The sequence below is a fragment of the Cibotium barometz genome, chromosome 47 (assembly GCF_041138505.1).
Source record: "Cibotium barometz isolate CiBa-2024 chromosome 47, ASM4113850v1, whole genome shotgun sequence".
Lineage (NCBI taxonomy): Eukaryota > Viridiplantae > Streptophyta > Polypodiopsida > Cyatheales > Cibotiaceae > Cibotium > Cibotium barometz.
The window spans coordinates 7,493,835-7,565,923 of NC_141092.1; the positions used below are offsets into that span (position 1 = coordinate 7,493,835).

Genomic DNA, 72,089 nt, shown 5'->3' on the forward strand with positions numbered 1-72,089 from the left:
ATCGATCACAACATCTTCAATGGCAGGTTCGACGTCATCTTCATTGCGGCTTGTTACATCCTCCATATGCTCCATATCAGTGAATGTATTATACATCACTTTGGAACGTGGTGCAATAGGGATGACGTACCACCATTTGATGTCATGCACCATTGGTAGATAGATAACTCAAATACACACAGTACAGTAATTAATTAGCATATCAAAAGTCAAGGGGTACGCGAGCTGAGATATATATGTACATGAAACACATTAGTAAAAAAATGCATACCTGCTCACATTGTTGTGGCAATACGAGCCTATCTTTCTTTGTTTGCCAGAACTTTGTAGAGTCAATAGTTACATATCCACTTGCATGGCGTTTTATCGTTGCATCAGGCCCTTTTTCCACCACGTTCATTTGCCATTTGACATCCAAAACATACACAAAGAAGCGACGAAAGTCAAGCCTAAATATGTCTTGGATTATGCCACAATAATCATCCATTTTTCCATTAGCTCCCTCAAAGCTACTAATGACACCGCAATCTTGTGTATTTCTCTTTTCATCAATTCTTTGTGTTCGAAAATGCTTGCCTTCACACCATATAGCATTGAACATAGTGCACTGGACCAAAATAGAAGCAATATTTGTGTAAGCAATGTGAATTAATATTAAAAGCAAATCACTTACAACTAATGCAAAACATTAGTTCTATGTACCTTTGACATGCATCCTCGTGCATACTCCCATTCTTCTGCCGTGATATGCAGCCCCTCGTCGCTCTCTGCTCTCTCCATTTCCTCATGCAACCAATCAACATGGATATCATTCGGAAGTGTTGCTAGATGCTTAGGGTACGCCTTCGGAGAGCCATGTTGCCTCCGAAAGAGAGCTCTTTCTGCTTGCCTTTTTGTCTTTGCATCCTCATATCTTGTAACCCATCTGCTCATCACATCACTATTAAGGATACAAGTGAAATTGAGATCATCAATCAATGTTCTGTCAATTACTTTACTCTGTCCTTTTCCTTGAGGCACAATAGAGGTCATCCTCAAGTCCTCTTCATTGCTCCATAGTCGTGGCAAAGAGCTGTCCACCTGACCAAGAAATTCTGAAATATATACAAGAGACTCTTGTATCAACCAACCCTCGGCCATGCTTCCTTCAGGCCTTGCACTTTGCCTCACAAAGTCTTTTAAGGTCTTCATGAAGCGCTCTAGGAAGAACATCCAACGTGCATGCACAGTACCACATAAAGCAATTTCGTCCACTAAATGCACAATGAGATGTAGTTGACTTGTGAGAATGGTTCGCGGAAAAGTCTCCTCTACCAAACAAACCACCTCCACTGCCATAACACGCGCATCATCCAACGTGGCTGGATCAATTGCTTTGGAACTAACATATCTGAAAAATAAATAAATAGTACGTTATACCTCATGCACGTTCATTTTGCAAGGTATAATGAAGGGTGATCTGAGCATGGGTTTTACATACCTCACAAGCTCGCCCATCTTATAAATACATTTTTTCAAACTCTTATTCGCACAATGGTCGATGCTAGTAGGTAGTATGAACTGCGCACAATGGTCGATGCTAGTATGAACTGCGCACATAAGAGCACATTTATGGTTTATGGCATTACAAAATTTAATTTCAACGTACGTACAAGACTTGGAAAACACTTACTTGAAGCATCTTGTGCCAATCGTGGGACTTCAACCCATATAGTTGCTCAACGCCTCTTTTCTTAGTGGTTGTAAAGGCTCCCTTCAATGATCTCATGCATCCAGTGGGAGTACGCAAAGTGGTGATGGCCTGCTTTACCTGCTTCTCCTCTTTCTTTGATATAATCCATGGTGCAGGCGGAAGACGAACGTGCCCACCCACCTCTCGTGGCCAAGCTTGACGCATACGTCCTGCGACCCGCAAGTCCTCACGTACGCTAACATTGTCTCGTTTACCAGTAATATGTTCCCAAATACCAGATCCCACATTCTTGAAGATGTGCATGGGATCAAGAAGATGGTTGATCTTAAGATGGGTTCAATATGGCAGCCGGAAAAAAATGGAGTACCTGCACAAGGGATTGCTCTATGTGACCTACACAAAACAAGATTGAAAAAACATCACTATACCTGTTCATGCCATCTGGAGGAAGAATAGTTGTAGACTCCCAAATACGCTTCCAATCTTTTGCACGAAGTGTTTGTGGAGGAATGTTACTCTTACTAGCAACATATTTAGGATGATCTGAGGGGAGAAATCGATGATGATTATCGAATATAGTCTTACACAAATCATCAGCATACTCATGTACTAACGAAGGGCCACAAACAGGACATGCATGTTTACCCGATGTTTTCAAACCTGTTAAAATGTAAATAAAAGTTAGAATAATAAAGTCAAACCGTCTAATTAATATATATAGCCAATAGTAATAGAGTAGGGAGGTAATTAGAATTCTTACCAGAACAATTGCTGTATCCTGGAAAGTCATGCATTGTCCACATCAACACTGCTTTTAAGTCGAAGTGTCGAGAGGAGGGAGACCTACTAATGTCCACCACCGCAACACCTCTCCATAGTTCCTCCAACTCATCAATCAGTGGTTCAAGATAAACATCCATATGCTTGACTTTATGTTTCCCTGGAATTAGAAGGGATAACATAAGATGTCCCTTCTTGATCGCCATTGATGGTGGAAGGTTGTAATTCACCAACACAACTGGCCACACGCTGTATGCGGTGCTTTTGAAACCAAATGGATTCACTCCATCCATACCTAGGCCAAGTCTCAAGTTTCTGGGCTCTGTTTTAAAGCTGGGCCACTTATCTTCAATATGCTTCCAAGCAGGAGTGTCTGCGGGAATTCTCCACATGCCATCATCCGATCGATGTGAGGAATGCCATGACATGAGCTCTGCTATGGATTTGCACTTGAACATGTGTTTGATGCGAGGAATTATAGGAAAGTGTCGCAAGACTTTACGTGGTACATCAAAACTCTTCATATCTGTTCTGTACGTTGCTTCACCACAAGTGGGACAATGTAGAGCCTCCTTATGCGTCCCACGAAAGAGAATGCAATCATTGACGCATGCATGTATTTTATCATAATCCAGTCCTCCAAGAGATGTCACATAGCGCCTCGCTATGTCTCTTGAGGTGGGTAGTCTATTTTCCTTTGGAAGCATGTTTGATAATAGCCTGCATCCAATATCATCAATTATAATTAGTCTTAAATCCTAAACCTTAAACCACTAATTCAAATTTGTAAGTTAGAATGCTTACTTCAACAATGCGTCAAGACTTGCATTGCTCCATCCATAAACTGTTTGTATATTAAGTAGTTCAAGTGAAGCACGTAAAACTAAGAATGTGCACCCTTCAAACACCGGTGTCGATGAAGCCTTATAAAGATGCTCTTATTCCATATCATCGTCGTCCATACCTTTGGGATCATCCTTAAAAAGATTCCGCACCATATCATCAAGCACCTCCTCTTCCACAACTTCGTGGGGTGCAGGGCTATTGTCGTCCCTTTCCCACTCATCTCTGACAATAGATCCCGAAGCTCCAGCATCATCTCGTTGACGCTTTACGTGCTCTCGTCGCGCGTAGGGTACCATGTTAGGGTGTGGTACTGCATCCTGCTTCAATTTATCAAATTATATGTTACAACTCTATTAATTTAATTTGGATACCATGAGTCATTTGAATACCATCAATTTACATCTACTCACCTCTAAACATGTTTGATTCCATTCTCCATACATGGAGATGTGATTCAAGGTAATTCGACGTGCTCGTACAATGCATCCTTGACATCGATTACACATACATTTGATCCGTTGTCCCAACCACACATCGCGATTACGATGACGCATTGTCTCATCTTTCCCAAAACTGCTTGAAGAGGTTGATGACATCCTGTGTACAAATCAGAAAACACAAAATCATTATATGTTTTTAATGAAAGCACAAAATCGCGTGTATTGACTCGGCTATCTCCTAAAAATTGCGTGTATTAACACGGCTACCTCCTAAAAATTGCGTGTATTAACGCGGCTACTTCCTAAAAATCGCGTGTATTCACGCGACTAATTTCTGCAAAACGCGTGTATAAACGCAGCTAAAATCACATACACGCGAATATACCTGCGTTTATAAACGCGAATATAAACGCGGCGGTATGTTTAAACTAAAAATAGCCCGCCTTCCCCAAATATAGATTTTGAACTAAGAAATCAACAGTGCATGCGTTTTCGCCTGTTTTCGCCTCTTCCAACAGCAAGGAGGGAGCAGAGAAAGGAGCACACACACGGGAGAAGGAGGGAGCAGAGAAGGAGCAGAGAAGACTCACTTTTTCAGAGGTGAGTCACTTTGTCCTGTGCCTTGTCTCTTTTGTCAGATTTGTTTACTTTGCTCTTTGCTCTTTGGGTTTGTCTTTTTGCACACGATTGGGTTACTGCATCCTGACAGGGGCGACAATGGCTGGTCCTTTTATAAGGACATTCTGTCTTTGTCGGGGGGTCGGTCTTTTCGAGAAAATTTTTTCGCAGGTCGCGTGTACGAACGCGTGTAGAAGCGCGTGTAACCTGTCTGCAGAGTATGTTCACGCGCATATACACGCGTTTCTGGACGGGTGTATACACGCGTTTTTTGACGGGTGTATACACGCGTTTCTGCAGACAGAAAACTGTGGCGTTTCAGATTTCATGATTTGCAGGCAACTGACTTGAATGATGATATTTGTGTGAGTCAAGAGACAGCCCATGATGTACATGAAGATGTTTGTTGCAGGTTCTTTATGGATATTCCAGGTTCTTCATCCGATCCATTTGCATACAGCAATTGGTTGATGGAGATGATGAATCACTTTGGGCGCCAACCTGGTCCGGTTGAGCTTACAGAGTATATGTATGCCCATCCCCCTCCTTCCCTGCCTGGTGTCTATACCCCTACCACGAGTATCCAGGGCACTCCAGTGCCGTCTATTCCTCCGAGTCCGACGAGACGGCATGCAGCTTCTCCTCTTCCACGTCCACCGAGGAGACATACCTTGTCCCAGACACACTCACGTACACCCTCACAGCCACCATCATGTGCTCCCTCAGAGCCACCGTCACGTCAGGGCTCACAGCCACCGTCACGTAGACAATCCCCCAGTCGTGACTCCACCCACAGCAGTAGGAAGAGTGGGAGTGGAGGACGCGGCGGGTGCTTTGGTGGGGGAGGTGGGGGAAGTGGGGGAGGTAGTAGGGCACGCGGTGAGAGAGGAGATAGAGAGAGAAGAGTTAGAGGAGACAGTTCGGAAGAGGAGGAGATGAGAGAGATAGAGAGAGTAGTCTGCTATGATGTGACGGATAGGGGCGGGATAGTGATGGATGCGAGGGGGAGGGAGGTAATGGAGTACATGCATGGGGTAATATCAAACTCATATAGAAATTGTTTTATTAAATTTAAAGATCAAAATAGCCGATTAGTTGGGGAGGTGATAGAGGCTGTACATAGTCGGTACCCCAATCCCCCACATGCTACATTCTCGGATGTATGGGGAAGGACGCGAATAAGGGAGATCTTAAGTAATAAAAGATCTCACCTTAAAAAACTCGCGTACGATGACCGGCTAAATGTAGCTGCGGGTGGCTATCCTGCCGAGAAACCTGCCACTGCGCACAAACGCGAGTGGAAGGAGGCAAAGAAACGAGCAGAGGGTGGCGTGAAGAGCAGGCAGCATGTGGAGGCACGACGGATCCAGATGGAGACCATTGGATCTTCGCATTTCGGATCTGGCGGCGTCGAGTCATGGGAGGCAGAGTTCGTAAGTATCCTGCCACTTTATTTGATTGTTTACTTAATTCATTGATTCTATGATTGTTTTAATCTTACAAATTGTGTTGATTATGATACAGCGACGGGTTACGGGGAGGAAGCCCACAACCCACGATACTGCGTATGCTCGCCGGCATAGCAGACGTGACACGTGGGCCATCTTCAGAGCCGAGGGACGTATTACGGACGCGCAGTTTGAGATGGCCATGAGACCATACGGTCGACAGGTACTTGAAAATTCATAACGAATGGTTTTGGTTTATTGAATTGCATATATATATACTTATATACTATATATTACTTGAACAGGCACAAGCTGCTGATGATCCACCGGCCACCGCTGCAGAGGGTGGACGTGAGCACTACTCCTCGGACATTCCGACCGATGTGAGCTCATCTGAGCATGGGGGGAGCACCGAGTCATCATCTGGGTCTGAGTAGTACTCAGACTTGTAGTATCACATTCCATATTGAGGATGTGATTGTATATATTTTTTTGTAAACTCAAGCCATGGGCTACTTCGAGATATGGACTCCCTTGTATACATGTATGAAATTTTGATAGTAATATTGAAATGATTGATCGATAGTATTACATTCATGTCTGTCTTGAATCGTGTAATGACAATGTATGCATTCATGTCGTTCTTGTCTTAATCTCCCTCGTGCATATGTTCTTCGTGGATGGTCTAATGGGATGGTCTAATGCACCAAAAACCCTAAACCAGAGAGTGCTATTGGGTGCTGGAATGCTGGAACAGTATTCAGGCACCAAATAGCACTCTTTGGATTTTTTTTTTTGCTCTCTGTTCGCGTGTATAAACGCGTCAGAACTGCTATAACTTGCGTGTATCTGCGCGGATACCCTGGAAATTACGCATGTATTAATGCGTATAAACTGGCAATCACGCGTGTATAAGCGCATCTAAATTAAAGAAACGCGTGTATAGACGCAGGTATAAATGCGTCTGGGACATTGGAACTGAACAGGATGCGGCTATACACCCGTGTATAAGTGCGTCTAATATAAGAAAAAGCGTGTATAGCCGCGTGTATCAATGCGTCTGTGTAAAAAATGCGGCTACACACCCGTGTATACGCGCGTCTGAGTGGTACTATACACGCGGTTTTACACGCATGTCTCTGGCCGCGATGATACACGGGCCCGCTACTTTTTTTCACAAGTCATTTTTAGCGGCTAAGAGCGCGGGTATGAGCCCGATCCCTTGTAGTGATAGTGTATAGGCAGTGAAGGAAGCATAGGAATCTGATCGATTCCTCCAGCAGCCTAGGGTGTATGGAGCATGTCTCTTTGTGGTCAGAAGGAAATTGCAGATACCTTTTTTGGAGAAGATTCAAGTACTTGGAAGTTGGGGAGCAATCCATTAAATGTACATAAGCTCTCCCACAAATAGGGACTCTCCCATTCCTGAGAGAAGCTTCAAAGTCAGACCTCTCCTTTGATAGAAAATCTACATGCTGCTCCAAAATTAACAAAATGTCAAGTGGTCTATTGAAAATATCAGCCAATATATGATACTGCTCATTAGCCCCTCCAGAAGCGTAGACGAAATCAAACAATTTTTCATCAAATGATAGTGTACTGATCTTTCAAAATCCCTATTACAACCTCCTGTTCCTTACGAGTTCCTATAGAGAAATCAACATCCCTTTTTATCGACTTCCTTGCCACGATAGGAATCAGGGGCAAGTTCGGCATATCCTTATTAGCTTCTACCACAGAATCTAAGCTGTCGGCACTACTGTCATAATCCCTGTTGGCCTTAATTTGTTCCTCGAAATCGGGATCCTTTAATACTTTAAAGGCACAAATCTCTGGAACAACACTGGAAGACGACCTGGTTAATTCTATAGACTCCAAAAGTTCCTACAATAGTATCTCACGATTTTTAGCAATGTAAGGTCTGCATGGGAATTGCATAAGACTAGAGCATCCTCTTCTTGGTCCACAAGAAAATCCAAGCCTCAAGCTTCCTATTTTTTTACTATTGTATGCACCTTAGCATGGTCCCACTTTGACCTATTTTCCCATGTGCACATTAAGTTGGATTTAGATTTGGATATAAAAACAATCTCAATTTAAAAAACATACACAATATTTTTTTGTAGCATCATATTAGATAATTTTGGAAAAAAACCCATTCCCATTTGAAAAATGGGATCGTGGTGAAATTGTCCAAAATTATATTAAAACCCCCTCATGTGACATATCGTTGGAAATATCTTGAAGATTAGAATCTAGATCTATAATCTCTGACAAATTTGGAGTTGGCATGTTTAGGATATATCCAAAATTTAATAGAGTGATAAATTCCCAAAATATGATTTTTTTTTCCAAATTATCTAATATTGACTTTTGTATTTTTTTGTATAAAAATGAAATCTTTACCTAAATGAGCACTTCTTGGATATATTTACACTTACTCAAAGTTTGGAGAACATTATGACGCAAAGTATATGTTAAATTTGATTCATTATATATTTGTTTAAACAATTCACATGACTTAGAGCATTGCATAACATTAAGAGATGAAATGTAAGATTCTAGACAAGATATTAGAAAAGCCTCAATAGATTTACAAAAAACTGGAGTAGCCTAGTGCAAGTCAACTAACATTTTAAGGTGTGTATGTATCATCTATAAATTAAGGAAAAAACATTTAAGATTGACGAGTCATAAGATAGTTATAAGCTATCACTATAAGGATCATGAAACATTTCATCACCATTTCTTCTTTAAAACATTACACTAACTATGTTTTAATAATTTTTATATAACACCTAGATATTTTTCTTTCCTATGTAATATAATTGTAACATTCTCATAACCACCTTTATCATGTTAAAAACTAAGAAATGATTTTTTCTATCATCTCAAACCATCGTCATTCTTGTGCATAATAGCTTCACATTCTTAACTCACTTTGTGTTATTGGCCCCATTACGGTTACGTTTAAATTTTTGGCTTTACAAATTTCAGGGATGCGTTGGGTTTTAGTTTCATCTCTCTAAGACATGACAAGCCAATGTCCTCCTAGCATTATGCAAAGACTTTAAAATTATACTATATCATGGATTCTAAAAACTTGCTAGAGTTCCTACTCATACCCATGTCTTCTAATGTTCATGAGACTATGGAGAATAATAAGGGGTTTTCTTATGCCATGCATGTAAAAACACTTTCACTCTTTGCCATTAGAAAGACATTACTTTCCCCATGCATGCAAAAACATTTCTAGTCTGTCCATCAACTATTGTTCACCATTGATGATTTCTCCTTTCCCAAAATTTTCAAGAATTCCTCGTGTACTACTTCAGTGGTTTCAATATATCTCAACCACTGAACATCATTTGGTCTTCTTCTCAAATTATCATTACATTTCACATAGTAACACTTCTTTAACTTCGGGATACTTGTGGTCTCTCTAAGGATGATCTCAAATCATTGCTCTTTATGCTAGTTTCACTTTATATGCTTTCTTGTGATGAGACTGAGGAACTGCTAACATCACTCTTAACATGTAAACTAATGTTATGGCTTTCTCCTCATGAAGGATTTTTTTTCTTCACATATATGGTACCAAACTTCTTCATTACATCAATTATAGCCAATAACTACATCAAGAAGTTGCTTGCCTTGACATGAAAGGAATCTCCATCCTCTAGCTCTTCACACTCCCTCACACAAAGAATAGAAGAGGCATCAGTGCTAAGAATCCTATAGTGGAGGATATTATACTAGGCAACAAAAACCACAAAGCTTTGTCAATGGTTAACACTTTTTGTCATGCAAGGAGGATGCAACATTCTAATTTTGATTTACAGGGTCAAATGCATTTAGGTCAACAATGGACTTTTTGAAAGTTGATTAAAACAAAAGCATTGAAATTATCATTATCTAAGTAACTTTCTAACAAAAGATGATAGGGATTTGCTACATTGGTTTGAATATCTAATGTATGTAGCTAGTAGAATATCCTCCACTATATGATGGGTCCATGTTATGTATATCACACTGCTCTAAATAGTCTACTAATTTGGATTTAGTATACTATTTGGAGGAGTGTGATATATATAACAAAGAATAGAAGAGCATGGGTGCTAAGAATCAAACACCTCATAATATGAGACTCTATGAGTACAAGGGGGAGCCCAAAAACTAAAAAAGGATAAGAATCTTTGCAAGTGGATAATATTCACAGTTATAGTATTTAAGTTGTTATTTAAGTTGTCATTCATAGCACTTATTTAGTGATCTCATATGTATTGAGGAGCTAGGACTTAACCCAATGGGGCTACCATTGATTGTGCCACCATGTTGTTATAATAAATGGAAATTTGTTCCGAGTGTGAACATTTCTATCCTAGGTGGGGATTACATTACTACCAAGTGTTGGATAATGTTGTAAGGCCATGTGTCTAGTGTAATAGTGAGTACCATCGTTATAACTAGCCACAAAAAATGCTAGCCCTAGGAGTATTGTTACACATTCATAAGATGATGGTGCTAACGTATCATGCTATCAAAACTCACTAAATTATCAAAAAACACAAATGTTGTTGACACCTAGAGCACATGGAGAGCGCATGTGTTAAATTATGTAATTTTTCCATCTTATTACTTATGCTTAAAGGGGCCTTGAGAACATGTGTCATAGTAGCTAAAGTAATCTCTCTCTAGTGGGGAAGAATGAAAATGTTTTTCCATGCATGGCGAAAGTAATGTCTTTCTAATGGCAAAGAGTGAAAATGTTTATGCATGCATGGTGCAAGAGAACCCTTATGATTATCCATAGTCCTTTGAACATTAGAAGAAGTGGGTATAAGTAGGACTCTAAGCATGTTTATAGAATCCATGAGATAGTATAATTTCACAAGTCTTTGCATAACGCTAGGAGGATGTTGGATTCTCATGTCTTAGAGAGATGACGCTGAAACCTAGCGCATCCGTAGAATTTGTAAAGCTAATAAAATGAAGCGTAACCTTAGTGGGCAAATAACACAAAGTGAGCTAAGAATATGGAGCTATTATGCACAAGAATGATGATGGTTTAAGATGATAGCAAAAGCCATTTCTTAGTGAATAACATGATAAAGGTGGTTATGAGCATGTTACAATTATATTACATAGGAAAGAAAAATATATAGGTGTAATATAATAATTATAAAATATAGTTAGTGTAATGTTTTTAAGAAACAATGGTGATGAAATGTTCTTGACTGTCCTTATAGTGATAGTTTCTAGCTATATTATGACTCATCAATCTTAAAGTTTTTTTCTAAATTTATAGATGATATATATACATGTTAAAATATCGGTTTACTTGCACTAGGTTACTCCAGTTTTTTTTATAAATCTATGGATGCTTTTCTAATGTCTTATCTATATTACATTTTATATCTTAATGTTATGTACTGCTCATGTGAATTGTTTAAACAAGAGTTAAACAAATACATAATGAATCATCTTTAACATATGATTTTCATCATAATGTTCTCCAAACTTTATGAGTAAGTGTAAAAATGTCCAAGACGTGCTCATCTAGGTTTGAAAAATGGATCACTAATGTGAAAGATTTCACTTTCATACAAAAATGTGGAAGATTGCATTTTCATACAAAACCATGTTGTGTATGTCTTTTAAATTTAGATTGTTTTATCAAAATCTAAATCCAACTTACTGTGCATATGGGAAAAAAGGTCAAAGTGGGACCATGTTAAGATGCATGAAATAGTAAAAAAAGGAAGCTTGAGTCTTGGATTTTTTTCAAAAGGAATATGTGAACCAAGAAGGGGATGCTCTAGTCTTATCTGATTCGCATGCAGGACTTACATTGGTACAAAGAGTGAGATACTATTGTAGGGACTTTGTCCCATGGAATAAGGCGTACATCGCTCAAAACAAGACACAAAATATGTTTTCCCTCCAAGCATGGTTAGCACCTTAATAAAATGGTTTTTGTCGCCAATAATGTTGGACATTCTTCATAGCTCCTCTAGGAGGATGAAGCAAAAAATTATCTAGCACACAAACCATGTGCATGCTCAATATTGTACACTGAGAGAGAGAGAGAGAGAGAGAGAGAGAGAGAGAGAGAGAGAGAGAGATCCCTTAGTTGCAAGAGAGCCACAAGCTGCAAAAAACCGATATAATAAATCTTTTTTATTTGGTTAGCAACTTGGTCATGTAGGAATTTTTATTCTTTTATGGTAAAAAGATATGTCTTAATAGCTTTCAAAATAGCACAATAAATCCAAATTAGTAGACTATTTAAAGAAGTGTGATATATATAACATGGACCCATCATATAGTGGTGGATATTCTACTAGTTGCGTACATTACATATTCAAACCAACGTAGCAAATCCTTATCATATTTTGTTAGCAAGTTACTTAGATAATGATAATTTCATTGCTTTTCTTTTGATAGATTTTCATAAATTCCATTGTTGACCTAAATGCATTTGACACCCCAAATCAAAATTGGGATGCTTCATCCTCCTTGCATGACCAAAAGACTTAACCATTGACAAACTATTGTGGTTTTTGCTACCTTGACTAATAGAGAGTAATTTTGAGGTTAATTGAACAATAATTTAAGGGGACAGACGTACAACTATTAAATTTCCAAGTGGTAAATGTAAAGCTATGCTATGAATGCTATGAGGGTAAGAAAAAAGTGCAAAAATTTAGATTTGCCAGCTCTTAGTTGATGTTATAGTTTGTCTTGCATGATAAAGATGTAACAATCATTGTCAAGAGGTGGCTAATATGCATATTGCTATCATAGTCGGGAATTCCATCAGTATCGAGGGTGCGATAGTGTTATAAGGCCACATGTCTAGTGCAGTATAGTAAATATCTGCCTCAAAACTAGCCAAAACAAATGCTAGCCGCATTCATGGTGTTTCTATGCTTTCAAAAGATGATGGTGCTAGCCTATACGACTTGCAAAATTGTGGAGAAACGCATGTTTTCACCAGTTAGAGCATGTGGATTGGTGCATGTGTTAGTTGCTACAATCTAGAAATCTTGATCTTTTATGATTGAAGAGGTCTTGAAGGCATGTCTCGAAGAGGGCCTTTATGTTTGAAAAGCTCTTAAAGGCATGTCTTGTGGGGTGGGTGAAAACAATCTCTTTTAGGTAATAGGGAAGCATGGAACTCTTAAAATGTGTCTCTTGGACATGTATGCGACAAGAGAATCCTTAATTTATGAGTCCCTATAGTGTCCATGTTGCTAATTTACATGGAGAAGTTGCATGTAAAAATACGTTAGAGAAGGCGGCCACATCCATGATGTTCCTACTAGCTTTCTTATCATATTGTCGTTAAATAAATCTTTCCCATCGTATTGTCGATAAATATAGTATACTTTAAGTATTGTAAGCCTCAAAAATATGTAGTTTGGAGAAAAGAAGTTAATACATTTTATTGGGCTTTTATTGGCTAATTTGTCCTAAACATATTAAAATGAAAATTGGGATTTTTCCAAATTTCCTAATATGGACTTCCAAGGGTTGGATAATGTTGTAAGGCCATGTGTTTAGCATAATAGTGAGTACCATCCTTAGAACTAGCCACAAAAATGCTAGCCCTAGGAGTATTGTTCCACATTCATAAGATGATGGTGTTAACTTATCATGCTATCAAAAACACAAATATTGTTGACACTAAGAGCACATGGATAGTGCATGTGTTAAATTCTGTAATTTTTCCATCTTATTATTTATGCTTAAAGGGGCCTTGAGAGCATGTGCTATAGCTAAAGTAATCTCTAATGAAAATGTTTTTACATGCATGGGTAAAATAATGTCTTTCTAATGGCAAAGAGTGAAAATGTTTCTGCATGCATGGCGCAAGAGTACCCTTATTTTTCTCCATAGTCTCATGAGCATTAGAAGAAGTGGGTCTACGTAGGAACTCTAAGCATGTTTATAGAATCGATGATATAGTATAATTTCGACATAAGTCTTTGCATAATGCTAGGTGGATGTTGGCTTCTCATGTCCTGGAGAGATGAAACTGAAACCCAACGCATCCTTGGAATTTGTAATGCTAAAAAATTGAAGCGTAACCTTAGTGGGAAAATAACACAAAGTGAGCTAAGAATATCACTACAAGAGCTTGAGGGCATACCGACTGTAACGCCTCCGCTATGGCTGCGTCTTCCTCAAGCCGCCATAGCCTAGGCGTGGAGAAGAAGAGAGGGTGGAAGTCGGTTCACCTCCCAACCACATAATGACGAGTTAGGGTTTCTCATTGGGTTTTATACCAAAACCCTGGCCTGTGTCCACACCTCCTAGCCCGGCCGCCCATCTTACTTAAGAGCCGTGCTAACTTAGATGTGTACACACATCGACCAAACCCTAACGCCCATTAACCCCTGAACCCCGCTAGCACTAATAATACTCTCGAGACTCCGAAAGCTATTAACTTATGCTAGGGTTCGACTTCCGTAGGACCATAGTCCTGACATTACTCCCCCCTTCGAAAAGAGTTTTCGTCCTCGAAAACAAAAGTGGGAAAACGTTTCCTCATCACACTAATGTTTTCCCAAGTGGAGCCTTCCTCTGGGGACGGTCCTTCCACTTGATAAGAGCTTGTTTCCGAACTTGGTGGCGAGTACGTAACATGTGATAATCCAATACTCTTTCTGGTTCATGAGGCAGTATTGGGGGTTCCACATATTCTACCAAGAAAGAATCATCCACTGGGCTTTCATGACCCATAAGGCGTTTCCTCAAACGGCTTATGTGAAAGATGGGATGAACCTTGGAATGTGCTGGTAACTCAAGTTTATAGGCTACTGGGCCCACCTTCTTGAGTATCTTAAATGGTCCACAAAATCGGGGCGACAATTTTGGTACGGGACCCGTTTTTAAACTGGTGGAGTTTTCTGGTACCTTCAGAAACACCCAATCACCTTCTTGAAAGTGAAGTGGCCTACGTTTCTGGTCCGCAAACTTCTTGTAACGATCTTGTGCTTGACGAACATTTAATCGTGCAAGGCGCAACATATCCATATGGTCTTGGATAAAATCCTTAACCTGACTGATTTTCTCATTCGCCAGTCCCACCGACACTGGTGAACGTGGCTGAAAACCATACATCAACATGAAAGGGCTAAAGCCTGTCGAGACATGCTTTGCACTATTGTAAGCAAACTCAAGAATAGGCAAATAAGACTCCCAATCAGATTGTTTTTTGCTGACATATGCCCGAAGCATATCTTCCAGCACTTGATTAACCCGTTCAGTCTGACCATCTGTCTGCGGATGATCGGCTGTACTAAGGTTCAACATAGTACCCAACTTACTGAATACTGCTCGCCAAAAATGGCTGTTAAACTTGCGATCGCGATCACTGACAATATTGGATGGTAAGCCATAAAGTCGGTAAACATTCTCCACGAAAAGGCGTCCCAATTCTGGAGTTGTAACTGTTTTCTTAGTAGGCACAAACCGACAAAGCTTGGTTAATCGATCCACGATTACCCAAATGGCATCATGTCCACGATTCGTTGTGGGCAAGCCCGTTATAAAATCCATAGATATACTTTCCCACTTGCCGTCAGGAATCTCTAATGGATGCAGTAACCCGCCAGCTTTAAGACGTTCTGCTTTGTTCACTTGACACTTCTGACACTGCAGAACATAGTCAGTAACATCCTTGTGAAGTCCAGGCCAATAGAAATGCTTTCTTACGAGAGCATACGTTTTGCGAATGCCCGCATGACCTGCACTTGGACTATCATGACACTCAAAAAGAATTTGGCGCCTAGTGTCTAAGTCCAATGGAACACAAACTCTCCCCTTGTGGAGTAAGTATCCATCATCGATGGAAAAGTTTTTCCATCGCTGTAGTTCATCTTGTGATAAAGAAGAACCATGTGTGGAAGAACTGGAAACACTACCGTTTGAGTGAGAGGGACCCCTCATTTGAACATGATTCCACACCTTTGAGTATGTTGAATCCTGCTTGCATTTGCCTCGTAAAGATTCTAACAATTCGCTTTTCAACTCTGTGAATAGCAGCGAATTAATCTCCGGCATACGACTCAAAGCATCAGCTACAATATTGTAACGTCCTTTGCGATAGCGTAGCTTGCAATCATACTCCTGAAGGATCTCAGCCCATCTGGCCTTTCGACCCTGCAAATCTGTTTGGTTCATAAACCACTTTATGCTTTCGTGATCAAAAACAAGCTCGAATCGCGCACCATATAAGTAATGTCGCCATTTTCGTAAGGCATATATGATGGCAAAGAGCTCACGCTCATAAGCTGAGTAGTTTTGTTGAGCACGATTGAGCTTCTTGCTCTCATAGGCAACAGGATGACCATCTTGAATGAGAACCGCACCCACTGCCTTAGCACTGGCATCCGTTTCAATCACAAATGGTTTTTGAGGATCCACAATTGCCAAGATGGGAGCTGTAGCCAAAGCAACTTTAAGCTTATCAAAGCTACGTTGTTGCTCCTCACGCCATTGAAAGGTAATTGCCGCACCTTTCAATTGATCAGTCATGGGAGCGGCAATCTTTGCATAACCGTTCACATATTTGCGATAAAATCCTGCCATTCCCAAGAAGATTTGAAGTTCTTCCTTACTTCGAGGTGTTGGCCATCGCATAATAGCATCAATCTTACTAGCATCCATAGCAATTCCGTCTGCAGAAATTACATGACCTAGGTATTGTATGCTATCCTTGAGAAATTCACACTTACTTTCTTTCGCGTAAAGTGCATTCTCGCGTAGTAACTGAAAAACTTTTCGTAAGTGTTCCAAATGCTCTTCTAAAGTCGAACTATAGACCAAAATGTCATCAAGAAAGACAATGACAAATTTGCCTAAGTACGGCCTTAGTACGCTATCCCTAAGCGTCATAAACGTTGCCGGGGCATTAGTAAGCCCAAACGGCATAACCAAAAACTCATAGTGTCCAAAGCGAGTTCGGAACGCAGTCTTGGTTATATCATCAGCGTTAATACGCACTTGATGATATCCTGAACGTAAATCAATTTTAGAAAAATACTTCGCACCGTTGAGTTGATCAAACAACTCATCTATCTTAGGTAGCGGGTATTTGTTCTTAATGGTTACCGCATTCAAGGAGCGATAATCCACACACATACGCATGGATCCATCCTTTTTCTTCACCAAAAGAATGGGCGATGCCCATGGTGAAGCACTATGGCGAATGAAGCCCTTACTAAGGTAGTCAGCAAGCTGACGTTCCACCTCAGCTGCTTCAGTCGCACTAAGCCTGTACGACGGCTTACTAATTGGTTTGGTGCCCGGAACGACATCAATGCGATGAGGCAAAGCTCGTTCGGGTGGCAAACCCTCTGGTAATTCATTAGGAAAAATATCTTTAAATTCTTGTAACAGTTGTTGCAAAGACAAAGCATTAACTGGTTGCTTAAGATTATTTAAAGAGATTTTAGAAGAAGGTAAAGAGAAAGAAGGCATCGCTGAGGAAGATTCATTTGAAGAAGAAACATCATGCACATCAAACCCACTAGTTTGAGACACACAATAACAAAAATAGACTTCTTCTATTTGATTACTATGCTCCAAAAAAGAGAGTTCGGCATTACATATGAGTGGTGTTGGGGGTACATCACGTTCCCCAATAAGTAAAACATGCTTACCATTGGCCTCAAACGTAAACGTATTATGTTCATAACTCCTTTTGAGGGATGACCCTAACCCATACAACCACTCCCGTCCTAAGATGACATCCGCACGAGACATATTCATCACTTGGAAGTCAAGAACCATAGTGTGTTCTTGCACAAACACAGGCACTTGCCGTACTAGAGTATCCCACACATCGTGATCATCCCCCTGAATGGTGGACACCACATAACGATGAGAACTCTTTGTCTCCGGCAACTTTAATTTCTTAACTAATGCATAGTTCAAGAAATTGTGCGTGGCACCATCATCAATGAGAATACGTACTCGATGACCATAAATGGAGCCATGCATACGGACCAAATCATGTGGTCCAACTGTCTCTTGCCACATAGATGCAGTGAGATTACACTCATGCATCTCGGCAGTGTGCGAAACCTCTACCGCAGAATACTTAGGATCAGCATCCAAGGGAAGTGTTTGCACCATGTGTACAGCCTTCTCCTTGACCTTCTCCTTATCCTTATTCTTGCGAGGCAACTGTGGACAATTTTTCTTCTCATGATCACTACCTAAGCAATGATAACATAGTTTCTCCTTCTTGGCCCGTTCAAAATCTTGTGGAGACAACAGACCACTTGACCCTTTAGACTTCTTTGTGTTTTCAGTAGAATTGCTGGCAAGTTTACGCTTATTAGCATTAAATTGCGAGCCATTGAATTTGGCCGGTCTATCCATGCCCTTCTTATCCATAGTGTCATCAAAGATAAGGGCACTTTGGATAGCCGCTTCCAAAGTTTTAGGATATTGGGTTTTAACCTTTGCCTGATATTCTTTATCAAGGCCTCTAACAAACCCACGAACCTTTTGAAAGTCGTCCAAACCATCTAGCTTGAGAATGACTTCACGGTATTTGGACACATACTGATTAAGTGTAAGACCTTCCATCTTGCACTTGTCCCAGGCTGTCCAACTCCGATCTTTCTCGTTTTGCGGTAAGAACTCCTTTTTAAATGCTGCCGCAAACTCCTCCCAAGTCTTAGGGCGAGTTTCAATAGGTAGACTCATCCACCACTTGTAGGCTTTACCTTCAAGTGTGAGACTCGTCTCAGTGACCATAACAGCAGCGGGAGTGCGGCGTAAGCGATGCAAGTCCGTCCACTTGTGTAAAAATGTATGGACCGCATCCTTGTTACGATCGCGCTCCTCTCCCTTAAACACAGGCGGCTTCACGTTTTTCAACATAGCCCCTTCTTGCGTTGCAGATGGTGCAATAGATTCTACTATAGGATTTGGAACAAGAGGAGGCATAACTATCGGAATAGGCCCTCCACTTGTCGCCGATCCACTTGCAAAACGTGCCATAAATTCAATAAAAAGCGTGCTCATGTTTGTGAGATTGGTATTGACATTTGTTATAGTGCGCTCAAGTGCAACTACCCTTGAAGTGAGACGCCCAAACTCTACCGTGTCTACCAAACCATAATCATCTATTGGACTCGCACCCCCTTCGGCATCGGTCATGTTGTCATCCCGATCAGGCGCAACGGCCTGTCGCGAATCACCCACACCACCACCCAAAGGGTGTGCCTCACTAACATCATGCATATCATTCTCAAAATCGAAGTGAACATGAGACGGTTCCGCTGAGGCCATGGTATGCACGTGTTTACAAATAGAGAACGGATTACCTTCAAAAGCGAACTCCAATTGAAGCGTCGTAGAAGAATTCCTCTTGCATGCACGGAAATCGAGAAGAAATCACCACTTGAGTCTTCAATCAACACATGCATGCAAAAAAGTGTGTTGCATGTAGCATGTCGTTGAAGATCCGTCCACCAAAAACTTCCAAACTTGGAGCATAGAAAACTCCTCTCACAAATTGAAAGAAGGAAAGTTGAAGGTGAAAAGGTCACTTTCCTTGTAGTTTGTGTCACTTTCCTTGTAGTTTGTGTCCTCCCTTGAAAGAATAAGTAGAGCTCTTTTGAAGAGAAGAACAACACAAGTGAAAAGGTGAAGTGGCTAGCACACTTGCCTTGGAGCTTGAGGTTGTGGGTTCAAAACCCCACTCCTTGGATGGTGAAGCCTCCCCCTTGTGCCACTCAAGTAAGGGAGAATTCTCGCGCGCTCGCCAACGGCGCGCCAACGATCGCTCACCGATCGCCTTCGAGGACTGCCGGTCTGCCTTGGTCGCCGCCTTTAGGCGTCCGCTGTGGTGGCCGTCTGGTAGGGCCGTACGGACGACGGGTGGACGGCGGTGCTCGCTGTGGGCTGTTCACGTGGACGATCGCGTGTAGGCTGCGCTCGTGCAGGACATTGTACGGGCGGCGGCGCTCGTTTCTTTTGCTGCAGCATCGAGCTCTTTTTCTCGTGCAGGTCACGCCGGTCGCCGCTAGCTCTGATACCAGTGTAACGCCTCCGCTACGGCTGCGTCTTCCTCAAGCCGCCATAGCCTAGGCGTGGAGAAGAAGAGAGGGTGGAAGTCGGTTCACCTCCCAACCACATAATGACGAGTTAGGGTTTCTCGTTGGGTTTTATACCAAAACCCTGGCCTGTGTCCACACCTCCTAGCCCGGCCGCCCATCTTACTTAAGAGCCGTGCTAACTTAGATGTGTACACACATCGACCAAACCCTAACGCCCATTAACCCCTGAACCCCGCTAGCACTAATAATACTCTCGAGACTCCGAAAGCTATTAACTTATGCTAGGGTTCGACTTCCGTAGGACCATAGTCCTGACACCGACGCTAAAATACCGACGCAAATGTCGAACGTCGGTATGTCCGTCGTAATGTTGGAGGAGACAAGCATGGCGGGGGTTTTTTAAATTTTCGTGTCCCGTCGCGTATACCGACGCCTATACCGACGCACATTCCGACGCTTATACCGGCGCACATTCCGTAGTATATACCGACATATATTCCGACGCATATTCCATAGCATATACCGGCGCTCGTAAGTTTTTCACAGCCGAGAGCCTATTTTTTGGTTTTTTCGCAGAGGAAGCGCAAGAACAAGCCAAGAAGGTCGCTTTCTCTCCCTCTTCTCTTTCTCTCTCTCTCCTCTTTTTTCCTCTCTTCTCTTTTCTCCTTCTTTCTTCTTTTCTCCTCTTCTCCTTCTCCTAATATGTTCTTGCAATTGCTTTTACTTTTTAATTTAAGAATTAGGACGTTTAGGGTTTTGTGTTTTTTTGGCTCTCTATGCATGTTGAGAGCTCTTTATGTATGCATAGATCTCCTAATGCATGCATAGAGATTTTAGGGTTTTGTATTAGTTCTTTTTCTTGTGTTTAATTTACTAATTAGTTTGTTTAATATTTTGTTTTGCAGATCTTTCACCTCACCAATCTTTCACCAATCCTCTCCTTCAGCTTTGCAAAAAAGAGGTAGATCCTCTTTCGATTTTTCTTGTTTATGCTATTTTCTATGAATTATTGCATCCCTGTTTTATGGTTTAGGGTTAGTTTTGGGTTCTTGTAAGCTTACACATAGGATTAATTTAATATCTATGCATAAAACCTATAATAAGCTTGCAATCTCTATGCATAGCCTTCTTGCAAGCGTTATGCATAAGCTCTATTCATAGAGCTTGTGAGCTTGTGAAATCTCTATGCATAAGCTCTATGCATAGGCTTTATGCATAGAGTTTGCAAGCTTATAAAATCTCTATGCATGGGTTAGCATAGTGCATAAGGCATATAGCATAGAGCTTATGCATAAGTCTTGCATAGAGCGTATGCATAAGACTTATGCATAGAGCGTATGCATAAGACTTATGCATAGAGCTTATGCATATGGCTTATGCATAGAGCGTACGCATAAGACTTATGCATATGGCTTATGCATAAGGCTTATGCATAGAGCTTATGCATAAGGCTTATGCATAGAGCGTGTGCATATGGCTTATGCATATAGCGTGTGCATAAGGCTTATGCATAGAGCGTAATTGCATAGAGCGTGTGCATAAGGCTTATGTGAAAGGGATTGTTGAAATGCAATTGCAAATGCCTTGATTGTGGTTAACAAATGCTTATGCAAATGCCATGGTGAGGGCATTGTGAATTGTTGGTTTGTGTTGGAGCTTTTGGATGATGGATTGAGGCATGAGTCCATGCTTTATTGATGAGTTCTAAATTGTAAAAGGGCATGAGTCATGCTCAATACTTGTAAGCCAACAAACTTGTTCTATCATTTGATATTATCCACATCATTTTGTACCTACACTCACCATTGCTACCACTTCAAGTTTCTATAGAATCTAGCAATGTGTGAGGGTACCTTGGCATTGGTTGGAGAGGCCAAGGGGAGAATGGCTTGAACTCTTTGTGCCGTGATTGCTTGGTAAAGCGGTACAAAGGGGGATTAGGTACACCGGTGTGAAGAAATGGCCTCAACCTTCACCTTGGAGGAAAACTCGGTGAAGGGGTGAGAAGAGCTTGGCCGGGAGATCGGCAAGCTTCAACACGCGTCCTCAACAATCCTCACCATCGACTTTGTGGATGCATTTGGGCAATGGGGGCCCTTTTCCGTCATATTGTGTGGATATTGCAAATGCTTTGATGGACAAAGAGTGCATATGATCTTTCATGACATTGTGGGATACAAAGAGTATTGCATTGTGATTTAAGAAGTTGCATTTTCATTTGAGATTTGGTTCCAATTACAAAGGAGACTCTGGCAGAATTTACAAAACCCTAATTCAGTCCTAGGGTTTTTGGGATTAGGTCCGAGTGATTACACGACTCTATTCTACTCCTTGAGAGTTTTCAAATGAGCCATAGAACCCCTTAATCGGATATCACAATCTCGGTCAAAGTAGTCATGTTGACTTTCTGGTCAAAGTCAAACAGAATATACTTCCACTTTGACTGAATCAAAATGCTTTTAGGGGTAGGTTCTATCTTCCGTTAGCTTTCTATAGAGCCGTCAAAATCCTAATTCCGACATATATTTTGCATTTTAGAGCCAAATTACTACTTTCAGCTGTCCTGCACAAACCCTAAAACAGAGAGTACTTGCCCACACCTAATTCTTACTGTGTTCATTTGGGAGGATAGTAGACACCATTACCTACCCATAGAACCTTCTTTTGTCTAATTCCGACATCATTTGGGCATTCTACCAACATCTTGCATTTCTTCACTATGCCGAAGGGAAGACCACGCAGCAAGGGTGGGGATGTTGTGCAAGAAATGATCATTGGTGATGAGGACATGGAAGGTAATATGGATGCAAGGCATCTTGAATGAGGGTTTAGGGTTTATGCATAGAGCTTATGGCTTATGCATAAGACTTGTGCATAGAGCGTGTGCATATGGCTTATGCATAAGACTTATGCATAGAGCGTGTGCATAAGACTTATGCATAGAGCTTATGCATATGGCTTATGCATAAGACTTATGCATAAGGCTTATGCATAGAGCTTATGCATAAGTCTTGCAGCCTTATTATGCAAGCTTATACTTATACTATGCATTTAGATTATTGCATAAGGCTACTGATCTTAATGAGGATGATAGAATAGATAATGATTTTTAAAATGATGTATCTTAATGATTATGCAAATAGTTATGACATATTTGTAATGGTTTTATGACATTGAAGGTCCATTCATTGTTTACCATTGTTAATGTTTACCATCATAATCACTACTGTAGGAGCAAGTTGATATAGTTTTACCAATGTTGTTTATCATTGTTAATGTTTATCTTATGGTTCTTTCATTCATTGTTTACCGTGTAATTTTCATTTCGTACAAGTTTGTCATATGGTTTTTTGTCCAACAGGCCATGGGTGACTCACCGCCCTACGACTACAGTCCAGATTTCTCATTTAATCCTACACCGCAGGGCATGAGTCCCCAGCAGTTATATGGTTTTCTTTCGTCCATGACTCCAGAGCAGAGAGCCATGGCTCAGAGTTGTTGGGGTTCTGGAGCACGGACATCTGCCTCACCATCTGGCTTCCCGACGCCAGTTCCCACACCCGTGGGTACGACAGTAGCTCCCACACCTCATACCACACAGCCTTCCACTCCTCTTACAGCTCGATCTACCACCTCTTCACATAGACGGCGCTCACGTAGTAGGTCTTCAGGGGGAGGTTGTTGTGGTGGTGGTGCCACAGATGCTGTGACACCACCACCACGTGAGCATCGTCCTTCGCTCTCATCTGTTGATAGCACACCCATAGGGTCACCTTCCACTCCCTGGGGTGCACATGACCATGACAACAGCAAGATTTACACAATTAGGGATGGGGCACCAATAATGGATAGTGCAGGGAAGGCAATGAAGACACGCATTCGACAATTGTGCACTATACAGTTTCATGACTCTGTCATGACTAAATGGGATCAGCAAGACAAGGGGAAGAAAAATTATATAAACACAAAGATAAAGCAAGAGTTCCAGCCATTTGACCCTATGAATGTCGTCTCTAATGAGTGGATACAGTATACAGCTCGCATTTTGATGGGGCATCGTAGGTCAGAGGCGAGGGACGCATTTAGAGAGGGGAAGGAGAAACCTGTTTGGCTAGATGACAGGGAGTGGGCAGCCATTGCTCAGGAGCTCACCGAGACACCAGACAGGTTTCAACAACAAAGAGAGGCGGCAAGGGCAAGACTCCAAACAGTAGGGGCTTCTCATCTCGGGAGTGGTGGTTACGAAACCATGCGCCATGAATTCGTAAGTGTTTGTAGCAATTTTATTTATTTAAATGTATGTATGTGGGCTAAATGTTGATTTCTAAAAGTTATAATTATTAATCGTGTGTGCAGGAGTTGGCCATGAATCGCCCACCAAGTAGGCGAGAGGAGAAGTACGCTCACAAACATGGCCTTGTGGCCTTGTTTGAGATGCTTGAAGAAGAAGGAGAGATCGTCAATTGGGAGGCATTACCATGATGTAAGATGACCTTCAAACTAATGAAATATGATCAAAACATTCTTGAGTATTAATGTTTAATTTAATTTCTTGTTTGTCGATCAGGAAAATATGCAAACGAGCACGGTTGTTTTTGTGCTCTATTGTAGACAGAATGGTGCTGTCTGTTTGCTGCTGTTGATCCTGCTCATTGCAGGCAGCTAGGCAACAGCCAGGCAGCACTATTCTGCCCAAAAAAAAATTTCTGCTACAGCGTCGGTATATGGCCCGGTACCGACGTCGGTATATGCACCGGTATAGACGCCGGTTTATGCGTCGGTATATGCACCGGTATAGACGTCGGTTTGCGCGTCGGTATTACCCCCGGTGAGCGTCGGTATATACACCGGTATAGGCGCCGGTATTATTACCCGACGCTTATACCGACGCAGTGGTTCCGGCACTTATACCGATGACGAGGCTTTTTTAGACCCCGTTAAATAGCGCCGGTACAAGCCCCGGTATTAGGCTAACATGTAGTAGTGTATGGATCTATTATGCACAAGAATGATGATGGTTTAAGATGATAACAAAAGCCATTTCTGCGTTTTTAACATGATAAATGTGGTTATGAGCATGTTATAATTATATTACATAGGAAACAAAAATATATAGGTGTAATATAATAATTATAAAATATAGTTAGTGTAATGTTTTTAAGAAGCAATGGCGATGAAATGTTCTTGACTATCCTTATAGTGATAGTTTATAGCTATATTATGACTCATCAATCTTAAAAGTTTTTCTCTAAATTTATAGATGATATACATACACGTTAAAATGTCAATTGACTTACAATAGGTTACTCCATTTTTTAATAAATCTATGGAGGCTTTTCTGATTTCTTGTCTAGATTACATTTTATCTCTTGTTAATGTTATGCAATGTTCATGTGAATTGTTTAAACAAGAGTTAAACAAATACATAATGTTCTCCAAACTTTATGAGTAAGTGTAAAAATGTCCAAGATGTGCTCATCTAGGTTTGAAAAATGGACCACTAATGTGTGAAAGATTTCATTTTCATACAAAAATGTGAAAGATTAGGTTTTCATACAAAACAATATTTTGTATGTTTTTAAATTCAGATTGTTTTATCTAAATCTAAATCCAACTTAATGTGCACATGGGAAAATAGGTCAAAGTGGGACCATGTTAAGGTGCATGCAATAGTAAAAAGTAGGAAGCTTGAGACTTGGAGTTTTTCAAAAGGAATATGTTGACTGAGAAGGGGATGCTCTAGTCTTATGCAATTTCCATGCACGACTTACATTCCTACAAAGGGTGAGATACTATTGTGGGGCCTTTCCCCCATGAAATAGGTCGTAAACTACTCAAAAAAATTCATAAAAAATGTTTTCCCTACAAGCATGGTTAGCACCTTAATAAAATGGTTTTTCTCGCAAGTAAGGTTGGACATTCTTCATAGCTCCTCTAGGAGGAAAAAAAGTGTTTATCACAAAAACTAGGTGAATGCATGCTCAACACTGCACAAAGAGAGAGAGAGAGAGAGAGAGAGAGAGAGAGAGAGAGAGAGAGAGCCACATACATTACATATTCAAACCAACGTAGCAAAGCCTTATCATATTTTGTTAGCAAGTTACTTAGATAATGATAACTTCAATGCTTTTCTTTTGATAGATTTGCAACAATTCCATTGTCGACCTAAATGCATTTGACCCCCCAAATCAAAATTGGGATGCTTCATCCTCCTTGCATGACCAAAAGACTTAACCATTGACAAAGCTTTGTGGTTTTTCTATCTTGACTAATAGAGAGTAACTTTGAGGTTAATTGAACAATAATTTAAGGGGATAAACTTACAACTATTAAATTTGCAAGTGGTAAATGTAAAGCTATGCTATGAATGCTATGGGGGTAAAGAAAAAAAAAAGATTTAGATTTTCCAGCTCGTAGTTGATGTCATAGTTTGTTTTACATGATAAAGATGCCACAATCATTGCAAAGAGGTGGCTAATGTGCATATTTCTATCCTAGGTGGGGATCCCAATAGTATCGAGGGTGCGATAGTGCTATAAGGCCACATGTCTAGTGCAATAGCAAGTATCTACCTAAAAACTAGCCACAAAAAATGCTAGCCTTGTTCATGATGTTTCTATGCTTTCAAAAGATGATGGTGCGATAGTGTTATAAGGCCACATGTCTAGTGCAATAGCAAGTATCTAAAAACTAGCCACAAAAAATGCTAGCCTCGTTCATGATGTTTCTATGCTTTCAAAAGATGATGGTGCTAGCCTATACGATTTGCAAAATAGTGGAGAAACACATGTTCTCACCTCTTGAAGCATGTGGATTGGTGCATGTGTTAGTTGCTACAGTCTAGCAATCGTGATGTTTTATGTTTGAAGAGGTCTTGAAGGCATGTCACAAAGAGGTCTTTTATGTTTGAAAAGCTCTTAAAGGCATGTCTTATGGGGTGGGTGAAAGTAATCTCTTTTAGGTAATAGGGACGCATGGAACTCTTAAAATGTTATCCTGGACATGTATGGGACAATAGAATCCCTAATTTATGAGTCCCTATAGTGTCCATGTTGCTAATTTACATGGATAAGCTGCAAGTAAAAAGTGCCTCTCTACTAGTAACTAGAAGTAATGGTGTTGATGGGGATGAATTGTGAAGGGGTTTTTTTTTTCGACGATATATACTCACATTAAAATATGAGGTGACTTCCCAAGTCCCTCGTGAGTACGAGTGTGGTCCCCCTCTCCCCTTTTTCTTTGTGAATGGGTCTTCTTTTTAACGTCCTGAACTTGCATTGCAGTTTATATCATAAAGTTTCCAAACTTTATATTTTTACATTTGTACTCATGCAAGACATAGGTGAGAGAGATCTAAAATACATTAGAGAAGTCGGCCACGGAGGACCAGCCAATTGAAGGAGCCGCCAACTTCTATTGCACGAGGCGGAGGAGGCAGATGCAGAGGAGCCAGACAGCAGCCAATTGAAGGAGACAGCATCTGCCTCCTCTTCAGAGTTTGCATCCGCCTCCTGCAGTGAAGTTGGTGGCTGCATGTACAGACACGGCAGGAGAAGGCGAAAAAATTGCGACATGTGTAGAGTAGAAAATAAGCCATATAAAGATATGGTAGAAGGTTTTCAAACTTTATATTTTTACATTTGTACTCACGCAAGACATAGGTGAGAGAGATCTAAAATACATTAGAGAAGGCAGCCACATCCATGATGTTCCTACCACCAGCACAGCAGCGCGTGGCTTTGCTGCCTCAACATGCGAATCTACAGTAGGGTTTCACCTTGCTAGATCACAACCTGTATGGTCCACCACCAGCAAGCCGAGGTGGTGTTGGCACAGCATGGCACACATGAATCTAAGCTAGTTGGAGTGGAATAATATCTTAAAACTGGTCGCCACTGAAGATCTAGCCAAAGTACAAGTCGGTGGAGGCAACATCATAGGAGGTGAGAGTCCTACGGTCACTGGTGGTGATCTGGAAGGAGAGGCTTTGGCCATCCAACAAGGTGTTGCTCTACCAATTCTGTCCCCAATTCCTACTCATGGGCTACCAACCAGTCTTGGAGCCCTTGATGGAGATGGCGCAGACGTCCCCAACTCCGCCTACGTTGGTGACGAGCACCAACAAAGAGAGATGCGGTTTCTCGGGATGGTGTCTCATCAAAAAGATCAAAAAGGTCAAAGGTATAGGTTGTCACAACTTTAGAGACTGGGGGCTCCACTCTAACCATTTCTAACCCAAAAGATCTAGTTAAGAAAGGAAAAAATGCGAAGATTCCCCTTTAGGGGAGGGATGGAGGAGTATGCACAATATTTTCCTGTGGGTTTATATACTGAGTACGAGATCCCCGTGGAGAATTGTTTGGTAGCACCCAGCCACACTATATGTCGTCCCATGGACATTATCAAAGCAGTGAAAATTTGTGGATGGAAAACAATCCTTGTTCATGTGCGTACCTAATGCCTGTCAAGCTGCTTTTTGAAGAAGGGATACACGAGCCACTAGTAGCCAAGGAAGATCTAAGGGTAGGGGATGTTAAAAAATATGGATATTGATCATAGATGGCTAGTGTGACACAAAGTTGGGGTTTTGACTTCGGTCACTTCTTAGAATCAAAACACACTTGTATGAAACCTCACAGCCTCCTCACCTCCTTTTCTCTCCCTAAGTTAAACACATCAAAGGTGAGATCATAATTCATTGAAGGAAAGATGAAAGGCTTAGGAGAAGCAAGAATTTCTGCCAGTCTTGCAGCTCCAAAAAAGAGGGCAATTCTTTGTTGGAAGAAAATCTTCCGACTCAGAATTATGTGAATGGAAACATACAGGGAATGTTGGTAAGGTCCATCCCGTTCGAATTGGGTGATTTGGATTGAACATCTTAAAGTAAAAGAATATAGCAATCACTTACAAGAGGATAAGATACATGGGATTTACTTTTTAATAAGAGATTAAGAGGAATTAATCAATGGCCAAAAGTCTATAAAACAGAGATACACAAAGAATTTCAGTTTTAAATCCATATAGAGTGTACAAAAGATGATTACATTGGGTGATTTGGATTGAACATCTTAAAGTAAAAGAATATAGCAATCACTTACAAGAGGATAAGATACATGGGATTTACTTTTTAATAAGAGATTAAGAGGAATTAATCATGATTAAGAAGAAATAACGGCCAAAAGTCTATAAAAACAGAGATACACAAAGAATTTCAGTTTTAAATCCATATAGAGTGTACAAAAGATGATTACATAGGTACATATATCTTGAAGAGAGCTTCGCGTCTATATAAAAACTTTTAAAAACAGACAATCGACGAGCGAGCGAAAAGTTATGAGCATTTTACTACAAGACTAAAAAAACTACCCAAATTCGCCTAAAAGTTAGCAACTTTGGGAGAAATTCTAATCATCAATGAAGTAAAGGACTAAGAAATTAGTTACATGAGTGGAAAGAGCATATAAACAGCTTCCTAGCCATATGATCAATTTTATAAACCAATACCGGAGTGATGAGTAATTATCGATTGAAATTTGGGTATCAGACCACAAAAACTGCACTTCCCTCTCTTTGCATGAAACCTCAATTTTCACATAGCCTCTTGCCTTTCATCTCCTTCATGATTCAAGCTAGAGGTTAAGGGTTAACATTGCTCAGCAGACAATTGTAAAGATTTATCTATGGTCCCCAAAGTCTTTCCACATGCTCATTACCGCCGCTAAAACCATTGGTATCTCCTAAGGAGGGCGGCAATAAGGCAAGGGCTACCTTGATAAGTCATAGGCCCACTAAGATAATAAATCCTTATCCCACTTATCTCATGAATCATCAAAGAGGTCCAAAATTGGATTAAGCATGAGAAGCCAATGCTAAATGAGACATTCACATATAAAGAGAGTGTTTGAAGATAAGAGAATGGCAATGACACAAAATGCTCAATTGAGGAGGGTTCATTCCATTGATTTGAAAGGGAGAGGAGGGCTCCTTTTCTAGGTGGAGAATCACCCTCTCTTCCATTGTTACAAATTACAATCTAAAAATCTTCAACCCTTTAGTGACATAAGGGTAGATGTCACCATCAATTGTCCTCTTAGGCTAAGTCTTCTATTGATTATTAAATTGAAGACTTTTTGACTTTGAAAGTATAATGAGATAATAGCCAAGTCTAAGTGGCATGTAGGTAGAGATCCCACTTACACATGCTGGAATTCTCGTCTTACATGTAGGCATTCTAGAAGAATCTTTCCCAATTATGCACCTACACACACTCCTCCACATGCCTTCCAAACTCCCCAACTTGTAGCCTTATGGTGAATACTATATTATTAATACAATTAAAATCCATGTGAGCATGAAGGCCCACTTTTATTTTTCACATCACTAGCCTATCTACCATACCAAAGTATTTATCAAGCATACTTGTGGCATTTACAATGTGTGCACCCTAAATCAAGTAAAACCATTATATTTACCATACCAAAGTATTTATCAAGCATACTTGTGGCATTTACAATGTGTGCACCCTAAATCAAGTAAAACCATTATATTTGAAGATAGAATGTTGTTATCAAAGTAGCCGCCAAGCCGCGGCATCACCGCGCCATTATTCCATTGTGGGTGCCGCAATCTTCTTCGACAAGCTTCCACCTTATTACCATTGAGAAACCATCAAAATATGTATAAATTGAAAATGAAAGATGTCAATTTTTCATGTCACATCTTTCCCCCCCCAGCAAATCCTCCATGCTTGTCTTGGAGGTCTACTGGCCATGGTGCTCGAGGGTAAAATATCTTCATTGGTACTTCCGGGAACCTCCTGGCCACTTGCATCCTCTAGAAGATAGGTGTTATTTTTGAACTTTTTCTTTATCTTGAAGGGGCCTTCCCAGTGTCGAAGAAGCTTCTTATCTAGCCGTTTCTCCACACGGCCATCATACCTCATGACTTCCTTGCTTGAGTTCTGGCTTCTTCTTCTTCTTCTTCGTGAGAGTGTCATGCCTTACCTTGCGCCGTTGTTGTGCAGCCTCTAAATTTTGAAGTGCCTAAAGCCACCTCTCATCCAAGGTCTCTAGTTGTACTAGGCGTTGGTGGGCATGTGTTTCTTCTTCATTATTCAAGCGTGCAAAAGATGTGGGAAGGCTTGTGATTTCCAATTCTATTGGCAAAATAGCCTCCATTCCATAAACTAACTGAAAAGGTGTGAAACCAAGAGAGAGTTTGTGAGTTGTCCTATAGGCCCATAGGACCTCTGGCAAATGCACATCCCACTTTCTCTTCATAGTATCCACTAGCTTAGACAAAGATCCACAAAGCAGTCCATTAGTTTTTTCTACTAAACCATTACATTGGGGACAATAGGGAGTTGGCATAGCATGCTTTATTTTTAATTTCTGCACCAAAGCTTCAATCAAGTCATTCCTGAAAGATCTCCCCCCATCCGTAAGGATTTCTAATGGACACCCAAATCGGGCACATATGTATTCCCTGAGAAAGGATACCATAGCCACTGCTTTAATATTGACCATGGACTTTGCTTCTGCCCACATTGTTGCATAATCTATGGCCACTAATATGTAATACTTCCCATGTGAGGAACGAGGAAGTGGGCCCACAAAATCTAGTTCACACCTTTCAAATGGACCATATGCTGGGATAGGGTTTAAGGGTCTGGGAACTAATTGCTTATGCCCATATGCCTGGCATACTTCACATCTTTTGCACCACTCATAGACATCTTTGCTGAGTCGAGGCCAATAATACCCTGTGTTAAGGATTCTCTGAGTTGTGCTGGCTGAGGCAAAATGACTTGAACATTCATGACATAATTCCATAATCCTTTTAGATTCTTCGAGGCTCACCACCCTCCTAAGAATTTTATCCTTACCTTGCTTGTAACAAACATCTCCTAGAATTATGTAAGGATGAGCTTTCCTTGTAAGCCTTTGCTTCTGTTGAGGATTCAATCCTCCAGGAGGGAAGTATCTTGTATCTAAATAGTGTTGAACATCTTGGAGCTCAGGCCTCAGGCCAACCTGTATCCATTAATGCAAGAATAGCTACTTTGAAAGAAGCCAAAGTTTTAGTAGTCAATTCATCAGCCTTTTGATTATCCTTCCTGTTAACATGCACAAATTTACAAAACTCAAAAGCTTCTTTTAACTCCATTGCCCTTTTATACAATTCTTGGAGATTAGGACTCCTTGCCTTATGTTCTCCTTTCATTTGTCAGATGACCAATTACGAATCCTCTTTAATTCCATCTTTTATGTAATCTTCTAATCCCCAAATTAATGCATTGTACTCAGCCACATTATTTGATATAGCCTTTGAAAATTTTTTACCCTTGGCCCATACCTCTTTTCCTTCTGGAATCAAATAAAACTATCCCCCCAAACCCACATTGCCTAGAAGGGCTAAAGGCTCCATCAAAATGCATAGTGAAGAAGTTGGTGGTGTCTGCAAATCTTCATATACTTCTTCCTTTGTTCTTGTTCCTTCTTCCTCTTCCTTCCTTGTAAGCAAATCTGCAAGAGAGGCCCTAGTGGTGTTTTTTGTAATAAAAGTGAAAGAGAATTCTTGAAGCTCACAAATCCACTTTGCAAACTTCCTCCTGTAGGATTGGGTTTGCGGACCAAGAATTGTAAAGAAGGTTGAGATGTGAGGAAGAAAAAAGGAGGAGGTAACAAGTATGACCTGAACTTATTTACTACAAAAACAAGAGATAAACCACCTTTCTCCATTTCACCATATCTCTCCTCGGCATCAAACAAGGCTAACCTCAACTTTTCCAAGTAATCCATGCAGCTTGAATAAATGCAAAAATCATCCAAAAAGACCCTTATAAACTTTTCCAAGTAAGGTGTAAATACCTGACTCATGAAGCGTTGAAAAGTTGCTGGTGCATTGGTCAAGCCAAATGGCATCACCTTATAGGCATACACTCCCCAAGGGGTGATAAATGAGGTTTTCCTTTTATCTTCTTCACAAATCCAGATTTGAAAGTATCCAGAGTATCCATCACACACTGAATACAACTCATGACTTGCAACGTGATCCAAAATCTTATCCTGAAAGGGTAGAGGATAATAATCCCTCTTTGTGCATGCATTCAAAGGGCAAAAGTACACACACACACGCCATTTTTCACCCTTTTTGAGAGTGACTACAACTGGGGAAATCCACTCTGAATTCTCTACTAGAAAAATAAATCCAACTTCAAGGAAATTAGTTACCTCATTCTTATGCACCTCCGCTTGCACTACTCCCAAATGCCTTAGCCACTGTACCACTGGCTTACTTTGGGGCTTGAGATCAATCTTGTGCTCTACTAGGGTAACTTAGCGTACTTCTGAGTAGCTATTTGCAAAAAGATTAGAAAATCCATCCAACATTTTAAAGTAATTCTCCCTTTCAGTACCTGCTACTATGGACTCATCAAAAAGAAGTTCATTCTGTTTGTGAAGACTAGTGAGGTGCACATCTCCTTTCTTGAACATGGTTGAATAAGCTTCCCCTTCCAAGGCTCCATTGTCTTCAGCATCCCCTCGATCCTTTCCTAGGGAAGGACCAAATGCAACTCCCTCCACCTTCCCTTCTGAGATGGAATCCTCGGAGCTACCACTTGTCTCCTCTTCATCGGATGACTCTGAATCGGAACTTTTGGAAGTTGAAGGTTCACCTCTTACCACTTTCTTGCGAAGACTCTTGATGTTGTAGTGGACCTTCTTATTCTCACCTTGTAGAATAAGATCACCTGCCTTCCACTTTTGAATTTCCTTCACTTGGCGAAGCCATGGCCTACCCAATATCAATGGGTAATAAGCCCTAGCATCAGACTTTGTAGGAATGACCTGGAAAGTTGTAGGCACAGAAATACCACATACATCCACTCCCAAATTCCTGACAATTCCTAAGGTTTTCACCCTAGTATTATCAAGTTTGGTGCGATAGGAAGAGTTAGTAGAAGACAACTTTAAATCATCATCTTTCATTATTTTTTCACTCATGACATTGATTGACGCACCTCCATCAATGTATGCATTAGAAATTGTTTGCCCTTCAATGATGACATCAATCATAGGCACATCATCTCCTACATCAATATCCACCTTTTGAGCCATAGGAGTCCCAATATCTCTCTTCTTCTTTTTCTTAGATTCCCTTGTGCTAGCCAGCTTACCCCATTCCTTTCTGAGCTTTGGAGAGAGTGCCAAAAGCTGCCCAAATGTGATTTGTACCGTTTTCTCCCTAAGATCTGTTAAGAGGTCATAACTAAGAGATCCTTGTCCAAGAGGAAAGTTAGATTGTTCAATTTTTCTCCTAGATGACTTCTTCTTCTTATTACTTTTCTCCTTTTCTTCAGATTTATCTTCTTGTTCTTCTTCTTCCTGGCTCCTAGTTTTACGACCCCCTTTTTGCCATTAACGGCATCAATGTTTCCTCTAAAAGTGGTAAACTTTTATCCTCTCTTTTTCTCAATTTTGGACACTTAGTGGTGCAATAGTGCCTCTTCTCTTGACATTCATAGCATGTGACACTACTTCTATCCCTAGGTTTATCCTCAACTCGTGGAACCCTAGGTGGCCTTGCGTTGACTAAGTGTAACTTCAAATCAGCAAATTTTGCCATACGTTGTGCAATGTTATGATCCAAGGATGAAGCTTATAGCTGAGATGTTGAGGCTACCTCTACTTGTGGTGGGGTTGGCACCCTCGGAGAAGATTGGAATGTGGACTCAATATGAAGAGTGGCCTCCTTCTTCAAAGCAATACAAAGAGCCTCTTTAAAATTAGTGGGATCTTTGCTAAGAACTTTTCCATGCAAGCGGGGATCCAAAGCCATGATAAACTTACTCATCTTAAGGTGCTCCATTGCTAAAGAACTCTTTGAATCTCCTATAGAAGGTGAAGAAGAAGAAGCAACAACATGTAAAGCAACTTGTTGATATTTGATGAACAAGGCTGCATACCTCACTAAAAAGGCAGAAACTGACTCTCCTTCCTTTTGGAAAATCTGATCCAATTGCAATAGTAAAGCATTTGGTGACTCCACTATCCCAAATTTCTCCTTCGTTGCTTTGGTCAACCTTTCCCAATCATTCTTGGACTCCTCTGGCAAAGCCTCATGCCAAGTTAAGGCCACACCCTCCAAGAAATCTGGAAGTATTTCTACCCTCTCCTTCATAGACCAACCCGTCAAGCGGCATGCTCTCAGAGATAACTCCCCGGGTTTTCTCCTCCGATCCTTGGAACGCCGGAATGTTGAACATTTTGCACCAAAAGATGAGAAGCAACAAGGAAAATTTACTTATTTCAAAATAACTTTTCTGTAATCATGGGGGACCTTGAGGTTAAAATAGAATAATTCTAAGTAAAACCTGCCCGCCGTCTCCACCCCAAAAGATGTGATACAAAGTTGGGGTTTTGACTTCGGTCACTTCTTAGAATCAAAACACACTTGTATAAAACCTCACAGCCTCCTCACCTCCCTTTCTCTCCCTAGGTTAAGATAAAGATAAACACATCAAAGGTGAGATCATAATTCATGGAAGGAAAGATGAAAGGCTCAGGAGAAGCAAGAATTTCTACCAGTCGATAAATTTATAATGCAGGTTTGGTTTCTAAGCTTATACACTCAGAGAAAAGAAAATAATTTGTGTAACTGTTCACTAGATGCTAAGAGAGCTTTCTTCTACAAGGAGTCTCATGAGCTGGCGGCATAGTCTTAAAGAGTGGCCTGAAAGAATGACCATTCTTGTCATACACAACAAGTGCAAGAATGGCCCATGGGCCATTCGTTTCTTGCACCACAAGTTCAAGAATTATCCAAGGGCCATTCTTGCATGACCCAAGGGCCATTATCCAAGGCCATTCTTGCATCCTCTTTCAATATTAAGGTTGTGTTGAAATGGCCATGAGGCAACAAGAATGGACCTAGGGCCATTCTTTTCATGCACAACAAGTGTAAGAATGGCCCATTCCTGATGCTCTTGGGCATGCGAGAATGGCCCAGGGGACATTCCAGAATGAGCTTGGTGGATCACCCAACTTTCTTGCATGCTCCTGCACATAATAGGTCAATTCTCATCTCTCCATGTATAGATGAGTAAAGAGTGGCCTCAGGGAAAATTTATGCTCCGTATATTGATGAGAAGAGAGATATTCTCTTCTTTAATGGCATAGATCCAATTTATGTTACCATTTTATATTGGCTTCAAGATATGCTTTTTTGCTTTTTTGTGCTCGATGAAGATTGGCATCTACTTGTTAAAACCCTTAGATCTCTCTAGATAATTGTTATGCATAAACATGCATAAATCAGGCATAAACTCAACCACTCGACCACCCCCGAGTCTAACGGATGCACACATGAATTATAAATGAAATACATCATACCTCTACCTTGATGTCCCATAAAGAGGTATAACTCCAATCCAATAGCATATAGCTATAGGGTGAAATGGTAGGTGAGTAGATATGGACCTCTACACAAGAGACCATAGCCTAAGCCTCCAAGTCCCCAAGCCTCCAAGCCTCCCTTGAGTGTGCCCCATGCCCCTATTATATAGAAGGGCCTTCAAGTGACTCTTGACTCTCCATTTCCCATGTGTGACCCTTGGATGCCTGACCCTAACCTTGACCCTTAAGGTTAGTTCTAACCCATGCTCCACTACAGCTTGTTCCCAAGCTCCCATGCTTACAAGCCTAATGTCGGTTAGCCTCCTAGTATATGCACACATAATGTACATATAACATACTTCCCCTCTCTCAAAACATTGCACTCTTGCAATGAAAAGAAGAAGAACTGCACTGAACAATATCAACTGACTCCGAAGTCGAATCCTCTATTTTCCTATCTTTCCACCTAAATTTAACCTCAGGAATTAGTCAACTACAAAGTTTCCTTTCTCTGAATTCAACATTATCAGAACTTGCATCTTATGGGAAATCTGGACTAGCAGGAATGAAATTGTGTTCTTGAGGGCTACATGTACAGGACTGCAGGAAATAGAGCTGATGTATAAACATGTATGCATGTGCTGGTTTGTATGTAATGCAAATAAAATTAGATCTTTGGAATTGGATTTGTTGATTCAGAATCTGTAGAGAAATATCCTTTGAATGTTTCCCTGATTTTGGCTAAGCTTCATGCATACTAGGGCTCTTTCCCTAATATTGATGGATTGGTGGCTACAGGTGAGATGTTGGATTGAGAAGAAAAGGTCTCCTAGATTCGGACCTAAAACTCGGAGATGGTACCGCAAGGAAAAGCAAACCGACCATACATTTGTTGCCCTTATTGAGAACTCGGTTGGCACTAGACCCACAGTTAAGGTTTGGTCGAAGCATGGGGGTATGCTAGAAAAACAATCCCCCCGTGGTTGAAAAAAAAAACAAAAAGAAGTAATGGTAGAGTGATGGGGATGGATTGTGGAGTGTTGTTTTTTTTTCAATGATATATACTGATGTTAAAATATGAGGTGACTTCCCAAGTTCAGTCGTACTCCCCTTCTTCTTTGTGAATCTAAGGGGGGCTATTTTTTTACATCTTGAACTTGCATTACAGTTGCCAAACTTGAACTTGCATTACAGTTTATATCATAAGGTTTCCAAACTTGAAGGTTTTCAAACTTGAACTAGAATGATTTGAGTTTTTACATTTGAACTCATAGGTGAGAGATTACGTGAGAGAGATCTACGGCACATCCATGATGTTCCTACCAGCAGCGGGCGGCTCTGCTGCCTCAGCATGCGAATCTACAGTACTTGCTAGATCACAACCTGTATGGTCCACCACCAGCAAGCCGAGGTGGTGTTGGCGCACATGAAGCTAAGCTAGTTGGAGTGGTGAATAATATCTTAGAACTGGTCGCCGCTGAAGGTCTGGCCGAAGTGCCAGTCGGCGGGGGCGACGTCGTAGGAGGTGAGAGTCGTGCCGTCGCTGGTGGTGACCTGGAAGGAGAGGCTCTGGCCGTCCAGCAGGGCGTTGCTCTGCCAGTTCTGTCCCCAATTCCTGCTCATGGGCTGCCAGCCGGTCTTGGAGCCCTTGATGGAGACGGCGCGGACGTCCCCAACTCCGCCTACGTTGGTGACGAGCACCAAGTTGAAGTAAGAGTGGCCGTTCATGGTGAAGTGGATGCCGCCCGTTTTAACGCACGGAACCCTCCGGTAGAGCACGGGCACGATTCCGCCTTTGTAGACGCCGATCTTCTCGAAGGCCGGCTGCGCCATGTCGAAGTGCTGCAGCGGGGGGTTGCACCAGCCGCCCGCGTTGTTGGGCAGCGCGTCGTTGGGCGGGCAGAGGTTGGTGGCCGTGACCAGTACGGATGCGTCGCTGAGGCACCACTCGGGATCGGCGGCCACATCGCACTTGATCTCGAAGCAGGCGCCGCAGCTAAGGCCGGCGTTGAAAAGCGCCGTGCTGAGGGCGGCGGTGTTGGTGCCGTAGCCCGAGGAGTAGAGGTCCCCGTAGCCGCAAGCGCCACCTGGACACATAGCATGAATCGATCTCAATTTCAGTTCAAGGGTTGATCAGCCACAGCATGCCGACTGAAATGGCAATAACAGCTCATAATGTAAACGTACCCATGGTGCCGGAGGCGTCGCTTCCGCCGTAGAAAGTGGCATGGGCGTTGGTCCACCCGCTCTGCTCGGAGCCGCCGCCGCCGTAGTAGGAGGCCAGGGCCGGAGCACCCATGAGGAGCAGGAGAAGCAGCGGGATAAGCGGGGCAATATTAATGCTGCGGGGGAGGAGAGTCCACATAATTGTAGCAATTGCCATTCAACTGTATTGACGCAGCGGCGAGCTTAGCTTAGCTTATAGCTTGGCTCGGCTTGGCTGCGTGGCTAATTGGCTTGGCTGCGGGGCTAATTGGCTTGCTGCGGCCGATGAGTAGCAGGTTGGGGACGGACTCCTTATATATGAGGCCCTAGGGATGGGATGGCACGTTGGGGACGGAATTCGAAGCCGCAAGAGCTCAGACTGTGAGCAGCAGCTTGCAGGAAGGAAGGGGGACAAGGCAAGACTCTGCAACGAGTCGTGGTTGGTTGGTGCCGCAGCTGTAGGACCGACGTCGAGGTAACATGGATGCTATAATTGAAGGTGATCCTTTTTGCAGCAATGCACATGTTTAGCCTCTCCACGTCCACACCACACCACACCAGGGCTAATTCAAAGACCCACTGGGCTAACGTTCAGACTCCAATCAGACCCACAAACCGGCAGGCCCACTCGATTAACGCAATCAGACATGCGAGCTGATGATGGGAGGTGAGAGCAGCTCGGCGGAAGCCTATAGAGGCCTCATGCCGGACGTCTCCTTCGACAAGGACGAGTGCGTGCAGAACGTCCAACGGCAGCCATGACCCATCATCGTTACGTCTACCTACTCTACTCGCTTATATGTAGGCTACTGTCCCGGCAGCTTGGGCCTCCAGCCACATCGTCCCTGGAAGCTAGCGCTGGCGCTGTTTTATCACAGGTGTCCATCAGTCCATGGACACACGTATCCGACCGAGCGGTGGAGTTTCAACCTTCGGAATTTTATAACCTTCCGAACCGTATCTTTAAAACGTTTTCTTTTTTATTTTTATTTTTTAAAAAGCTTCATACCGTTGCCAACCGAAGAGCAAGGCTCATATCCCTAAGTCTGAATACACAATCAAAACTAAAGTCTTTTACAAGAATCTACTAGTCTTGCGGCTATTATGGGAGATTACAAGACTTACTCAAGTACACTCAAGTAGTGTCAGACCTCTCGCAACAAAGGTCACTTTGGAGGACGAGAACGTAGAACCCCTCAAAGCTGCCCCTAACTAAAAGATGGAGAAAGAATGGAAGGAGCCAAAAAGTAATCAGAGGTGCAGTCATACAAATTCTTCCCCATCTCATACCTTGATTGAATATTGTAATGCCTTTCGAACTCTTGGCATAGAGTATAAAGTCAAGGAGCTAGTCAATCACAGAAGTAGTCACACAAAATCTTCCCCCCTCTCATACCTTGATTAAATATTATAATGCCTTTTGTAATGAAGGGATTTTAGTGAGCACATACATATGAGGGATGGGCCTAGGCACATGGGGCTTAGGGACATTTGCACATATGTTGTGTAGGACATATGGGGGCCTTGGGACTATAAAAGGCACCAGCCCTAGGATAGTGTACCCTTTGATACCTTCTGATATCTTTTGATACATATGACCATTTGGTTGTCTTCTTGCCTAGAGCAAGCTTCAATGGTAAGATTCTCCCTTCGAGATGCTACGATGGGGACCTATACCCTTATTGTCTACTCCAAGTATTGAGTGGGCCACTATCTTGCTGTGGTATCCGAGCTCTTGGCATAGATCTTGATGCTTTGATTAGGAGATTAATTATTTTTAAAATTTTCTTAATCCAGATGCATTGTGAAAATATCCAAGCTCCTCATCCAAAGTGAAATGACCACTAGAAATATCATTAAATCCATGGTCTAAATAATTGGTCTCGTGAGAATCTAGATTTGATGCATGTAAATCCACATAATGCACCATATAATCAAATACCATGCATCCCAAATGACATATACTATATCGAAAAGTAAATGTCGTGGCCCCAAACAAAACAGCATCGTGTTGACATCCGTAGGAGCCAAATGAACATAGCTCAAGGTCGACCTCGTGTAGAGTCAAATGTGAACATAGCTCAAGGTCGGCCTCATGTAGAGTCAAATGTGAACTCATGCCACCATCACATGTAGCACCACTCGAAAATTCAAAGGCATGATCCTCCATATCAATGTATGCATGAGTATGGTCCGAGCCATGCACAATATCTGCATGTGCAAGACACTCTATATGTGTGTATCCCTCTAAGATAAAAGCTCGATCATCATAAAGATCACCATCACTAAGCACTGCCAAAGTGTCCACACAAGAGAGATAAGTGGCATCAATCGACTCACTATCAATGGAATCTCCAAGATCATCCCCAAAGATATAGAAAATCTCCATCAATGGTATCCCTATATGACCTAAATCCCATGGTAAATCAATCTCCAACAACACTGGATCTAAGGAAATACCTAGATCAAATGTAAAGCTCTCCAGGTCAATGTCATAAGATATGCTAAAAATAGGATCGATATTAATACTCCTATGATGTCTCACCTCTACGAACTCATCACTACTCTCATGCACTATCCCTGACTGCTCAATCACAACAACTCGTTCCACACGAATGCTTCCAGGAATGCTATGAAAGCTAGGAGTAGTGGTCGTATCCGAAATCTCTCCACATGTGACAAATGTAGAGGAGTAGCCCAACACATCTAATACTAGAACCACGGGTCTATTCTCCTCATGGTCTATGAAGTGCTCATCAACATGTGAAATATCATCCCCATGATAGTCTAATGCATCACTATGATCCGCTTATGCATCACAATCTCCTAATGCATCACTATGATCCACTGGGAGGTAGGTAGACATAGGCGTATCACAACAATCACAATGCTCGTAATGCTTGCTGCCATCCCTCCCATCAAGATTATGCCCACATGATCTGACTCACACACATCACTCTCACTGTTATCACTATCACATACATCATCATCATGTGCATATGTGTGAGTGGCAACATGTGCACGTATATCACTATCATCATGTGTATGTATGTGCGATGCATCAACATCATCATGTGTATGTGTGCATGATACATCATCATAGGTATGTGGGTGTGATACATCAATGTCATCACATGTGTGTGCATGATCATCACCATGTGTACATATGTCAACAACAATATCATCATCAACATGATGATCATCATCATCCATTGAATACATGTCAACATGATACCCATCCTCAGGTATATATTCATCTCTGCTCACAAATGTAGGGCACTCGATCAAGTCCCCACATACATTGTCCCATGAAAGCAATGTCGAACCATCCATGTAAAGATAACCACATAGATCCTCAACAAAATCACCATATGTAGAACGTCTAGACCATTTGGCACGGACATCCTTCTCATCATATAAGTGTCTAAACTGGCTAGGCAACAACATCTGAAGCTCAAACATCCATATGTGATATGAATACAATGTGTCATCATAACATGATGTCGGTGTAAAGAAGGATCTAGAGGTCAAAGCTATGATGTGCTAAATGTATGTATGAACTCGGTAAATGATATGCATCTCCTCACATGAAATGGAAAATCAAGATGACGGGCATAGAGCCAGAGTAATAGGGTATGAGTGGATGCCGCACAATCAGTGTATGGGATGGAGTCGTAGTGATGTCGACTGATGATGGTGGATAGCACGGCGATCATGGGCAAGGTAGAGGTAGTAATGGATCCCTATGTCGTCCCGCCAATGCCCGAAAGTGTGGAAACACTCCCAAATGTGCACAAGAATTCCACACCACGTGTGCAAAAACACCAATATGCTCAAATGGTAAAAAATGTGCATGTCAACACCCAAAAAACCAAGTGAGCATCTGAACACTACCCAAATGCACCAAAAATCCAAAAAGGAACCCGTGAAAATACTTAAGCACAAGAGCACGACAAAAGCTACATGCGAACAAGCTGCAAAACTGGGCAAGATGGGCTAGTGTGAAAATCCCCCAAAAAAATGAAGAGACAAGATGTGAAGTAGATGAAGGGTGGAGATGTGAGTGAGCACAGGGTTAGAGCAAAAGATGATAGAAAGAATAAAAGACTACACTACACGTTCTTTCTCTTTCACTTCTCTTCCTCAACTGCACCCCTTTCCTCTCCTTGTGAGGGTAAGAGTTGGTTGCTTTCTTGCTTGCTCACCCTCTTAGGCTATGATGCTCTTGCTGAGTGGTAAGTTTCAACACAATGCACCCACCTCCTCTTGAGGGCAAGGCTCACACCAAGGCGGTGAAGCTCCTAATATTGCTTTTGCCATTAGGTAGCAGCCGCGAGGAACGAGGTTGTGCTTGCAGCCATGCTCTCAACGTTGTAGGTGATGCTTCGTTTTTTTTTTTATAATAAACATTAACGCTCCCTAAGAATTTTTGTTTGTGCGCTGCGCCTTGAATATGGCGATGAAGCTAGTTGATGAAGCATGAAATCTGCCCACGTCTCACTGTAGCCCTGAACGAGGTGATGATGCAGGTTGTGCTGCTCGCGCTGTGCTACAGTCAACATTTTTGCACCGTTTGAAGAGAGGCTTTTTACTGTTAAAGACTCTTGGAGTAGATTCACGAAGACAAAGGTCTCGAGCTAGACGACTTTAAGGACTGTATGGTATTATCCAAGCCTGCAATGTAGGCACTATCTATAGGCAATGAATGACGCTGAGCGATGACTGCTCTCGTTGTGCTGGACTTAGACGCTTGCTGCTACTGACGATGTTGCATTAAGATACACTCTACGGATGACGTTGCATTAGGCTATGCTGCAGCTTTGATTTGCTCCGTCAGCTGCAATCTAGTAGGTCACCTGGTCCAGACGTAACTGATTGTCCTCATTGTTCATGATGTTACTCGGGCCCCTTTGGGATCACCACGTTAAGTGTCGAGCTTCTATGAGCCATGAATTTGGCTTCGATTTTGATTTTAGCTCCACCAATGGCCATGGCCGACTACCATCCTGCATGCATATCATGGCCTCCAATGAAGTAGCTGCTTGTGTACACCTTCATTGCTAGTTGCCCATATGCACAATTACTCATGAGAAGCCTCTCTCGGTTGATGCTAGGTGTCAGACTTTAGCTAATATAGCTCGTGCAAATCCTCCTCTGCACTGCTTCCTGCCTTCAGACAACATTGCTTGCCTCTGTTTTTCCACACCCTGTGTGATAGCCACTAAGGCATAGCACTGGAACAGGACACCAATCAGGATTATCGTGGCACCACCATTAGGATTTTTGCTTTTTGCTACAGCCCGTTGGTTCTTCTATTTTGCCATGAATTTCTTCAAGTCCTCTTTCTTTTCTGATTTCAAGATTCAGGATGTTTTTGCCCTAAACTAGGAAGATGAAACCTTCAATGCCCCTCACAATTTTTCTTTAATAATGCTTTACTGCTCTTGTAGATATGTAGATCCTTTCTAATTGTTGGTGCCTTTGAAGCTAGGCGATGAAAATCATGTGTATGTAGAAACTTTCTCCATTTGCAAATCTGCAAGAGCTTTGATGACATGAACTTGCTAGGTTGAGTCTTAAATGATCAAGGTTATGAAGCTTTACACTGAAGCTCTAGTCTACAATTTTTTTCCTTATAAGTCAATATTAGGTAATTTGGAAAAAATATAATATTTTGGTAATCAATTACTCCATTTAATTTTGGACATGTCTTAAGCATGCCAACTCCAAATTTGTAGGAGATTGTAGATCTAGATTCTACTCTTCAAGATCTTTCCAATGATATGTCACATCGGGGGGGTTTGACAAAATTTCGAACAAGCTCACCATGATCCCATTTTTCAAATGGGAATGGGTTTTTTTTTTTAATTATCTAATATGGTGTTCTATTGCATTCAATGGTGCTTTGCACTATGTTTGAGAGCTACTAAAGCTCAGTGAAGAAACTGTGTGAGCTTGCTGCAAATCCTTGAAGGAAACTCAAAACTCAAGGCTTAATGATGCCAAAATCTAAACTCCAAACTATTTGCTTTCTCAATCAAACTGTGCACTATTTATTGGAGATCTTCACACTCAAGGAAACCTTGTATGCAACTAAGGAGAACCTTGTGGTGTATGGGGCACACTAACTCTCATACCAGTGGATTGGGTTCAATTCCCACTAGCAAGGCCATACTTGCAAAGATAGTGTTAATCAACGAACTTTTTGAATTTCTGCAGTCAAAATTGTAATGCTTGTACACTTTTGTATCAACTAGTTATTAGCATGCTCTCTGTATAATATTGATGCTCACATCTGTAATACAACAACATGCTATACATCTACTTATGATGACAATGTACTAAAATGATGTAAACCAAGGTATGTGGTTGTAAGCAGTGTTTTCTCAAAACTTTTCTTGATTCCTTTACTTGTAATACATTAAGATTTATACTAATCTGTGTAGATTTGTACTACTCCAAAAAATTTCTAATCTTTGTCTATCTTCTTTGCAAGAAAGTATCAAGATTAGAAAGATTTCATAAAGAATCACTTAGAGTTCTGTTTTTGCATCAAGATTTGATTTCAGCACAAATAACTTTGCATAATCTGTAAATTTCTCTGTTGTGTACTGTAGATCTGCAACAAAATTGTACTATGCACTGTTATCTTCAAAACTGTTTTTTAATCAATATAGTAAACTGTATTTTGTATACTTCTTGAAACTGTACCAAGATTTTGCATCAAATCTTGAAAGTTTTTTCAAAACTACAATGAATCTGCACTCAATACAGCACTCTACAACTCTACAACATAAATCTGAGAACTCTGCACACAAAAATCTGTAATACTTTGCATAGCAACCTTAATTTTATGCACAGTATTCTGAAAACTCTGCACATCAACTTGGATTTTTTGCACATCAACCTACTTCTTGCAATGTTTCTTCCAAGAACTCAAGATCTAGGAATCTAGGTTTTATTCTTGAAGAAATAAGCACTTAAAGGATTAATATTTGAAACTATAGGCTCTCTAAGCAAGATAATGCAAGAAAATCCCTCAATATTGGTTGCTAAAATCTCGGTTAATCCTAATTTTAAAAATCAAGATCAAGAAAATCCTACACAGTTTGCATCTCTTTGCTATTTGTCACAGTTTTTGTTTAATTCTTACAAGAAACAATTGAAATATCAAGAAACATATGAAATACCAAGAAACGATTAACAACACCAAGAAATGTTTGCAAAGAAAAATTAAACTATAGTGACTTGCGAAGATTATCCTTAAATTAGATTGTTTACATTCTAATCAAGTGTATTGATATTAATTTTCAAAGATTAGTCCTAATTTTTAGAAAATCCAAGCAAATAAGTCACAAAAGTGCTATCTTGATAACTTGCAACTACAATCTTGGTAAAGATTGAGTGCAGATTGTATCTTAATGCAAAAAACAATTTATATTTATGTGTATTTGATGCACATACAGAGTATGGCCTCGTCGAGCTAGGAATTGAACCCAGTCCACTGGTGTGAGCCAGTGTGCCCCATATACCACACGGTTCTCTTAACTTGTATAGAAGGCTTCTTGAGTGGGAAGTTCTCTCGCACGAATGATTAGTGATAAACATGAAAGTGAAATCAAGATTGAGTTCTTAAACAACATAATACATGAGCCTTTTCATCATTGATCTTTGGTTAAGCTCTCATTGAAAAAGGAAAAACAGTTGGACAATGGATCTCTCCTGGCGATTGCTTAATTTTATCCCCTTATGGTATGTTGATATCCTAGATGATATACTTGAAGACATAATAGCATAAATCTACAACAAACAAAGTACAAGATGCAGATGCAATAATCAATAGGTACAGATCAAGGAAAGTTCCCATTCAAGCTATCTATAACACAACACTTGTGCAATAACAAGAAGAGTGGAGAGATGAACGTTCATTTTCTATAACTCAAGTAGGTGTTGCTCTACAAGAAGAGTTCCTTTGTGACAAAAGAGATAGCATGTTCTCTGCACATGGGAAAATAGGTCAAAGTGGGACCATGTTAAGGTGCATGCAATAGTAAACAATAGGAAGCTTGAGGCATGGATTTTGTTAGAAGGAATGTGTGGACCAAGAAGAGGATGATCTAGTCTTATGCAATTCCCATGCAGACCTTACATTGATACAAATGGTGAGATACTATTGTAGGGCCTTTTATCCCATGAAATAGATCGTACATCGCCCAAAACTAGCCATAAAAAAATGCTTCCCCTACAAACATGGTTGGCACCTTAATAAATGGTTTTTCTTGCAAATAATGTACTTACACATTCTTCATGGCTCCTCTGGGAGGATGCAACAAAAGAGTGTTTATCACACAAGTCATGTGCATGCTCAACATTGCACTCAGAGAGAGAGAGAGAGAGAGAGAGAGAGAGAGAGAGAGAGAGAGAGTTTCCCTTAGTTGCAAGAGATCCACATGTTGCTAAAAACTATATAATAAATCTTTTTTATTTGGTTATCGACTTGGTCATGTGGGATTTTTTATTCTTTTATGGTAAAAGATATGTTTTAATAGCTTTCAAAATAGCACAATAAATCCAAATTAGTAGACTATTTAGAGGAGTGTGATATAACATGGACCCATCGTATAGTGGAGCATATTCTACTAGCTACATACATTAGATATTTAAACCAACGTACCTATCATCTTTTGTTAGAAAGTTACTTAGATAATGATAATTTCAATGCTTTCTTTTAATAGATTTTGAAAAAGTCCATCATTCACCTAGATGCATTTGACCTCCCAAATCAAAATTGGAATGCTTCATCCTTCTTGCATGACCAAAAGTGTTAACCATTGACAAAGCTTTGTGGTTTTTGCTTCCTTGACTAATAGAGTGTAATTCTAAGGTTAGTTTAACTATAATTTGAGGGGATGGACTTACAACTATAAAATTTACAAGTGGTAAATGTAAAGCTATGCTATGAATGCTATGGGGGTAAGAACAAAGAGCAAAATTTTAGATTTGCTAGCTCTTAGTTGATGTTATAGTTTGTCTTACATGATAAAGATGTCACAATCATTGTTTTGCAAAGAGGTGGCTAATGTGCATATATTGCTATCCTAGGTAGGGATCCCTAAGGCCACATGTTTAGTGCAGTAGCAAGTATCTGCTTCAAAACTAGCAACAAAAAAGGCTAGCCTCGTTCATGATTTTTCTATGCTTTCAAAATATGATGGTGCTGGCCCATCATATAACTTGCGAAATAATCGCGAAACACATGTTTTCACCACTTAGAGTGTGTGGATTGGTGCATGTGTTAGTTTCTACAATCTAGCAATCTTGATCTTTTATGTTTAGAGAGGTCTTGAAGAGGTCTTTTATGTTTGAAAAGCTCTTGAAGGCATGTCTTGTGGGGTGACAGCAATCTCTTCTAGGTAATAGGGAAGCATAAAGTGTGTATCCTTGGACATGTATGGGACATGAGAGTCCCTATAGTGTCCATGTTGCTAAATTACATGGAGAAGTTACATGTAAAAATTGCATGTGTAGTAGCTAGAAGTAATGGTAGTGAGAGGATCGCAATCAGATTGGATTGCTATGTGTCAGGCATACGAAAGGTTAGTGGGTTAGTGGGGTGTTTAATCCATTCGTGTGGGAGCATGCCCGCGGTACGTCGATGGGTGGTCGACATCTTGGGCCTTGCATGGCGACGGCTTCTAGTGGATGGCTTCTTCGTGAGGATCAGGGGGCGTGGATGGGGGACTAGGATCTGGAGAGGGAGGCGGAGGCAGAGGCAGAGATGAAGCACAGAGGTGAGGACGTTGAGGCGGAGTGCGTCAAGAGGAAATGTTTTCCCGATTGGCTAAACGAAAGACTCTATAATTAGGTGAAGAGTAAGGTATGCTTGAAACTTAGCCAAGAGTTTGTTAGAAGCCAAGTAGGTTTATTTTCAATGTGTAACATGTTCCTTTTCTACCCAATCAAGCCTCCGTTGAAGGGCGATCTAGGCAAGTGGTCCAAGAAAGCATTTTGCACAACTGCTCTGTGTCTAAGATTTTCTATTTGGGGAAGGGTTTTTTTAATGTGCTGTTTATCAAAGGTCATTCTATTTCTGAGTTATTTGCTAAGGGTCCCTTGTTTTTTGGGCAAAGGCCGGTCCTTTGGATCCCTTGTTTGATGTCAATACAGAATACTTGCCCTATCTGGGTTGAAGTGAAAGGGATTCCTCCCTACCCAGACTTGCGTTGTTGCGTGATATAGCTCAGTCCCTTGGCTCTGTGTTGTATGTTCCTGGTGATGAGGTAGGAGGAAGGCAGGGTAATAGCGTGTGCATCACATGGAATCCGGCTAACGAGACTCCAAAATCTGAGGTAGATTTAGGCCAATTGGGTAAGTTGGAGTTAGGCCTCAAGTTTGGAGCTTTCGGTACCGATGCTTGCTTCAAATGTGGGGCCTTTGGGCACATTGCCAAAGATTTCCCCAACTTACAATCTACGAGGGACAAGGCTAAAGAGGTTAATTCAGGGGGGAAGTGACAAAGAGAGAGTACCTTTGGAAACTGAGAAGATAGAATTTAAAGGGAAGGAACTAGTGTCAGAACCTGGGAAGGGGGTTGGGCTAAAGCTAAAACCAAAACTAGTGTCAGGCACACTAAAGCTGAGGCTAGGAAGGTGCAACTTAGTCGGGGTTTCAAGAGTAGAAAGAATGATAATTTGAATTCTATCATCTTTTCTAACACCTTCAATCCGCTGTTAGAAAGAGACAACTCTATATTGGTACAACAAAACTCTCGACGGGTACTGAATGAAACAAGAAAGGATTTTGGTTTTGCTCAAAGTAGTCAAAGGGATGGAGAGGAAGTGGAGATGGTCCCGGAAACTGCATTAACATGGAACATGAAAGGGATTAAAGATAAGAAGAAAAGTGCTATATTTTGGGATTTAGTGAAGTCGTGGGGTCTGTTTGTTTTGGCTATACAGGAGCATAAACTTTTTGGGAAAATATCTAGGATAAATAGTTTTAGGGATTGGGAAATCTTATATGGCGGTGCTAGCTTAGGTTATAGTGGGGTCATGACTCTGGTTAGGAGAGATCTTAATCCTTAAATTATAGCTAATCATCTGGAGGAAAGAATTTTGGTTGTTGAGATTGTAGCAGGTGGTGAAAGCATATGGATTATTAATGTGTATGAGGCTCATAATCGTAAGGTTAGGAGCAATATGTGGAATTGGATTGTCAAACTAAATGCTCGAGTTGCCTGTATTACATTAGTAGGGGATTTTAATATGGTGGAAAAAGTAGTTGATACATGTGGTGGTAGTGTTGTTCTTATAGGGAAGGAAAAAGGGAAATGGGATGAGCTTAGAAGGGGACTAGGGCTTAAGGATAGTTGGTATCTGGGTGATTGGAGAAATAAATCGGGGCACACTTACTTTAGCCTTCAATATAGAGTTTTCTTTAGTCAGTAGGCTTCCTGGGTACCCCATACTTTGAGAGTACTAGTGGATTGTAGTTCTACATTGTCTAATCATATTCCTCTGAAGTGGAGCTGATCCTACTGTAATGAAGGGGGCTTGGAATTAGACTTAAAGGGAGCCCATGGGCATGGATATGGTCGGGCAAATATGGAGGCCCAACATTAATGAGTGTGAAAAGGTGGGCAAGTATATAAGTGAATATTGTAACTAGGGGCAGAACTCACTTTTTAACTAATGCAATCATACTTCTTGGAGCTCTATGCTTCTATGGCTATGGTGGTACTCCCTTGAGTGCATGTGGTACTCCATCATGAGTGCATGTGGTACTCCATTATGAGTGCAATCTTTCTCTCACCATCATTACAGTGGTATCAGAGCCTTGTCTTTGATCCAAGCTTTCTAAAAATTTTGTTTGAAAGTTTCCTTCCATAACAGGATTGATATCTGTAACTCAGTTTTGAATGCTTACATCATGTTTCTAAGTCCTATGTTAAAGTTTGGGAAATTTCATTGGAAGGAAATCATTGGCCCTATTAGAGACTTTCTGTGGAGAAATGGTAATTGCAAGAAAAGAGTTCCTTCTTGGTGGCTCGTTTGGGATAAAGTGTTAGTGCCTAAAAAGGAAGGGGGCATTGATATCATTCACTTGCCCACCCATTGTGTTTCCAGAAGGACTCTGATGCTCCGTAGGGTGTTATCCCCAACTGCTACTTGGGCCTTAATGATAAGGTAATTCATGGAAATGATAGATGTTTTAGTTAAGGGAAGATGGGGGAACTTAAACTGGAAAGATAAATTGTTTTCATATGCTTCTCTTAAAATCACTTGCTCATATTTTTGCAAACTGTTATGTAATTGGTTGGAAAGAAAATTTGGGCTTCATGGCTTGGGATGGTGGTGGGAGGGTTACATGTCATTGGATCTATGGTGGACACATAAGTTTAATCCCCCCTAGCATCACTTGATACAGATGTCGTTAAAATTCTCAACAACAAAGGCATTAGATATTTGGCTAACTTCTGGGGACAGAGATCTGGCTTGGTAGAAACAAGTGAACTTCTTATCTTTGGAGTTTCAATTAACCAGGAGAGAGAGAGAGAGAGAGAGAGAGAGAGACTTGATGACTGAGGTGCGAGAGGTTTTGCACAAGGAATTATGTTCCACAGCAACTAATACTTCAGTCTGGATCAAGGATTGGACTTGGATCAATGGTGTCAAACTGAAGGAGGGCAAAACTAGGGACATTTATGCATTAATGAGGAAGGGGGATGCCAATGTACTGTATTGCAACAAAATATGGAATGTAAAGTAGAGCTCTTCTAGCTGGAAAAAGAGATGGCACTTGATCTGGAATTGCAAGGTCCTTAGGAAATTTCAAGTTTTTTTGTGGAAGGTTAGCATGTGGGCTTTACCTATTGGCTATAAAATGCAAAAAGAAACATGGCTAGTGGCATTTGCCCTAGGTGCAGGTCTTCAATAGAAAGTGGCAAACATTTGTTCTGGGAATGTCCAGCTCAAAGGAGCACTGGTGCAAAATGACTAAGTGGATAGAGAGGGGTCTGAACATGCAAACCTTTTGGGAGGACTAGTTACTTGGGAAGTAGGCAGTCAATGTGATGAGCTTAGTGGGCTAGTGTTTAACATTATCAGAACTTGCATCTTATGGGAAATCTGGAATAGTAGGAATGAAATTGTGTTCTTGAGGGCTACATGTATAGGGCTGCAGGAAATAGAGCTGATGTATAAATATGTATGCATGTGCTGGTCTATATGTAATGCAAATAAAATTAGATGTCTAGAATTGGATTTGTTGATTCAAAATCTGCAATGGAATATTCTTTGAATGTTTCCTTGATTTTAGCTAAGCTTCATGCATGTTAGGGTTCTTTCCCTAATGATGGATTGGTGGGGTTGTAGGTGAGAGGTTAGAAAAGGCCTCCTAGATTTGGACCTAAAACTCAGAGATGGGACCGCAAGGAAAAGCAAACTAATAATACATTTGTTTCCTTTATTGAGAACCCAGTTGGCACTAGACCCACAGTTAAGGTTTGGTCAAAGCATGGGAGTATACTAGAAAATCAGTCCCCCCATGGTTGCACTACTGAGGCCATGATGGAGGCTTGCTTATTGTTGGGGTATCAGATTTCGTGGGAACAGTCTTGTGGTCCATTTCGAGTTATACATTGGACTGGCACAGTTGCGTTTGAACTAAAACTACCTCCAATTGTTACAGTTCATCCAGTCTTTCATATCGATAGATTGAAAGGAAAAATGGGAGGTGAGGATGACACAGTTACTCCTCAAGAACTCGTTGAAGCCAAAGATTTATCCTATGTTCCACAAGAACTTGAAAAAGGTACTTGAATTCAGGGAAAGGAAACTTTGTAGTTGACTAATCCCTGAGGTTAAATTTAGGTGGAAAGATAGGAAAATAGAGGATTCGACTTGGGACTCGGTTGATATTGTTCAGTGCAGTTCTTCTTCTTTGCATTACAAGAGTGCAATGTTTTGAGAGAGGGGAAGTATGTTATATGCACATTATGTGTGCATATACTAGGAGGCTAACCCACATTAGGCTTGTGAGCATGGGATCATGGGAACAAGCTCTAGGGGAGCATGGGTTAGGACTAACCTTAAGGGTTAAGGTTAGGATCAGGCATCCAAGGGTCACACATAGAGTCAAGAGTCACTTGAGGGCCGCCCTATATAATAGGGGCATGGGGCACACTCAAGGGAGGCCTAAAGGCTTGGGCTTGTGAGGCCAAGGCTATGTTATGCTCTGTTGTGTAGAGGTTCATATCTACTCACTTACCATTTCACACTATAGTTACATGCTAATGGATTGCAATTATACCCCTTGATGGTATGGGACATCAAGGTAGAGGTATGATGTATTTCATTATATTCATGTGTGCATCCCTTGGGCTCGGGGGTGGTTGGGTGGTTGAGTTAATGCCAGATTTATGCATGTTTATGCATAACAATTATCTAGAGAGATCTTAGGGTTTTAATAGGGAAGGTCACTTGTATACAGCTCAAGGAATGGATTCGAAATTGGAATGCCTGCACAAAAGTTGCACAAAAGCAAGCATTGATCCATATGATGACATCTATGAGGAAAATAATGTTGTGGATGAAAGTAATAATGTGATTGATTATGTTATGATCCATATGATGACATCTATGAGGAAAATGCTTTGGGTAATGATGATGGTGATGCTTTGGGTTATGGAAGTGATTCATGGGTGGACCTTGATGGTGGCGGATCATTGGTTGGTGATGATGACACTTCCAACCATGATGTTTCATACCCATTTGATCCCAGTATACATGGAAAGGTGCTTGATGTGGATTCATTTCCATATGATCCAGGTGGACATCATGCATTGCCACTTGAAGCAGATGGATTTCCATATGACACAGGTGGATACTATGCATTGCCACTTGAAGCGGATGGGTTTCCTTTTGAATCGGTCATTTCTAGAAGTCAACCTTATTGATGGGCACTTCGTGTGGGACACCTATTACCTTCTACTTGAGTCTTCATGAAATTGAGTACAGCTGTATGGTGTCTTTGGATAGCTATATGCATGGAAAAGGGATGATGGCATGAAAGGTGTTATTGCTGCAAATTTACAGTATGGACAGCTAGGGCCATTGGTTTACATCACCACTCATCAATCAACGCTCAGGAAGCCTCCGTGGGCTTATGGATATCATAGAGGGAAGTCTATACGTACATCAAATAAGTGGACAGCTCTACGTAGAGCTCTCTTGTGTGAGAGACTTTTGGAGTTGCAACAAATGTATTTTCGCATTCATGAGAGAAGCCAAGAAGATTCCCAACATCCCATACATGGTTTCGAGGAAGAAACCTTTGGGTGGGGATGGTTTGTAATGAATGGGGATTGGAATTAGACTTAAAGGGAGCCCATGGGCATGGATATGGCCAGGCAAATATGGAGGCCCAACATTAATGAGTGTGAAAAGGTGGACAAGTATATAAGTGAATATTGTAACTAGGGGCAAAACTCCCTTTTTGACTAATGAAATCATACTTCTTGGATCTCTATGCCTTTATGGCTATGGTGGTACTCCCTTCAGTGCATATGGTACTCCATCATGAGTGCATGTGGTACTCCATTATGAGTGCAATCTTTCTCTCTTTCTCTCACCATCATTACACCTACTCTGATGGGACTAACATGGATTTATCTCATTTTCAAACAAGTAAATTAAGAGTGAATAATCTACTTTTAAAGGACCCCCTCTTTGTGGAATATACTGAAGAAGCCATTAATAAATTAAAAAGGAGAAAGGGAGTTTAGGGCTCATGACAGCAACTTGCTAATGAGATGCAAGGGATTATTAGAGCTGTGGGTAAATTGAGGGCTAATGAAAAGAGAGGTGAGTGAAGAAAGTAGTCTGCTCTGTTAGAAGGTATGTTGCTGAAGAGGCAAACTATAGGACTGGATACTAATGACACTAAAGTGTATTTTAAATATCATACCAATATTAAAGCTGAGGAGGATAGATGCTATAGAGAACATGAATATTGGGTTACAAGGAATCTATTCAGCATCAAAAAAAACCTGACAATAGGCTTTTTAAACTCTCAAATAATAAGTGTGATAGAGAGATTGTGGGGAATATTTTGGATGAGGATGGTAATCTTGTGAATGATACAAAGTCACTAGCTTTGAAATGGAATAAGTTTTTGGGCTCAACCTTGAGTCTGAAAGAGGACTGTTCCTTGAGGAGATTTCAAGCTCTGAAGATAGATTGCTAGGTCCTCTTAGTCAGAAGGTGGACCTTGAGAAAGCTAAGTGGCTAGAAAGAGATCTTGAGGTTGATGAATGTTGGTGTGCTTTGCTAAACCTAGGTAGAGAGAAAGCTCCAGGTTGGGATGGTCTTTCAACTGAGTTATTCATAGCCTTATGGCCTTCATTGAAAGATGTGGTGGGGGATATCTGCAAGAAAGCTTTTAAATTGGGTCTATGGGATAAGGTCTTTAAAGAAGGGCTTGTGAAGCTCATCCCTAAACAAATTGCTAGTAGTAGGTTTGGGCATTGGAGGCCTATCACTTTATTAACAATGATGTATAAAATTCTAGCTAAGTTGATTACACTTAGAGTCAACCTTGTGCTGCAAGAGGTTATCTCAAAAACAACACAGCTTTATCAAAGGAAGGTCTATTTATGATAAATTTTTTGTTGCATTACTGGCTAGAGATGTGGCCATTAAAACTCAGCAGAAATGAATTATGATGCAATTGAACTTAGAGAAATCTTATGATAGGATACAATGGTCATTCATTGCTAGGGTGATGGAAAAACTAGGATTTGTAATTAAATGGCTACATGCATTTATACTCTTTCCTTGGGTGGATATTCTAAAGTGCTTCTCAACGGAAGAGTTGTAGTGGGATTTGAGATCAACAGGTCAGTTATACAAGGTTGCCCACTAGCCCTCCTGCTTTTTGCTATTGCCTCTCACCCTTTAATTTTGTCATTAGAACTAGCATCATGCAGTGAAGGGAAGAGTACATGCTTAAAACTCAAGCACAGTGAACAACTTGTAATTCAATGCTTTGTCCCAAATTTAGGGATAGATATTGTTTTGACTAGACTTAACCCTTTGTATGAAAGCATCACAAATGTGTCAAAGCATGAGCCGTGCATGCTCCTTGGTTTGCAAAGAGATAGTGCCAATAGTGTTGATCATAACTTTTTAATTGTGAATTCATGATCACTATTTATTATGGCAATAAACAATGCTAACTAGTAACATCAATACTATAATAGGTATTGATAAGTTTCATACAAAGCAGTGAATAATTTCGTAATCACTCATGTTGGATGTTTGAAGTCGACTTAAGCTAAATGACAAGCCCACAAGAATATTGGCATGCACCATTAAAGGCTAAGCTTGGCTAAATTCATCAAGCCTAGAATTCAAGGTGGTAAGGAAATACATAGAAGGAGGGCATAGAAAGTATGAGTGTGTAGAGTGATAGATTTATGATCCAAAGATAAAAAATGTTTTTTTTTGTTTAGGCAAATCATATGTGGTGTCCTCAGTTTACCAATCAAGCTATTAGTACATTAAAGCTCATCATAGTATGAAAAAATTACGTGATATAAGCAAATAGTCCTTATTTCGCTAATTAGATCCTTTGATCAACCCTAGATTTACAAAAATCATTGACATTGATATACTAGAGCCTTACCCCTCAATCTCTTTATAATTGCATGATGATGGTGCGGGAAACCCTCACAACCAAACTGTATAGCGGATAAGATTGTCACGATTTGCATATCCACACAAACACCTTTCTACGTGACAAGATCCATGAGTGTGGTTTGATATTGCAATGTGTTGTCTAGATAGAAATCAATTATGAGGAGTCCAAAAAGGCATTAGATTAGCTTAAGAGCTAGAGGTTCACCCATAGCTCCTCATCAATACTAGAAAAACACCCACATTTAGTGTGTTCCCAACTTGTAAAGGCTTTTAATAAAAAACAATAATAAAAGTTGAAGGTTTTTAAAATTTTGAAAATTGGTTACGGTTACAAAAAAAATTCATCAAAATTTGAACTAGGGAGGAAACTCCACTACTCGAAGTCTTCATGCTTATCCCCAAGACATATTCACATTGACATCAATCCCATAGCTATGAACATGGAGACATGGAGATGCTAAACATGTACATTGTTAATTGTAAAAGGATACTTTGCCCACAAGATATAATGACACCCCACAACTCACAATCCTCACCTAACATGGTAGCCCATCTAGTCATTCAATGCTTCACTAAAGCGCCCTTCTCAAAAAATGGTCGATGCCTTCCCCGACTGACTATTTATGTGCTTTCAAAGAACATGACTAGCTACATCACAATAGTGCCATAAGATGATATTTTCCCTTCGCAAAGGCTTGTTCACATGCATTGATATCCTTTGACCACTCTGAACACAAAAATAACCAAAATCATCAATATTGTAATAGGTATTGAAGCATTGTGACGTTGATACAAAGCGGTGAATAATCTAAGCACGATCGAATCCATCGTGTGACTAGAATTGATAGGGCATGAGAAAATACATGAAGAGATGGCATAGAAAGTATGAGTGTCTAGATGAATGTAAAATCTTGTTTCTAGAGTGGTGTCCTTTTGTGTAGCTCTAACCACTTTGCAAGTGCATGCATACATATATGCTTCATTAAAGGGTTATAGCTCTGCATACATATGTGCTTTAACCTTTCTTTCATGTGATGCATGCGAATGGTGGGGCGTCGCTAAATTGAAGCTCGGAATAGTACGACGAAATATGAGCAAACGGTTTGTTGTTGAGGAGGTGCTCATTTCATTAATTAAAGCCTTTGATCGACCCTAGATTTACAGAGATCGTCGACTACTAGAGCCTTGCCCCTTAGTCTCCTATTATGACGGTGGGAGCGCTCCTCACCAGCAAAACTATATGCATCAAGCTGGTGAGATTGTCATGATTTGCATATCCACACGAGCACCTCCCTGCTACATGACAACGCTAATAGAATGATGGCAATGCCCATGAGCATGGTTCGATATCGCAACATGTTGTCTAGATAGCAATCAAAAGGCATTAGATCAACTTGATGCACCTATAGCTCCTCATCAATGCTAGGATAACGCCCGCATTTAGTTTGTTCCCAACTCGTGAAGCAAGAAAAGCCTTTAAAGGTAAGGTTGAAGGTTTTAAAATTTTGAAGGTTGAAACTCCACTGCTCGGATACGTGCATAATGGACACCGCTTATAGCCTCCAGGGGGCGATGTGGCTCGAGGCCCAAGCTGCCGGACGGGGCAGTAGCCTACATATAAGAGGGTAGAGTAGGTAGACGTAACATGGCACATACGACGACGGCTGCTCTCACCTCCCATCATCTCTCGCATGTCTGATTGCGTTACTCGAGTGGGCCTGACGGTTTGTGGGTCTGATTGGAGTCTGACCGTGGGTGTGACGGTTTGTGGGTGAACTTTGAATTAGCGCTGGTGTGGTGTGGACGTGGAGACGCTAAACATGTGCATTGTCCGTCGCTGCAAAAAGGATCACCTTCAATAGCATCCATGTTACCCCCAAATCCACGTCGGTCCCACAGCTGCGGCACCAACCAACCACGACTCGTTGCAGAGCCTTGCCTTGTCCGGGGTTGTCCCCCTTCCTTCCTTCAACCTGCTGCTCACGATCTGAGCTCTCGCGGCTTCGAATTCCCCCCCACATGCTCATATATAATTCAGGAGTCCGCCCCCAATTACTTGCTCCTCATCCGCGCCAGCCAAGCCGAGCCAAGCTAAGCTCCGCGCTGCGTCAATACATTGCTGCAATTATGTGGGCTCTCGTCCCCCGCAGCATGAATATTGCCCCGCTGCTTCTCCTGCTCCTCATGGGTGCTCCGGCCCTGACCTCCTATTACGGCGGCGGCGGCAGCTCCGAGCAGAGCGGCTGGACCAACGCCCATCCCACTTTCTACGCCTCCGGCACCATGGGTACGTTTAAATTATGAGCTGTTATTGCCATTTCAGTCCGCATGCTATAGCTGATCAACCCTTGAACTGAAATTGAGATCATCGATTGATGCTATGTGTCCTGCAGGCGGCGCTTGTGGCTACGGGGACCTCTACTCCTGATCGGGCTACGGCACCAACACCGCGGCCCTCAGCACGGCGCTTTTCAACGCCGGCCTTAGCTGCGGCGCCTGCTTCGAGATCAAGTGCGTTGCGGCCGCCGATCCCGGGTGGTGCCTCAGCGACGCCTCCGTACTGGTCACCGCCACCAACCTCTGCCCGCCCAACGACGCGCTGCCCAACAACGCGGGCGGCTGCATGGTGCAACCCCCCGCTGCAGCACTTCGACCGGCCTTCGAGAAGATCGGCGTCTACAAAGGCGGAATCGTGCCCGTGCTCTACCGGAGGGTTCCGTGCGTTAAAACGGGCCACTTCACCATGAACGGCCACTCTTACTTCAACTTGGTGCTCGTCACCAACGTAGGCGGAGTTGGGGACGTCCGCGCCGTCTCCATCAAGGGCTCCAAGACCGGCTGGCAGCCCTTGAGCAGGAATTGGGGACAGAACTGGCAGAGCAACCCCTTGCTGGACGGCCAGAGCCTCTCCTTCCAGGTCACCACCAGCGACGGCACGACTCTCACCTCCTACGACGTCGCCCCCGCCGACTGGCACTTCGGCCAGACCTTCAGCGGCGACCAGTTCCAAGATATTATTCACCACTCCAACTAGCTTAGCTTCATGTGCGCCACGCCGCGCCAACACCACCTCGGCTTGCTGGTGGTGGACCATACAGATTCGCATGCTGAGCAAAGCCGCCCGCTGCTGGTAGGAACATCATGGATGTGGCCGCCTTCTCTTATGTATTTTAGATCTCTCTCACCTATGTCTTGCGTGAGTACAAATGTAAAAATATAAAGTTTGGAAACCTTATGATATAAACTGCAATGCAAGTTCAAGACGTAAAAAAGAAGCCCCCTTACATTCACAAAGAAAAAGGGGAGAGGGGACCACGCACGTACTCACGAGGGACTTGGGAAGTCACCTCATATTGTAACCTGAGTATATATCGTTGAAAAAAAAACCCTCCACAATCCATCCCCATCCATCACCACCATTACTTCTAGCTACTAGAGAGGCACTTTTTACATGCAACTTCTCCATCTAAATTAGCAACATGGACACTATAGGGACTCATAAATTAGGGATTTTCTTGTCCCATACATGTCAAGGATACACATTTTAAGAGTTCCATGCTTCCTTATAACCTAAAAGAGATTGCTTTCACCCACCCCACAAGACATGCCTTTAAGAACTTTTCAAACATAAAAGACCTCTTCGTGACATGCCTTCAAGACCTCTTCAAACACAAAAGATCAAGATTGCTAGACTGTCGCAACTAACACATGCACCAATCCACATGCTCTAAGTGGTGAGAACATGTGTTTCTCCACTATTTTGCAAGCCGTATAGGCTAGCACCATCATCTTTTGAAAGCATAGAAACATCATGAACGAGGCTAGCATTTTCTGTGGCTAGTTTTGAGGCAGATACTTGCCTATTGCACTAGACATGTGGCCTTATAACACTATCGCACCCTCGATACTAGTGGGATCCCCACCTAGGATGGCAATATGATCATTAGGCACCTCTTTGCAATGATTGTGGCATATTTATCATGTAAAACAAACTATAACATCAACTAAGAGCTGGTAAATGTAAATCTTTGCTCTTTTTTCTTACCTCCACAGCATTCATAGCATAGCTTTACATTTACCACTTGCAAATTTAATAGTTGTAAGTCTGTCCCCTTAAATTATAGCTCAATTAACCTCAAAATTACACTCTATTAGTCAAGGGAGAAAAAACCACAAAGCTTTGTCAATGGTTAACTTTTTTGGTCATGCAAGGAGGATGAAGCATCCCAATTTTGATTTATCTGAGTAACTTGCTAACAAAAGATGACAGGGCTTCGCTACGTTGCCTTTGATATGTAATGTATGTGACTCTCTCTCTCTCTCTCTCTCTCTCTCTCTCTCTCTCTCTCTCTCTCTCTCTCTCTCTCTCTCTCTCTCTCTTTGTGCAATGTTGAGCATGCATTCACCTGGTTTGTGTGATAAACACTTTTCTTCCTCCTAGAGGAGCTATGAAGAATGTCCAACATTATTTGAGACAAAAACCATTTTATTAAGGTGCTAACCATGCTTGTAGGGAAAACATTTTTTGTGACTTGTTTTGAGTAGTGTACAACCTATTTGATGGGGAAAAAGGCCCTACACCCTTTGTAGCAATGTAAGTCCATCATGGGAATTGCATAAGACTAGAGCATCCCCTTCTCGGTCCACATATTCCTTTTGAAAAACTCCAAGCCCCAAGCTTCCTATTTTTTACTATTGCATGGACCTTAACATGGTCCCACTTTGACCTATTTTCCCATGTGCAAATTAAGTTGGATTTAGATTTGGATAAAACAATCTGAATTTAAAAAACATACACAACATTATTTTGTATGAAAACACAATCTTTCACATTTTTGTATGAAAATGAAATCTTTCGCATTAGTTATCCATTTTTCAAACCTAGATGAGCACGTCTTAGAAATTTTTGCACTTACTCATAAAGTTTGGAGAACATTATGTATTTGTTTAACTCTTGTTTAAATAATTCACATGAGCATTGCATAACATTAAGAGATAAAATGTAATCTAGACAAGAAATCAGAAAAGACTCCATAGATTTATAAAAAATTGGAGTAACCTAGTGTAAGTCAATTGACATTTTAACATGTATGTATATCATTTATAAATTTAGAAAAAAACTTTTAAGATTGACGAATCATAATATAGCTAGAAACTATCACTATAAGGACAATCAAGAACATTTCATCGCCATTGCTTCTTAAAAACATTACACTAACTATGCTTTATAATTATTATATTACACCAACGTATTTTTACATGCAACTCTTAGAAGTCATCTCCTCTCTAGATTTATACACCAGGGCCTTTGTTGTGGGTGTGCCCGCCCAATCAGGTGTTTTATCATTTTTCCTCACTCCCCGCATTTTTCTCCTATTTTTTCCCATTTTTCTGTGGCTTGGGAGGTAGCCCATGTGCTGGCCGACTGCTGAACTGGTCCACGATTGCATCTGGGAGGTGGCTGACTGATGTTGATCTGGCCAACTGGAGATGTGTGCTGGTCGTGGAGTTCTCAGGGCCAGTCGGCTGCATACAGCAGGCCGACTGCACTTGTGGGGGCATATAAATAGGCCCCCACCCCCATACCACTCATTGTACCATACCTCGGGATTTTCTTGTGTATATCAGAGCAGAGTTACACGCCTACTTCTCTCTCTCTCTCTTGTGCTGTTTTTCTGCTTGCGTTTTTTGCTCTTGTGTTCCCAGATCTGGTCATCATCTCCGCTGCATATTCTGACATGGTATCAGAGCCTAGGCTCTAGATAGGTCTTGGGATTTGTGTGAGTCAGAGGGGGACTATTTTGTGGCTGATTGGTGGACTGTTTTGGACTGTTCGGGAAGAGAAGAAGCAAGAAGACGGCGGGCTGATTTGCTGGACAGCCACTTGCAGGTATCAGTTCTTCTTTGTTCCCACCCAGCCACCCTTTTCAGAGTACATCCCCGCAATGGCAGATCTGTTAGAGATGGCCGAGAGGCACGTGAAGATTCGGACACTCCCCACGTTCCCGGTGGACCGTCAGTTGGACGGGAGCAACTACGGCATATGGAAGGTTATGATGGAATCTATTCTAGAGTCTTACGACCTCGCTGATTTCATCGTTGTTGGTGTTCCACGGTCGAAAGTAGAGGAAGGGGAGTTGTCATCAACCCGAAAGGACCGGGAGGCTCAGACACAAATGTGGGATCGTGTCAACGCCAGGGTCCGTTCGTTTATTTTCCTCAACTGCACACCACAGGTAATCAATCATGTAAAGCATATGACGTTGGCCAGAGGTATATGGCAGCATTTGGCCTCACTTTACAACAGGGTATCGCCCATGAAGAGGATTTCCTTCGAAGTACAGATGCGGGTTATGAGCCCTGCAAAGTCATCGACGATGCGGGATCATATTAACAAGCTACAGGCTCTTCAACAAGAAGTTCTTCAGGCTGGGAAGGAGATATCGTCATAGGACATGGCCATCACGTTGCTGTCACATTTGCCCTCTTCGTACTCAGCATTTTACTCGTCTTTGATGCAAAAAAGAAACATGGCTAGTGGCATTTGCCCTAGGTGCAGGTCTTTAATAGAAAGTGGCAAACATTTGTTCTGGGAATGTCCAGCTCTAAGGAGCACCTGGTACAAAATGACTAAGTGGATAGAGAGGGGTCTGAACATGCAAACCTTTTGGGAGGACTGGTTACTTGGGAAGTGGGTAGTGAGTGTGATGAGCTCAGTGGACTAGTGTTTAACATTATCAGAACTTGCATCTTATGGGAAATCTAGACTAGCAGGAATGAAATTGTGTTCTTGAGAGCTACATGTACAAGGCTGCAGGGAGCAGCAGGAAATAGAGATGATGTATAAATATGTATGCATGTGTTGGTCTGTATGTAATGCAAATAAAATTAGATCTCTGGAATTGGATTTGTTGATTCAAAATCTACAAAGGAATATGCTTTGAATGTTTCCCTAATTTTGGCTAAGCTTCATGCATACTAAGGTTCTTTCCCTAATGATGGATTGGTGGGTTGCTGCCTGCAGATGAGATGTTGGATTGAGAAGAAAACGCCTCCTAGATCCGAACCTAAAACTCGGAGATGGTACCGCAAAGAAAAGCAAACTGATCATACATTTGTTGCCTTTATTGAGAATCCGGCACTAGACCCATAGTTAAGGTTTGGTCAAAGCATGGGGGTATGCTAGAAAAACAGTCCCCCCGAGGTTGCAAAAAAAAAAAAACAAAAAGAAGTCATGTTAGTGATGGGGATGGATTGTGGAGTGTTGTTTTTTTTTTTTTTCAATGATATATACTGATGTTAAAATATGAGGTGACTGACTTCATAAGGTGACTGACTTCCCAAGTTCGGTTGTACTCCCCTTCTTCTTTGTGAATCTAAGGGGGGTTCTTTTTTTACATCTTGAACTTGCATTACAGTTGCCAAACTTGAACTTGCATTGCAATTTATATCATAAGGTTTCCAAACTTGAACTTGCATTCCAGTTTATATCATATAAGGTTTTCAAACTTGATATAGAATGATTGAGTTTTTACATTTGTACTCATAGGTGAGATTACGTGTGAGAGATCTAAAATACATTAGAGAAGGCGGCCACATCCATGATGTTCCTACCAGTAGCGAGCGGCTTTGCTGCCTTAGCATGCGAATCTATAGTACTTGCTACATCACAATCACAACTGCCGCCGTAGAGAAGCGAGATAAGTGGGGCAATATTAATGCTGCAATCGTAGCAATTGCCATTCAACTGTATTGACACAGCGGCGGCGAGCTTAGCTTGGCTCAGCTTGGCTGCGGTCGATGAGTAGCAAGTTGGGGACGGACTCCGAAGGGATAGGATGAGGCCCTAGGGATACGATGGCACGTTGGGGACGGAATTCGAAGCCCGTGAGAGCTCAGACTGTGAGCAGCAGCTTGCAGGAAGGAAGGGGGACAAGGCAAGAGTCTGCAACAACGAGTCCAAGCGTGGGACCAACGTTCAGACTCCAATCAGACCCAACACTAATGAATAGGGCGTTGGATCCCAGCATTAATTCAAAAATCCAAAATATTTCAGTATGCAATCGGAGAATGAAATATGGTGGCTTGCTGCATTTGAGGTACCAAAGAAGGACCAAGATTGTTTTTAACTTAACAGAGATACCAGATATTGTACGATGGCAAAACAATGGTGAACTTTTGCATGTCAATGGATTTGGTGAATACAAGGTAGAATAGCATCTTGCTGGCGATTTGAAAACATTGAAACGTATGTTTGGTGTTATTCTAAAGTGCTTCTCAATGGAAGAGTTGTAGGGGGATTTAAGATCAACAGGTCAATTATACAAGGTTGCCCACTAGCCGTCCTGCTTTTTGTTGTTGCCTCTCACCCTTTAATTTTGTCATTAGAACTAGCATGCAGTGAAGGGAAGATTTTACAAGCTTAAAACTCAAGCACAGTGAACAGCTTGTAATTCAGTGCTTTGCTAATAACTCAGTGTTATTCTTAAAGGCTGAGAACAACAATGTGAGATGGGCCCTAGAGCTAGTACAAGAGTATGCTTCAAGCTCTAAATGTAACATTCTAAAATCCAGAATCATAAGCCTGCGTGAAGACAATGACTTTGATCTTCAAAGGTGGGGATGTGAGGTAGTGCAAAAGGGCCATATTGTTAGATTGCTTGGAGTTCCTTTTGGGGTTGGACTTACTTATAAATAACTGGTAATGTGGGCCATTAATAGATTGGTAGAGAAATTAAAAAAGTGGGAAGGTTTGAAAGTTCCCTTCCATAACAGGATTGATATCTCCAACTCTGTTTTGAATGCTTACATCATGTTTCTAAGTCCTCTATTAAAGTCTAGGAAGTGTCATTGGAAGGAAATCATTGGCCCTATTAGAGACTTTCTGTGGAGAAATGGCAATGGCAAGAAAAGAGTCCCTTCTTGGCTAGCTTGGGATAAAGTGTCAGTGCCTAAAAAGGAAGGAGGCATTGGTATCATTCACTTGCCCACCCATTGTGTTGCAAGAAGGACTCTGATGCTCCCTAGGGTGTTATCTCAAAATGCTACTTGGGTCTTAATGATAAGGAAATTGGTGGAAATAGCTGATATTTTAGCTAAGGGTAGATGGGGGAGCTTAAATTGGAACGCTAAACTGTTTTCATATGCTCCTCTAAACATCACTTGCTCAGATTTTTGCAAACTGTTATGTAATTTAATTGCTGGAAAGAAAATTTGGGCTTTATGGCTTAGAATGGTGGTGGGAGGGTTACTGGCAATACCATGTTGTCATTAGGTCTATGGTGGACACATAAGTTTAATCCCCCCCTAGCATCACTTGATACATATGTGGCAAAAATTCTCAACAACAAAGGCATTAGATATGTGGCTGACTCTCCTGGGACAAAGATATGCCTGGGTGGAAAGAGGTGAACCTCTTATCTTTGTAGTTTTAACTAACCAGGAGAGAGAGAGAGAGAGAGAGAGAGAGAGAGAGACTTGATGACTCAAGTGATGGAGGTGTTGCACAGTGAATTATGTTCCATAGCAAACTGATACTTCAGTCTGGATTAAGGATTGGACTTGGATCAATGGTGTCAAACTGAAGGAGGGCAAAACTAGGGACATTTATGCATTAATGTGAGGAAGGGGATGCCGATGTACTGTATTGCAACAAAATATGGAATGTAAAATGGAGCTCTTCTAGCTGGAAAAAGAGATGGCACTTGATATGGAATTGCCAGGTCCCTAGGAAACTTCAAGTTTTTTTGTGGAAGGTTAGCATGTGGGCTTTACCTATTGGCTATAAAATGCAAAAAGAAACATGGCTAGTGGCATTTGCCCTAGGTGCAGGTCTACAATAGAAAGTGGCAAACATTTGTTATGGGAATGTGCAGCTCTAAGGAGCACCCGGTGCAAAATGACTAAGTGGATAGAGAGGGGTCTGACCATGCAAACCTTTTGGGAGGACTGGTTACTTGGGAAGTCGGCAGTGAGTGTGATGAGCTCAGTGGGCTGGTGTTTAACATTATCAGAACTTGCATCTTATGGGAAATGTGGACTAGCAGGAATGAAATTGTGTTCTTGAGGGCTACATGTACAGGGCTGTAGGAAATAGAGCTGATGTATAAATATGTATGCATGTGCTGGTCTGTATTATGTAATGCAAATAAAATTAGATCTCTAGAATTGGATTTGTTGATTCAGAATCTGCAGAGGAATATCCTTTGAATGTTTCCTTGATTTTGGCTAAGCTTCATACATACTAGGGTTCTTTCCCTAATATTGATGGATTGGTGGCTACAGGTGAGATGTTGGATTGAGAAGAAAAGGCCTCCTAGATTCGGACCTAAAACTCGGAGATGGTACCGCAAGGAAAAGCAAACCGACCATACATTTGTTGCCTTTATTGAGAACCCGGTTGGCACCAGTTAAGGTTTGGTCGAAGCATGGGGGTATGCTAGAAAAACAATCCCCTCGTGGTTGTAAAAAAGAACAAAAAGAAGTAATGGTAGTGATGGGATGGATTGTGGAGTGTTGTTTTTTTTTCAATGATATATACTAATGTTAAAATATGAGGTGACTTCCCAAGTTCGGCTGTACTCCCCTTCTTCTTTGTGAATCTAAGGGGGGTTTTTTTTTACATCTTGAACTTGCATTACAGTTGCCAAACTTGAACTTGCATTACAGTTTATATCATAAGGTTTCCAAACTTGAACTTTCATTCCAGTTTATATCATATCAGGTTTTCAAACTTGATATAGAATGATTGAGTTTTTACATTTGTAGGTGAGATTACGTGAGAGAGATCTAAAATACATAAGAGAAGGCGGCCACATCCATGATGTTCCTACCAGCAGCGGGCGGCTTTGCTGCCTCAGCATGCGAATCTACAGTACTTGCTAGATCACAACCTGTATGGTCCACCACCAGCAAGCCGAGGTGGTGTTGGCGCACATGAAGCTAAGCTAGTTGGAGTGGTGAATAATATCTTAGAACTGGTCGCCGCTGAAGGTCTGGCCGAAGTGCCAGTCGACGGGGGCGACGTCGTAGGAGGTGAGAGTCGTGCCGTCGCTGGTGGTGACCTGGAAGGAGAGGCTCTGGCCGTCCAGCAGGGCGTTGCTCTGCCAGTTCTGTCCCCAATTCCTGTTCATGGGCTGCCATGGCAATAACAGCTCATAATGTAAACGTACCCATGGTGCCGGAGGCGTCGCTTCCGCCGTAGAAAGTGGCATGGGCATTGGTCCACCCGCTCTGCTCGGAGCCGCCGCCGCCGTAGTAGGAGGCCAGGGCCGGAGCACCCATGAGGAGCAGGAGAAGCAGCGGGATAAGCGGGGCAATATTAATGCTGCGGGGGAGGAGAGTCCACATAATTGTAGCAATTGCCATTCAACTGTATTGACGCAGCGGCGAGCTTAGCTTAGCTTGGCTCGGCTTGGCTGCGTGGCTAATTGGCTTGCTGCGGCCGATGAGTAGCAGGTTGGGGACGGACTCCTTATATATGAGGCCCTAGGGATGGGATGGCACGTTGGGGACGGAATTCGAAGCCGCGAGAGCTCAGACTGTGAGCAGCAGCTTGCAGGAAGGAAGGGGGACAAGGCAAGACTCTGCAACGAGTCGTGGTTGGTTGGTGCCGCAGCTGTAGGACCGACGTCGAGGTAACATGGATGCTATAATTGAAAGTGATCCTTTTTGCAGCAATGCACATGTTTAGCGTCTCCACGTCCACACCACACCACACCAGGGCTAATTCAAAGACCCACTCGATTAACGCAATCAGACATGAGAGCAGCTCGGCGGAAGCCCATATTTAATTTTGCTGGATGAGCAACATAGAGGCCTCATGCCGGACCGTGACGTCTCCTTCCACAAGGACGAGTGCGTGCAGAACGTCCAACGGCAGCCATGACCCATCATCGTTACGTCTACCTACTCTACTCGCTTACTACTGCCCCGGCAGCTTGGGCGTCCAGCCACATCGTCCCTGGAAGCTAGCGCGGGCGCTGTTTTATCACAGGTGTCCATCAGTCCATGGACACACGTATCCGACCGAGCAGTGGTGTTTCAACCTTCGGAATTTTATAACCTTCCGAACCGTATCTTTAAAACGTTTTCTTTTTTTATTTTTATTTTTTAAAAAGCTTCATGCCGTTAAGAGCGAGGCTCATATCCCTAAGTCTGAAGACACAATCAAAACTAAAGTCTTTTACAAGAATCTACTAGTCTTGCGGCTATTATGGGAGATTACAACACTTAAGTACACTCTAGTAGTGTCAGACCTCTCTAAACAAAGGTAGAGAACGTAGAACCCCTCAAAGCTGCCCCTAACTAAAAGATGGAGAAAGAATGGAAGGAGCCAAAAAGTAATCAGAGGTGAGGTGCACTCATACAAATTCTTCCCCATCTCATACCTTGATTGAATATTGTAATGCCTTTCGAACTCTTGGCATAGAGTATAAAGTCAAGGAGCTAGTCAAACACAGGAGTAGTCACACAAAATCTTCCCCCCTCTCATACCTTGATTAAATATTATAATGCCTTTTGTAATGAAGGGATTTTAGTGAGCACATACATATAAGGGATGGACCTAGGCACATGGGGCTTAGGGGCATTTGCACATATGTTGTGTAGGGCATATGGGGGCCTTGGGACTATAAAAGGCACCAGCCCTAGGATAGTGTACCCTTTGATACCTTCTGATATCTTTTGATACATTTGACCATTTGGTTATCTTCTTGCCTACAGCAAGCTTCCATGGTGAGATTCCCTTCGAGATGCTACGATGGGGACCTACACCCTTATTGTCTACTCCAAGTATTGAGTGGGCCACTATCTTGTTGTGGTATCCGAGCTCTTGGCATAGATCTTGATGCTTTGATTAGGAGGTCAATCATTTTTGGAATTTTCTTAATCCAATTTTCACAATGCATTTTCTTCATCATGATTAGTGATAATCATTTTCAGATTACTATTAATTCAATTTTCAGAATGCATTTTTTGATCATATTAGTGTAATCATTTTCAGAATCGATTTTTACACAGTTTTCGCATTTGCTAATTTCTTGATTTGAGAAGATTAGCAATGAATTTTGTGTTAATAATTTTTGAATTTGTATTAACCATTGTTTTTAGAACCCTAATCCACTTTACTGCTTGATTTCTTAAAGCTCTTAATCTTTGTTTCTTGAAATTTTCTTGATTTTCAGAATTAGGGTTTATAGAATTTTCAGCAAACCAATATTGAGTGATTTCATGCATTATCTTCCTTAGGGAACATACTTTTTCAAAGATTAACCCTTAGAGCCCTTGTTTCTTTAGAATTGAAACCCTAGATTGCCAAATCTTTGAGTTCTCGAAGGAATATTGCAAGAAGAAGATTGCTGTGCAAAAATTTGGTGCAGTTTCAAGAAAGTGTGCAGAATCTTGATACAATTTCAAGAATGTTTATAGAATACATAAAGTTTGCATAATATAATTTGATGTGCAGTTTCAAGTGCAAAGTTGAAGGATATTGAAGATTTGTTTTAAGATCAGTGCAGAATTAAAGATTCATGTACAAAAAGCAAGATTGTAGCAAAGATTCATAGTTGTCAGTGATATTTGTCAAAAATCATACACATAGTTTGCATCTCTTTGCTATTTGTCACAGTTTTTGTTGAATTCTTATAAGAAACAGTTGAAATATCCAGAAACAGATGAAATACCAAGAAATAGTTGACAACACCAAGAAAGGTTTGCAAAGAAAGATTAAACTATAGTGATTTGTGAAGATTATCCTTTAAATTAGATTGTTTATAGTCTAATGAAGTGGATTGATATTAATTTTCAAAGACTAGTGTTAATTTTGGTAAAATCCAAGCAAATAAGTCACAAAAGTGATGTCTTGATAACTTGCAACTACATTTTTGGTAAAGATTAAGTGTAGATTGTATCTTAATGCAGAAAACGGTGTACATTTCAAGATCAGTGCAGAATTAAAGATTCATGTACAGAAAGCACGATTGAAGCAAAGATTCACAGTTTTGTAAGTGATATTTGTCAAAAATCCTACACATAGTTTGCATCTCTTTGCTATTTGTCACAGTTTTTGTTGAATTCCAAGAAACAGTTAAAATATCTAGAAACTGTGAAATAACAATTGACAATACCAAGAAATGTTTGCAAAGAAAGATTAAATTGGAGTGACTTGTGAAGATTATCCTCAAATAATCAACTGGATTGATATTAATTTTCCAAGATTAGTGTTAATTTTGTGAAACTCCAAGAAAATAAATCACATAAGTGCTGCCTTGATAACTTGCAACTTTAGTTTTGGTGAAGATTGAGTGCAGATTGCAGCTTAATGCAGAAAACAATCTAGATTTATGTGTATTTGATGCACATAAACATTATGGCCCTAGTGGGAATTGAACCGAGTCCACTTGTGTGAGCCAGTGCGCCCCATACATCATAGGGTTCTCCTGACCTGTATACAAGGCTTCTTGAGTGGGAAGTTCTCTCGTATAAATGATTAGTGATAAACAAGATACTAAGATCAAGATTGGGTTCTACAACAACATAATACATGAGCCTTTTCATCATTGAGCTCTAGTTAAGCTCTCATTAAAAGAGGGAAAACAGTTGGGCAGTGGATCTCTCTTGGAGATTGCTTAAGTTTATCCACTTATAATGTGTTGATATCCTAGATGATGTACTTGAAGGCATAGTAGCAGAAATCTACAACAAACGAAGTACAAGATGCAGATGCAATAATCAACAAGTACATATCAAGGAAAGTTCTTTGAACATTAGAAGAAGTGGGTCTAAGTAGGAACTCTAGGCATGTTTATAGAATCCATGAGATAGTATAATTTCACAAGTCTTTCCATAATGCTAGGAGGATGTTGAATTCTCATGTCGTAGAGAGATAAAGCTGAAACTCAAAGCATCCCTAGAATTTGTAAAATGAAGTGTAACCTTAGTGGGCAAATAACACAAAGTGAGCTAAGAATATGGAGCTATATTATGCACAAGAATGATGATGGTTTAAGATGATAGAGAAAAAGCCATTTCTTAGTTCTTAACATGATAAAGGTGGTTATGAGCATGTTACAATTATATTACATAGGAAAGAAAAATATATAGGTGTAATATAATAATTATAAAATATAGTTAGTGTAATGTTTTTAAGAAGCAATGGTGATGAAATGTTATTGAATATCCTTATAATGATAGTTTCTAGCTATATTATGACTCGTCAATCTTAAAAGTTTTTTTCTAAATTTATAGATGATATATATACACGTTAAAATATCGGTTGACTTGCACTAGGTTACTCTAGTTTTTTTTTAATAAAACTATGGACGCTTTTCTAATGTCTTGTCTAGATTCCATTTTATCTCTTAATGTTATATAATGCTAATGTGAATTGTTTAAACAAGAGTACATAATGAATCATCTTCAACATATGCTTTGCATCATAATGTTTTCCAAACTTTATAAGTGTAAAAATGTCCAAGACGTGCTCATCTAGGTTTGAAAAATGGATCGCTAATGTGAAAGATTTCATTTTCATACAAAAATGTGAAAGATTACGTTTTCATACAAAACAATGTTGTGTATGTCTTTTAAATTCAGATTGTTTTATCCAAATCTAAATCCAACTTTCATGCAATAGTAAAAAATAGGAAGCTTGAGGCTTGGAGATTTTCAAAAGGAATATGTGGACCGAGAAGGGGATGCTCTAGTCTTATGCAATTCCCATGCAAGACTTATATTGCTACAGAGAGTGAGATACTATTGTAGGGCCAATTTCCCAAGAAATAGGTCGTACACTACTCAAAACAAGTCACAAAAAATGTTTTCTATACAAGCATGGTTAGCACCTTAATAAAATGATTTTTCTCGCAAATAATGTTGGAC

General features: G+C 41.2%; 1 protein-coding gene and 1 pseudogene across 2 annotated transcripts in view; one reads left to right on the forward strand and one right to left on the reverse strand.

Annotated features, from left to right (window-relative positions):
• Positions 1–36,097: 36,097 nt before the first annotated feature.
• LOC147611315 (expansin-A15-like) lies at positions 36,098–38,784 on the reverse strand. Its single transcript, XM_086784383.1, has 2 exons — positions 38,494–38,784; positions 36,098–38,393 (listed from the first exon to the last, which is right to left on the reverse strand). Exons 1-2 carry the CDS (start codon positions 38,687–38,689, stop codon positions 37,768–37,770), a joined length of 822 nt encoding a protein of 273 aa, XP_086640509.1. The 5' UTR covers positions 38,690–38,784; the 3' UTR covers positions 36,098–37,767.
• A 19,397-nt stretch (positions 38,785–58,181) lies between these two features.
• LOC147611316 (expansin-A15-like) overlaps positions 58,182–72,089 on the forward strand; it is a 55,434-nt pseudogene continuing 41,526 nt past the window's right edge. The window contains exons 1-2 of the transcript XR_015263739.1: positions 58,182–58,497; positions 58,604–59,292. The product of XR_015263739.1 is annotated as an expansin-A15-like (transcript). The remainder of the gene's footprint in view (positions 58,498–58,603; positions 59,293–72,089) is intronic.

Coding starts and splice junctions, on each gene's coding strand:
- LOC147611315 (XM_086784383.1), bottom strand. CDS start 38,689: ATGGCAATTGCTACAATTATGTGGACTCTCCTCCCCCGCAGCATTAAT. Junction 38,394..38,493: donor CGACGCCTCCGGCACCATGG/GTACGTTTACAT, acceptor CTATGTGTCCAG/GTGGCGCTTGCGGCTACGGG.